Source organism: Rhamphochromis sp. 'chilingali' (assembly GCF_963969265.1).
Source record: "Rhamphochromis sp. 'chilingali' genome assembly, chromosome: 15".
Taxonomy (NCBI): Eukaryota; Metazoa; Chordata; class Actinopteri; order Cichliformes; family Cichlidae; genus Rhamphochromis; species Rhamphochromis sp. 'chilingali'.
Genome location: NC_137942.1, coordinates 29,462,666 through 29,534,518, shown reverse-complemented (window position 1 = coordinate 29,534,518; position 71,853 = coordinate 29,462,666). Strand labels below are relative to the sequence as shown.

General features: G+C 43.7%; 2 protein-coding genes and 1 long non-coding RNA gene across 10 annotated transcripts in view; 2 read left to right on the top strand and 1 right to left on the bottom strand.

Annotated features, from left to right (window-relative positions):
• Positions 1-11,076, top strand: part of LOC308411799 (uncharacterized protein) — a gene marked incomplete at its 3' end in the record, with an annotated part of 120,081 nt that extends 109,005 nt beyond the window's left edge. The window contains exons 3-6 of the mRNA XM_080905825.1: positions 8,809-8,971; positions 9,094-9,377; positions 9,462-9,539; positions 10,969-11,076. Coding sequence (XP_080761951.1) covers positions 8,911-8,971; positions 9,094-9,377; positions 9,462-9,539; positions 10,969-11,076 — 531 coding nt within the window. The 5' untranslated portion in view covers positions 8,809-8,910. The remainder of the gene's footprint in view (positions 1-8,808; positions 8,972-9,093; positions 9,378-9,461; positions 9,540-10,968) is intronic.
• Positions 11,077-19,152: 8,076 nt separating this feature from the next.
• On the top strand, positions 19,153-68,951 carry LOC308411500 (UDP-N-acetylglucosamine transferase subunit ALG13-like). 8 transcript variants are annotated; one of them, XM_080905408.1, is made up of 23 exons: positions 22,292-22,353; positions 22,496-22,541; positions 25,122-25,247; positions 35,386-35,454; positions 50,498-50,615; positions 50,750-50,814; positions 51,905-52,005; positions 52,088-52,173; positions 52,273-52,543; positions 52,763-52,870; positions 53,112-53,259; positions 53,757-53,928; positions 54,141-54,176; positions 54,252-54,307; positions 54,465-54,533; positions 60,007-60,127; positions 60,352-60,471; positions 60,590-60,630; positions 61,136-61,253; positions 61,526-61,633; positions 62,081-67,347; positions 67,433-67,550; positions 67,682-68,944. In XM_080905408.1, the coding sequence occupies exons 2-21, from the start codon at positions 22,509-22,511 to the stop codon at positions 62,440-62,442; spliced, it is 2,328 nt and encodes a 775-aa protein (XP_080761534.1). In that variant the 5' UTR covers positions 22,292-22,353; positions 22,496-22,508; the 3' UTR covers positions 62,443-67,347; positions 67,433-67,550; positions 67,682-68,944. The 8 variants fall into 8 exon arrangements, with proteins under 8 accessions (XP_080761538.1, XP_080761534.1, XP_080761537.1 ...); XM_080905412.1 differs by lacking the exons at positions 22,292-22,353; positions 22,496-22,541 and adding an exon at positions 19,153-19,285; XM_080905411.1 differs by lacking the exon at positions 22,292-22,353 and having other exon boundaries at positions 22,364-22,541; positions 52,766-52,864.
• On the bottom strand, positions 38,987-50,491 carry LOC308411517. The gene is made up of 2 exons (XR_013974404.1): positions 44,985-50,491; positions 38,987-40,421 (listed from the first exon to the last, which is right to left on the bottom strand). It is a non-coding gene; the product is annotated as an uncharacterized lncRNA (long non-coding RNA).
• Positions 68,952-71,853: the final 2,902 nt, after the last annotated feature.

Here is a 71,853-nt window from a genome sequence, read left to right as displayed (position 1 = left end):
TGGTGAAGTGTGGGGCATAATAGAGGTAGTCTCTAAACTTTTCACACACCGCCCATTTAAGCGCCAGAAATTCTAATTTCCCACTGTGCAGGCAATAGTTTTTCTCGGCTGGAGACAGCGTTCTGGAGCCATACCCAATAACCCTTAGCTTACCATCTTGCTGCTGATAGAGTACAGCGCCAAGGCCTTGCTCTGAGGCATCTGTGTGTAGCAAGAAAGGTAAGTGGAAGTCTGGGTAGGCCAGGACTGGAGGGTGGGTGAGCATGTCAATGAGTTGCTCCAGTGCCCCCTGGTGTTCACCAGTCCACACCACAGGAGTATTGGAAGACAGCTGACTGCCTTTGGTTTTCCTCTGGTGAGGTGGTGCTCGTGACATGTCAGACTTGGCTTGGAGAAGCTCATACACAGGCTTTGCGATACGTGAGAAGTCCTGAATATAGCTACGGTAGTAGCTGAGGAAGCCCAGGAGCCGCCTCACATCGCCAACAGTCTGCGGTGTTTTGGCCCTGAGTGACTGCACAGCCTCTAGATCCTTTGGGTCAATTTGCACACCCTCTGCTGATACAAGGCGACCCAAATATCTTACTTGTCTGCAAAAGAGTTCACACTTTTCAGGCCTTAGCTTCACACCGTGATGCTGAAGTGCTTTCAAAACTTTGCGGACGCCCTCAACATGCTCCTCAAAGGTTTTGGCATAGCAGAGGATGTCATCTAGGTAGGGAATGCAACATTCATCCCTAAATGCATCCAGCATCTCCTCCATACTCCTCTGAAAGGCTGCAGGCGCATTGGAGAGGCCGAAGGGTATTCTGACCCACTCATACAACCCCCAGGGAGTTACAAAGGCTGTGAGATGCCTTGAGCCCTCTGCCATAAACCCCTGGTGGTACGCCTTTCCTTGGTCAAGAATACTGAACCAGCAGTGGCCCCCCAGCGTATCGATCAGATCTTGGATACGGGGCAGTGGGTGCCTATCAGGTATGGTTTTCTGGTTTAGTAACCGGTAGTCGATGCACAGGCGTAATGTGCCATCCTTTTTGCGGACACATACAACAGGGGCAGCATAAGGAGATTTTGATTTGATTATCCAGCCCTTTGCTAGAAGGTCCTGGATATACTCCTTTACTTCGTTGAATAATGGCTTTGGAACTGAGCTGTAGGCTTTTTGCACAGGGATGTCATCTTTAAGATTTAGTGACAGCTCTAGGCTTGTAATACAGCCTATATCATTAGCATCCTTTGCAAAAGCAGCTGACTCCTCAAACAGCATTTTCTTTACAACTCCCTGCTGCTCCTCTGTGAGGTGATGTACATCAACGGGTGGATGCCACAATAGAGTGGAACAACTTGCAGTAGGTGGTGCAGTGGTAGGACTCTGAATCTCCAGGTCTCTGTTTGGGAGTGAGTCAGTCTCAACAATTTTCTTGATAGGCTGGATACTGCCAATCAAAGCTTTTCGAGGTAGAATAATGTCGTGTTTTGTCTGGTTTCCTAAAGGCAAATTTACATGTGGAGTTCTGCCCATCTGAACTTCTAAGAGGCCCTCACCCACATCTAGCTGTTGTAACTGTGGGCAATTTTCCTCAGGTTCGAACAGCACTAGTGGGTCGCCAGAGTCAAACTGTGGTGGTACTTTACATTTTACCCAGGTTACGCTACCAGCTGGGATGACTTTGTCTTTCGGACCTGTTCTCAGGCGCCCCTGAGCAGAAACAGGTTTTTTTGTCTGCACAAAATGGACAATAGTCTTTGCTGTGTCATCTGGGATGGACATTGCCCCACCTAGGAGGCGACTTAAAGTGGAAGCTAGCCTTTCTGGTTTTCCCTGAATCACTACTTCAACCACATTGAATCCCAAAAGTGGCATTTCTAAGGGCAACGAGCTCACCAGGAAGGGTACACTGACTGATAAATCTGGGTCCTCATTTCCTGGTAAGTTCAGGGTTATGATCACCCAGCCATCAAAGGGGATTAGCCCTCCATTGACCGCATACACTTCCAGTGTCTTTTTATCCTCCATGAGCTCAATTAGCTCAGTCAGGGGGCGAACGTCAAGATCAGGTAAGTACTTGTCTCTCCAATGGCGGTCTATTATGCTGACTTGGGCCCCAGTGTCCAAGAGAGCATTGACTGCGAGGCCATTGAGAATACACTTAGTCAAAGCTTTCCTACCTATTAATTTGGCAACAGGTTCATTGGTAGGCATCGTGTCTTTTAGGGGGTCAGCAGCAGTTCTCTCACGGCTATGCTTTTTGTTAACAGCAGCTGTTTCAATAGTTGTTTTGAAACTACTGTTCCCCGTCACCTTGTGGGTGGTGTCTGTTTCAGCTCCCCTGTCTGTGAATTGGGACTTGGGAAGGACTCCGGTTACTGTTTGTCCCCCCACAGCAACCGGTTCACGTTTCCCTGCTGCTTAGGGTTTTTTAGGCAACCCACAGCTCTGTGTCCCTGTTCGCCACAAGAGAAGCAGTGTTTACAATCTTGTAACCCCTCCTGCACACATTTTGGACAACCATAACGGCTTCCTCTTCTGGTTGCTTGTGGCTTGGGGGGTAGACAGCTGTATGACTGGCTCCTCTCCACTTTCTCTGCTAGGGTGTCTACTAATTTGGTGAGCACATCTATTTTCTCTGCAAGCTTCTGTACTTCATCTGATTTAGCTCTATGCTCTGTCATGTCTTTCTTTATATTTGCCTGCTTAACCTGTTCTCCCTCAACCTGTAGACTATGTGCAGCAGCTTGTCTTGAGCGTTGTGTTGACCCCAAACGCCTTTGTCGTTCACTTTCATCACTTGTTACCCTCATGACATGCTTTAGGATTGTCTCATCTGTAACTGTGTTGTCTGAAAGTAAAGGTTTAAGCTCCCTGCGAATATCGTTGTACTTGTGTCCTATTCCCTGATACACTGTGTGTAGGAAGACATCTTGTACTGTATCTGGGCTATACCTGATATCAGTCCCTGGCTGTTTTGACCCAAACAATATTCTTTGCTTCAGTCCAATAACACGGTAGAGGAACTGCTGAGGGGTTTCATGCTCATTTTGTTTGGCACACATTAGTTCTTGGAATAGTTCTGTGCTATTCCTCTCACCTAAGTGCGACTGGAGGAACCCCTTGAGCTCAGCCACAGTCATGTCTTCTTTATTGACCAGCATGTCCTTGAAATCTCCTGGCTTTATTATCCTTAGCACACCTCTCACGATCTCAGACTCAGTGAGATTGTCCTTTATCCCCTCCTCTATCTGTCTGCAAACACTGTTAAAGCTTATATCGGATGAGTGGTCTCCAATTTGGCCTCCTTGAACTTTGAATTCACGGCGATGGATGTAGGACAGATCCTTCAATGATACTACTTGTTCGGGTCCTCTGTGTCTGGAAACGTCCATCTGTGTCTCAGAGTGATGTGGGACTGAGAGTGTAGGTTGTGCTGTAGCTTGAGGTGTGGGAATGTGCATCAGCCTACCAAGCTTTCGGCTCAAATCCTCATAGTCTAACAGCATCTTTTGGACATTCTCTGGTGAAACGTCACAACTGAGTTCATTAGTTGTCTCAGTGATTAGCTTGGCGTTTGCTGTTACAGGAGTGGTTACATTTGTTACATCAGAAAATAGTACATCAGTGTTAGCTGGTTGGGCTGATGCAGTAGGTGGGACAGTGATAAGTGGGGACATTGGCTTTGTATTTACACTTGACCCAGCAGGTAAAATTACACTACTTTGAGACTGAACAACCTCATCGACAACATCTTTTAGGGCTAGTAGTTCTCCCATGCCCCTATCCTCAGCATCTAATAAGTTCTTACTGTACATAAAGGCGTGGATGTACTCGAAACATCCCTCTGCGTCTCCGCTGGAAAGCTCTGCAGCATCTTTGCCTGGAGCAGGGCTGACTGTAGAAGCAATCTGGAAAAGTTCGTTTGATGACAGCGACAGTAGGCTTTTCCTGATGTCCCATACCAGGCTTTTCCTCTCCTGGTCTGCCATGACGACGTCTTCCCCAGTCTCTCGCAGTAGGTTGCTTTTGGGTCCAGCCCTCTTCCTCACTTGGTCTCAGCTTGTCTCACACAGACAGCTCACTTTGGGGCAGCCGGCATCACGCTGTCAGCTTTACCAGCACGAGGTGTTGTAGGTTGTGGGATTAGCTCATGGCAATGTGGAGAGCCAATCCCGGACGAGCCCCCAAGAATCTGTAACACACCCCAAGCAAGAGGGCGGCTGACAGATTATGTCTGGTTCTGAAAAAAACAGATAAATTATGAGATGGACGACAGGTAGTGTGTTTCCTCTCTCGCTTCTGCCAGATCTTTATTTAAACACATTCATGTGTTCACAACAGGTTGCAAAAACTTCTTAACATCTCTGTCTCACATTCCCAAAGCCCAAAATCAGAATAAACTAAAATAGTATAATAATAGTATAAACAAAAATCTAAACAGTCATCTCTGTTGTTTGTTACTAAGAGCTATAAATCACACTTTTTTTCACACATCGTTTGATAAAGCAAACATTCCAGTATTGTACCATATACTAATGGCGTATCTGTGTAGTGGAAATCTCCACATCAACATTGCAGAGCGATCAGAATTATTATAGGTTATTACACTAACTTTAGACAATAACAGTGACAACATATCAAACTGTCTCTGCGAACACATTAACTCAAATATACAGGAGCCGTGGTGTACTTTTGTTACAAGAGGGTGCCTTAAGTTTAGAAAACAACAAAGCTAACAGCTACTCTAGGATGTGGCGAGCTAAGCTAGCTCCTACTCTCGATCGTAACACATTTCAATGAGCAAAACAGACGAATACAGATCCCAGCAAAACAAACTGCTGGTCAGGTTTTACCCTTATTTGGCATGTAAATTATGTGGACCACATGTGTGGCCTTATTACTTACTAACCTGAAAAAAACAGATAAATTATGAGATGGACGACAGGTAGTGTGTTTCCTCTCTCGCTTCTGCCAGATCTGAAGACGAGCAGTAGCGTCACACTAAACCATCTCACTGGGGCGGAAGTGCCCCCTTGTGGCGTAACTAGGGATCACACCACATGTTGGATCTCCAACAAAAATCACAAGATTAAGGCCCTTCCTTAACAAAACTACACCTAAAAGCTTAAATCACATAATGTGACCACACATTACAGTGTGTCACACACACACCTCACCTCCACCCATTCTGCCTCCAGCAATGCCCCGGGGCGAACCAAGCTTTGGTGTACGAGGGTCTGCGTGCAGCCCGTGTCCACCAACGCCTGGTCCCCTCGAGTCCTTACCGGAATACTGTATGTCCCTCCTGGACCGGGGGAGGGTGCTGGGGCGCCAGCAACGCGAAACACCTGCCCCACTTCCATAAGCGGACAATCCCTCCTCAGGTGCCCCGGCTGCCCGCACTTCCAACACTCCGGCCCCGGCGTCTGTGCTGCTCTCCGTGGCTCGGGGGCGGCTCCACTTGGCTCGGCTCCCCTGGACGGCACCAACGCCGCGAAAGGGTTAGTGGGGCTCAGCGCCGGCAGCCGCTCTGCCTGCCCTGGTGCCGGCACACGGCGCCTCGGGGCCGGCACTGGGGCCTGTTTGTTCGGCCTCCGTCCGGCGTCCCCGGGTTCCCCTGCTCCAGCGGCAAGGTGGTCCTCCGCCAGCGTCACCGCTACCTCCAAGCTTGCGGGCCGGTGGCACCGGACCCATCTCGCCGTCTCCGCTGGCAATCCCTCCGTGAACTGCTCCAGCACCACCTTGTCCACCAGCTTCGTCTCCCCCTCCGATGTTCCCGGTTGCAGCCAGCGCACCGCCGCGTCGCGCAGCTGCCGGGCCCAGGCGAATGGTCGGTCCGTTGTAGCCAGCCGACAGGCCCGGAACCGCCGGCGATGGTCTTCGGCGGTGAGCCCCAGCCTGTCCATCACCGCCCGGCTCACGTCCGTGAAGCTGCTCCTCGACGCCGGAGGCAGACTCAGGGCCGCTGTTTGTGCCTCCCCGGACAGCAGGGGGAGCAGCCGCGGAGCCCACTCCTCCCGCGGCCATTGGCAAGCCTCCGCCGTGGCACGGAAGGTCTCCAAAAAAACCTGTGGGTCGTCCCCGTCCCCCATCCGGGGCTCCGCCACCGACAGTGGCGAGGGCTTCGGCGTGGCAGCGGCCCCGAACTCCAGAACTTGCGTCTGTCGGTCCGTCTGCTCCCGCAGCGCGGCCAGGTGGGCACGCTGGTCGGCCGCCTGATCCCGGCTCATCGTCGACATCTCCGCCAGCATCTGCGCCAAGAATTGCAGAGGCTGGGCGGGTGGCGCGGCCTGTGGGTCGGACATTTCCCCACCGGCACTTTCCTGGGTTTCGGCACCACTTGTGGAATACACCAGGCACAGACGCACACACAGGTAGGTACAGCCAACTTCCACATTTATTGAAGTGATGTTGTTTTGACAGCTGACTCAGTCACACAGTCTGACAGCTCACGAGCCCAGCTGATCTCTCTCTGGCCGCTCCTCCTCGTCTCACTATAAACACAGCGGAGGGAGACCATCATCAGTCCATAAACAACATCAGCTGTTCTTACCGGCCTCGCAGCGCCGCCCTGTTGAGCCTTCCGCTCCACTCCTCCCCTGCAGCTGCGCCCGGGGCCACTCCTCCGCCACAGTGACATGAATGCGGGGGCTGTTTGTCAGATTCCGGGAGCATGGCGTTGTTTCTTGGAGCAAACCGTCATAGTGTACATTCCTGCGGTCACACAATAATTCCAGCAGAAATTTAAGTAGATAGGGCGGGTTGCCACTTAATTTTGTGTTGTGCACATGCGCAGAAACAACAGGTAGGATGGTTTGTGAGGTCGCATGGATTCCCAGAACACATTTCTCTCATTTTTTTGTGAAGTAGATGTTCTCATGACCTATCGAGTGATGCCACTGACCAGCCAATCAGTGGCATGCTGTCCGATGACGTAATAGTTTAATACCTGCTCGGATCGCTTGGAACCCGTCCGAGCAGGTACTAAAGCAGTACCAGGAACTAGTGATGTGACGTTCTGTGTCGAGGCTTCAAAGCTTGTGTCGAGTAATTGAGGGGGCGTTTCCGCGATGCGCGTATCGAGGCTTGCTTCATTTACGGGAGGAGCTGAAAAGACAGTGTCACTATAATTATCGTGCGAGTTACAGGTTTTTCACAATTTGCCTCAAAGTGACACAAGGTCTAAAAACTCCCCATTCAAAGTCTCAGAGCTAAAATACTGAAACTGAAGGCATTTTCTGTAACTTTATTGCAGTTTATTGTTTGATAACAGCATTTTGGTTATTTTGTAAGTGATTTAAGTGTTACTCACATCCTGTCACTGCTGAGATTTCTTCTGCTATGATGGGTCATTGGAGTTTAACTGCCTAACAGTTACATTTATTTCTGTACCTCAATAAATCATGCTCAGTTTTTCCACATGATCTCTCCTTATTGAACTGCTTTTGTAGATAAGCTTCAAGCCAGAAAGCAACAACACCTAAACCAAAAATATTATCATCAGAAGTGAGAAAGTGTCTGGACTATCTCCAGCTGCGTTGCATGTATTAAAGATAACTTCAGACACTGTCTGGTTGTCATGTCTGAAACAGGCTGTACAGTCACACAGATAAAAGACAGCAGTCATGTTTCTAATATTACAAATCAACCAGAAAGATTATGAAGATAAAAGCTGTGAGACCCCACTAGAGAACGGATGGCTTGTTATCATTACATGAAGTGATTTAGAAATAAGCTGCCAAGTGGCTGCTGTGGCTGCTGCTGCTGTTGCCTTTCTAAGATGCCCTCCACAATCTTCTCTATTGAGACTTGTGTCAGTGGTGTAGACAGGGCAGGAGGAGGCGGGTTAAAGACGGCAGGCTCTACGGTGACTACAGGGACACTAGTTGTTTCACTGCCTTCAGTTAAAGACTGCCACAGCAGCTGCTGGGCAGCCACAGGTTTTGGAACAGAGGGTGGGGGCTGAAGGGCAGCTGGTTCATCTTTTCTCAGAGTTTTGTGTTTGTCCCAGTTCAGAGGGACTGGACAGCAGCCTGGCTCTCTGTATTCAAGCCCAAATTGCTCTCCAGTGTCTCTGTCAGAGAGGTGAAGTGCAGTGTACTTCTCCTGACCAGTCACTCTTCTGGAGGCTGCATTAAACTCCACCACTAGAGCTGGATCAAAAACACAAGGTAGCATGACACCTGGCTGCTTAAGGTCCACCAGTCTTTGGTAGTTCCATCGTGCCACCCCTGTCATGTCCTGGGCCTGGAATAGTTCAGTGGAAACGTGAGTCCCGGTGATCCACTGGGCCTGGTGGAAATGATAACCCTCCTGCTGTGAAGTGCCTCGGACAGGAATCCAGATGGGGACCTTGGCACCTTCACCAGGGACATGGTTAAGCTGAAGAGTCCCACCATACCTAAACATTACACCCTCTGAGAGTTCAGGGTCACTTAGGCAGCCACGCAGAATGTGCACTGCGTCACGTCTTCAGCATGGATGGCTTGAAGAGTGGGACGTTGTTGGGGTCTGTGGCCAGGTGAAAATGGTTCAGGACCTTTTCCACTCTGTTCAGCAGCTCAGTGGGTTGTGGTATTTGGATCCTGCAGTGCTCCCTTATGTGTTGCTTTGTGGGATTAGCAGGATGGATGCCACAGAACTTATAAGCATCCTGGAGCCTCTTCAGGTCTGCCTGATCAACCACTGAGAATGCCGCAGAGAGAAGCTGGCAGAAAGTGCTGAACAGAGGAAGATGCTCAGAGGTACACTCCCACAAAAATCGCCTCAGGCAGTGGAACAGGTCCAGTTTTACAATAATGTTCTTGTTGTAGTGGGTTCGAGAGGCACAGCTGTTTGCCACTGGTCCAGATGTGGCCGCAGCAACAACAGCAGGAGTGGTTTTTCAGGCATCCCACGATAGATTTTCGACAGGGATGCAGTCTGGGATCTTAAATGGAGCACAGCAATCCCTAAATGTAAGAAATACAAATACATGTAAGTATATGGAATATTATGTGTGTGCATCAAATTGATCTGAAAAAGAAAAACTCAGTTTTTCCAGACAGATTAGCAGTTTGAATGACAACGATGATTACGGTTTTTACCTTTCCACCCAGTGGTAGCCGGCCTTTTCCACTCCTGCATCACTGTACCTCTTGGCCATTCCCTGGTACATGGGCTCCAAGGACCTTTCTGTGTCAGACTGAACCATGACCCACGAAACAATCAGCCAGTTTTCATTCATTATGGAATAACTGGACATGACCCCAGATGCCAGCATGACTTTTCGTGCCACCTTCCTGATGTGGTCAGACCTGGAAATGTGGCCAAAAGTGCCCTGGAGGAGTTTGGATATGGCTGGATGTTGACGTCGGAATTCGTCGAGCAGGCAGTCAGTCAGGTAATGGCTGGACACAGAGACGCCACACCAGGCATGTGGGTCTTCATAAGACCTGAACTCCTGTGGCTTATTTTCCTTCCTCAGGAACTGCCCAATGGTCCTCTGTCCATGAGCTCCTGCCTCAGAATCCCAGACCGATCCTGTGGCATGGAGGTACGTCAGGTGAGCTCGCTCGTACTTGAGGTGCATGAGTTCATTTATTTGGTTTGCCATGTCTGTTGGAGATTTGCCAGTCCTCCTGAGCTCATCCATAACAGACTTGCAGATGGCCTTTTTGTTTGTAAGAAAAGCAGGGAGAAGGTTGGTAAACCTTTGGGCAGTTTCTCCAGCCATCGTGGATTGTCAGCAAACCAGTTCCTGCGACAAGCCCTGCAGCAGAGTCGTGAAGACAGGATGTAATACTGACCACTGGTGCCAACAATTACACGTGGCCTGCCCACACCAGCAGAGACCACTTGTGAACGAAAGCAACCATGGAGACATGGCAAGATATAATTGTTTCTTAACCTGACCATGATAGCACTCTCAGGTTTCATTTTACATTTTATGCACAGGGCGATTACATCTGATTGGGTCACTTCCAAACTCGTCCTGCCTTTGTCATCATCATCATCATCATCATCATCATCTCTTCTTCATCCGCTTTATCCGAGGCCAGGTTGCGGGGGCAGCAGCCTAAGCAGAGAGGCCCAGACCCTTATCCGGGGGAACACCAAGGCGTTTCCAGGCCAGCCGAGAGATATAATCTTTCCAGCGTGTCCTGGGTCTGCCCTGGGGCCTTTGTACACAGCTTAAATATTTCTGATTGGATCTCACATTTTTTATTTTTTTTTAGACCAAAGTATCAATATATTCCATTGCACTTTTTTGTCTCGTGCACTAGTTTTTAGTTAGTTATTGTTTCCCTTTCATCATGAAAACAAAGGTAACTGACAAAAATTATGACAAAAATAATTGGTCAGTGAAATTAACACTGGATAAGAGCACCCATGCTGATGTAGCATTAACTTGTAGCTTAAAAATAGCACGCACAAACCATTCCATAGGTGCAAGATTTGCATGACAAATTGAGGTATTCAGTACAGTTTCTATTACAACATTTTATTGAGATTGATGCCATATATAGGTTGTTCCCCCAAGGATCAATATAGTCTGTGTAGTTGGAATTACTGGGTGGTCCCATCATGCTGTGTCCACATCAGTCAAATATCTGTTGCAGTCAGCTGGACCACAATTAAATAATTCTGAGCAGCACTTGGCAGACTGCAGCAGCCTGCATGTGTGTGTTCCATGAAAATCAAAAGTAACAGAAACCCTGCCATTCCTCAAGCCTGAATCATTTCAGTCACATTTTCGCCTGGAGATGTCTAAAGACAGGCTGTCTTTTGTTGCCATAGAGACCTGAATCCCCCCCCCCGAACACAGTGTAGAGATCTGGCAGGTTTTTGACCATAATTGCGGGTTGTCACCCTCTGGCAGTAATAGGGGGAATATGTAGCACACAAGCACAAACTCCTTGTCTTGGTACAGAGCTCTCACTGCGGGACCAAAGTGCCACTTAAATCCAGACTCAAATTTTCTGTGATTGCAGGTTCCGATGGAGACATCGCCTGTTCATCATCTCCGCTCCCAACGACGAGGAGTGGGCCTATCAGCAGCAGCCTTACGCCCTCAACAGCCAAGCCTGCAATCTGGGTGAGTCACCAGAAGTCAACCAGTTTCACGTTTCAGAGGTCACTTCAGTTGCTAAAAGCTCAAATATGCTCGCCACCCAAGCTCTAATTGTGTCTCTCTGCTGCTAGGTGCTGTTTAGGTGGTGTAGGTTTTTTTCTCCAAAATCTGCTGCCTGCTGCAACCAAAAAACAAATCTATAAGAAACACAGTTGCAGGCTCAATGAACCGATTGTTAGTGTGATTAACACTTCTTAGTCTAATTTATCGTAAACGGTCATGATGTGCCTGTTCACTGTACTCTGTACCCTATAAGAAATGTTGTAAGAGATTGAACAACTGACCTTCCGATTAGTGGAAGATGCCCAGCCGCCCATAACAATCTTCTGTTTCTGCAAGTCCGAAAGTACAAAGATTCATTTACTGGGAAACAAGCCTGATCCTGATCCTAAACTCCACATCACACTGATCAGATGGCGATGCCTTTCACCCTGGTTTATCTCTGACATCAGCACCAACTATTCTGTTGTTCTTATAATTTTTTCCTACATTGCAACATAACTTTGTATGTCCAATACCCAGATAAGAAATTAATCCAACTATAAATTGTTATCTACAAATTATATTAAGCTGTTACGTTCCTGCGGTTGTTAATTTTGATTTACATGTAGTTAGTGTACTGCTGTCAATAAGTTCATAACCACGTCTGTTTGAAGTTATTTTATTGGAGTATCTACCAGCAAGAATTTGGAAAATCAAAGATCATTTTAACAAGCTGTGATTTCAAAAGAGTTAAACATTGCACTAACACAATTCCTAAAAGCTGTTGATATATTAATTTAATTATATTTAGTTTATTTTTAATTGCATAAAAGATTCCAAACGAGTCGTCTTCCATTCCAAGTACTGGTGCCTGTTCTTCGTACCTCGCTAAGTAAGTTAGCTGGATTAGATTGTTGACGATTTCGCGTGATCCTGGATCGTTCGGTTCCCCGAAGCTCATCCGGGACTTGCTGTCATAGCAACAGAGCCGTAAGCGTAAACCTGCTCGGGAGCAGGTTTACTTTATGTAAACAGGATTAGATCGCGGCCACTCAGGTATGTCCGCTTCATTTACACGAAAGCAACAGTGATATTCCACCACTGTTTCACCATAAATAAATAACATCAATGTAACTAAAGATAATGCAGCACTTGATCCTTTTATTGATGTCACACAGATACATACAGGTCATTTCCTAAAAAAGGGAAATGTACTATTAACATTCTATTACATGTATGTGATTATTACAGATGTAATTCATATTTCAGAGTAGCAATTGTAAATTACTTCGTGTAATCAAGATGAGAGACCACTGCTATAAAAGCGAAGGTGGATTTGGGAAGTCTGTCACAGCCATGTCCTGTCCGTATACGCGAGCCACCCATTGCAGAAGGTGCAAGATTGATAAGGAGAGTCCTCAGAATTCAGCGTATATTGCGGGACAGACAGGATCCTTTAGCTCAGCGCGACAGTGTGCTCATTGAGAGATATCGATATTCCCGTGAGGGTATTATTCACTTAACCAACATGTTGACGAGGGGGTGCAGGACCACCGCCTGTCTTTTTTTGCTCTGCCCTTTTCTTGGTTGCTGTTATGAACAAACAAACAGATTATTTCAGGGTCTCTTTCCAAGAGACGAAAAGCAATATAAGTGGTAAATATTAGCATTCTGTAGAATATTCTTATATTTCACTTTTACTTGTTCCCATGTTCTAGTGGGTCCTGTTGTGGCTCTAATGTGAAAGGGGATATAATATGACAATATAATATAATGTAATATAATATTGGATAATATAGTGTAATATAATAAATCTATAAATAGGCTAAATAATAAAGTGACTGAATAGTGGTATTGTCATGCGCTTTGGGTGCCTTGAAAAGCGCTATATAAACCCACTCCATTATTATTGTTATTATTAAATTACTTACGAGTTTGATTTGTCAGCAACTTTCTGCCAGCCCTCTCTCCTTGCTTTTGCAGCCTTTGCAGTGTTCCCTTGCGTTTTAATTAAACTCTGAAACTCCTGAAATCCCGCACTCAAGAGTTCTTGCTCTGCTGCCGGAAAATACCGAGCACGCCCCTTCGACATTTTCGTCGAACAATCAGCGGGTTGCCGATCAATGTTTCTACTATCGATGCGTAGCCCCTTTTACGACACCCAGTGATGTCACATTACTGCGTCCAGCTGTACTAATGGTCAACAACAGGTGGGTTCGGGGAACCGGATTAGCGAGCTCACGGTTAGCGCGATCGTTTGATCTTGGATGTGTCATTTGATCTTGGATGTAGTGAGCGACGTACGAAGAACGGGCCCCTGGTACCATCAACTATGTTGGTAAATTAGATCATGTGATTGGCTGAAGGATCTGATTCGTCATGAACTTTGGGGGAGGAGCAATAACGTCAGACTGTGGTGAGAGTACAGCAGACTGGCAAAGATTTGTTTCAAGGTAAGTGCAATCCTAACCACTAATTCTTTCCTTTTGTTATGATCCTAATCCTTAGTCCTTCCAATGATACAATGCAAATAGCTAAACTTCCATAATTTTCATCCCTGTCCCTGGACATTCCAGCTATGTAATATACATCACTTATGCTTCCAACATTGTGCTGATGTCCTCTGCAGTGTGTCTTTGGAAACAAGCCACGCTATGTGCACCAAACATCTGAACTGCATTTAATGTTTTTGTTTATATTTTATGTATTATGTAAAATAATTTCTCTTTCAACACAGTATTGCAAGTACTTAGTCAAGTGGGCTCCTCACAAGAAGAGGAAAATGGATAGAAGAGTGTGATGGCATCAGCCACACATGGGTAAATCAGTCCATTTGTTCACTTTATTAGTTTGTTTTGCAGTTTTCTTCATTAATATAATTCATTAATCATTTGGTTAAACCTAACATTGGTATTATGAGGCGCGCACATAGTAACATTGTGTGGTTTTTCTTAAATGTTTTGTTATATTAATTATGTTTCTCTTTCTTTGAGTTACCTGGGTTTGGGCGGTGGCTGTTTCCTGTCTGGGCAAAAGGCGTGGCTGAGGACTCTGGGAACAAAATGCCTGCTCAGCAGGACCAACCATGGGCTTACCAGGAGGAGGGGTGTTTTAGGTTTAGTTCGGTTATGCTGTGCTTAGTTAATATTAGTGTGCGTTTTTGTTTCCCCCCTATTGTGTGTAAATGGTTTGGCCAAATCATTATAAAAGCTACCCTCATGTGTCTTTGTAATTAGGTCAGTTTGTCAGTTAAGTTGTGTCTCACTTTGTTTTGTTTAAGTTTCTGGAAATTACTTTTCGTAGAGTTATATTTAGTTGACCTCTTTTATGGGCCTGCAAAGTATGTTTTTGAATTTTGTTAATTTTGGACTTTTTGAGGGTTAAAATAAAGAAAATAAAAAGTATTTCTGGCTTACATCTATCTTCCACAAACCTGTCAAACATGTCAGGTTGTTGAGATTCGCAAAGTTGAGACAAATGCCTCTTTTTGAGATGTGCGATAATAACTTTCAAGTTACTGTGGAAAAGTTGACTAACTGGCCGGCTGAAAAGTCTCCTGCCAGGGGAGGAAAAGAACAACAGTTCAGATTTTGGCCAGTTCCGTCATCTGGGATCCTTCTCCACATCCGCTGGTGAACATGCATTAACTCACACATAGTGCTCATGTGCATAAACACAGGCTGATAATGTCTGGAAAGTTGCAGTAAACAAAAAAACATTACTTGTTCATTTGATTTCATTGCTTCTTCATTTGATTAACATATTCATGAATATTCTGACTAACATTTTGGCAAGCAGGGACATGACACAGGCCCGTGTGAAGTGAAGGAATAAACATGTCATCAAAGGGAAGTTTCATAAAGAGTTCTGCTCTTTTAGCTATCTCTTCCCAGGAAATGAATCTTTGTACTTTCGGACTTGCAGAAACAGAAGATTGTTATGGGCGGCTGTGCATCTTCCACTAATCGGAAGGTCAGTTGTTCAATCTCTTACAACATTTCTTATAGGGTACAGAGTACAGTGAACAGGCACATCATGACCGTTTACGATAGTGATGGCCAAATGAAGCTTTCCGAAGCACTGAAGCTTGTATTGAAAAACGGTTCATTACTCGAAGCTTTTCAACACAGTCCTCTCCGGTGACATCTGGTGGTGAAAATTTTGAAGAGCAGCTTGAATCTGCAAAATAAAACGGACTGCTCAATCATCACTGCTCACTCAAGAGTGGCGTTCTCTCCGATATTGGGCCACCGTTCCATTGCTTTGAACATGTAATTGGTTTTGTTTTCTCGATTGGGGGGCTGAAAAAAATGTAATGCGTATTTGCGTAATACATTTTGATCAATAAACTTTCCCTATTTAAACATGCACTATGGTGTGGCCTTTCTTTGCTCATAACTCCTTGATGTTGGTAAATACAATAAGTGAGCAATATATATAATATACATATGATAACGCACAGCACATTATGGAGTATGCCCCTGCTGTGGAGTCCTGCCTCCATCTACTTGTCATTTAATCACAGCTGGACAGGTTCATACAAAATATTAGATGAGGCCAATTGTCCTATACATATGTGGAGCAGGGAAATTATTTTACTGCTATTGTTAAATAATAAATATAATCTGCAGCATGGATATTGCATTCAGAGGTTTAAACAGTGTGTCTTTCAGAAAGGCTAAAAGTCACAGGCTGACAGGAAACAGGCTTGCAGAGAGTTTGCAGAAGTGAAAGCAGAAAGTTATTTTGAGCAGCAGGCTAAGACGATCATGGCTGTAACAATGTAACAGATGGCTTTAAGAAGGCCTTAAGATGTTAACTTTGTATTTTTTATACACAATGCATATCTGTGCTTATTAAAGAGTTGGAGCTCGGTCAATTAATTGGAGGTTGTAAGCTTTGTTCGGCGCGATGTCCGGACAATCTATTGTGTAAGTGACTTGGAGCTATAGAAGGTTAAAACTGCGTACATGCTTACAAAAAACTTATATCAGGTCATTTTATATTAAGGTTTTAGTAGAGGTTCTTGGTTAAAACATTTATTTAGTAGATGACATATACATAGTCTCAGTTAGGTTGTAACACATAAGGATGAGCCTCCGTTCTGGTAAAAGGTCAGAAGTGCAACAGGTGAATTGAGAAAGAGCATTTGAGGACGAGACACAGACAGTTAGTAGGTGAAGAGGTGACACAAAGAGCATGTGAGGTCAACACACACACACACATGAGTTAGATTTATTTAGAGGAGAGGTTAGTCATGTCTGGCTGGAACTGCGAAAGTGTCTCGGTAAAAGAGGAACAAGACAAGAACTGAAAGGTAGACAGGAAGTGCCAGCCATGAAAATAGAAGATGATGTTCTTTCGAATGGTGGTAAAAGTCATTGTAGTTTTGATATTGACGTATGTCTATATCCTGTCTGTGACGCATGAAGGGGCGTCAGTAAATCAAACCCTGATGCTATAAAAATCTGTGTATGCTTTGATTAAGTCGAAGACCAGTTCCTGTCTGCGAACAGAGCTGTTCTTCCCACACATGTGTATTCATTAAAAATCATTGTTTGACCAAGATCTTCTGGACCAATGGTGGTTTGTACTCTCCTTCCTCAATATTTGAACCTTAACATTTTGGGGGCTTCGTCCGGTGGTTGAGGAGGGAGAATTGGAGGTGTAGATGGAGAAATTTGGTTTTAGGTGGTCTGACGGGCAGACATGAATTCCAGTGGTCGAAGTGAATGGGCATAAGCCGGCTTATCCAAAGGTAAGGCACTACCTGTTGAATTATTTCCAAAGTGTGCCAAATTGGACATGATAAAATTTAAGTCTACTCACTGAAATTACTGGTGGATGTCTGTTTTGATTTTGATGAGAATCTCATGACAGTACTGAGGATTTAAAAGCAGTTGGACTGCTGAAAATGATTGAATACGGTTGGACCGTAAAAAGCAGTTGGACTGCTGGTAATGATTGAATGCGGTTGGACCGCTAAAAGGATTTAATACGGTTGGACTGTGGAAAGCAGTTGGACTGCTCAATGATTTTAGTATGTTAGGGAATTTGGTTATTTTTTGGTTATAAGGTTGGACCTGCTTCAGTCATACACTTGTTTTGGGTGTTGATTGTTGTTTCAAAGTATTATAAATTATCTTAGAACGGAACCGTGGGGGTTCTAGGAAGCGCAGTGCTCAGAGGTAACGCTTGCCAATGCCAGGGACGCTTAGGCATTGTCCTCTAAGAGGGATAGTCAGTTGGTCACTGTGGAGCTTGGGGCACTCCAGAATAACTAGTGGTTGGACCACTTTACCGTTTGGAACGGTAATCTGCGCTTTTTTGGGCAGCAAAGGTTGGACCTTGGGTGTTGGACACTTTTAAATTGAGTTAGGGACTTTAGAGATGAGGCCAGAAACTGTTGGACAGATACTGGTTAATTGATTACAAAAAAGTTGGACTTTTATCGGTTGGACCGTTAACTTAAATTTGTCGAAATTGGTTAGGCGCTAAAGCTGACAGATCTGACAGTAATTGTAAATATAAGACGTCTTTGTAATATAAGGGATCTCTGTGTGAAAGGAGTCTGAGGCAATGCTGGAGCTATTTTTAGACGGAGTGTGTGTGAGTGTGAAAATGCAAATTAGTAAGCAGTGAACTGTTTAAACCACAGTTGGTTTTACAAATACTGCTGCAAACATTGTTGAGTGTGAGTTTCAAATGCCATTTATGTTCATTAGAGGACTATAAATAAAGTATTGAGTTGCCGTAGTGGATGTATAGTAATTGACTAAGTTTGGATGTAGATATATAAATATATTGAGTGCACTATATATACTTAAAACTAACATACTACTTCTCTCCAGCAGTAGTTGCTGGTGTGTTTTATTTTTTAATTTCTTGTGTGTGCGGTGAGAATTAATAGAGGTATTCAATCGTTTTTTCTTTGTTTTTGTTTACTTGCTCTTTCTGATTATGACAAGCATGTCTAAAATACTCTTAGGAAAGTGTGTTTTGAGTTATATTCCTCAACTCTGGTCACAGTTTAAGTGTGTGAAGGCGGTGACTAGAAGGTTTTGAATGATGAATAAAGGTGTGAGAGGTATTTCTTTGGTGATGTAAAGTAGGATGTTTTAAAGTTTGAAAGTGTTTTTAATTTAAGAGATGCATGAGTGATGTTATAAGAGTTTGAGTTTCTTTTCTTTCAGTTTAAAAACACATACGTACATACACTTGATACACCCGTTTACTCTTTGACTTTATTAAAACAGACGGTGTATTTCAGTTTGAATTTCAGTAATTGTATGTTGATATGGTAATTTAGTTTATGTTAGGTGAAGGAGATGTCCATCTCCGCGTCTGGTACTGAGTGAAAGTGAGCACGTTGAAGGCTGTGATGTGAATGCTGACAAATGCAAAGAGTTTAGTTTATTTAAAAAGGTGTGTGTGTGAGAGGATTATGAAATCATTGTGTGAATGATGCTACATTTTAGATCAAAAGTTAGTAGAATTACAGAGGGTTTGTAGATTGTAAATACAAAATAAGTTTGATTAGCCTGGAGAAACAGAAAAGCAGCTTGAGCTGCTCTGAGAAGCTGCGTCCTGTGTGTGTGTGACAGGAAGTTACATGCCCATAAAAGGAAGTCTGAGAGAGAAGTGTGTGCGTAGGCAAACTGCAGAGTGTGTGCGTGAAATAAGGGTGTTGTTTTTACATCAGGATTTAGTAGAACTAAAGTAGAACGTTATAAACAAACAGATAAAAAAGTAAAATGAAGAGAGAAAATAACTGATAATTACATTAATGAATAGAAAACACACATACACAAAGTGCCATATGTGAAATTATTCTAGGAAAGAATCAGAAGTGAGATAGTTTAATATAAGATGCAATGAAGGAAGCAGCTTACACTCCAGAGCCAGTGTGTTCCCTCCCCTCATACCCCTGCCCACTTGGCCCCCGTATCAGGCGAGTATGGAAGGCTGGATAGCCCATGACGGGTAAGATCCCACCTCGAAACCCTGGGACAACCTAAGGCAGGCACAGTCACGATTACTCGGCGTCACTCAGTCCCGGTGAGCTCAGACTAACGGGTGAGATGAAGTGAAGAAGATGGGACCCCAAGGGTAAAGCCGCTGGGCTAAGGCAGAGGTGGAAAGTGGCAAGTGGAGCCCTAACTTCTGGCTGAGGACAAGGAATGCTGCTATTTAAGGTGGGAAATCAGAATTTGGGTTAGCAATCACAGGGTGCAGAGTGGGGGTCACCCAGAGTCATAATCCAGTGAGATATCTGTGTCACCTCTTATAGTTTTCCTGTAATCTGAGCTCAAAGATGAGAATATATAGAGTACAGTAGAGTAAATTGTGCAAAGTTTACTATCAATTTTCTCAAAAACCGTACAGTAATTTTGGCTGTGGATCACAGGGTGAAGAGTGGCGACAGCCTAGAGTCAGAATCCAGTGAAATATCTGCGTCACCTCTTACAGTTTTCCTGTAATCGGAACTCAAAGATGTCAATATGTAGAGTACAGTAAAGCAAAATGGGAAGATTTTACTATCAATTTTCTCAAAAACTGTACAGTAATTTTGGCTGTGGATCACAGGGTGCAGAGTGGAGACAGCCTAGAGTCAGAATCCAGTGAAATATCTGCGTCACCTCTTACAGTTTTCCTGTAATCGGAACTCAAAGATGTCAATATGTAGAGTACAGTGAAGCAAAATGGGAAGATTTTACTATCAATTTTCTCAAAATCCATACAGTAATTTTTGCTGTGGATCACAGGGTGCAGAGTGGAGACAGCCTAGATTCATAATCCAGTGAAATATCTGCGTCACCTCTTATGGTTTTCCTGTAATCTAATCTCAAAGATGAGAATATATAGAGTATAGTACAGTAAATTGTGCAAAGTTTACTATCAATTTTCTCAAAATCCGTACAGTAATTTTTGCTGTGGATCACAGGGTGCAGAGTGGGGGTCACCCAGAGTCATAATCCAGTGAAATATCTGCGTCACCTCTTACAGTTTTCCTGTAATCTGAGGTTAAAGACGAGGATATTAAAAGTACAGTAGAGTAAATTGTGCAAAGTTTACTATCAATTTTCTCAAAAACCGTACAGTAATTTTGGCTGTGGATCACAGGGTGAAGAGTGGGGGTCACCCAGAGTCATAATCCAGTGAGATATCTGCGTCACCTCTTACAGTTTTCCTGTAATCTAAGCTCAAAGATGAGAATATATAGAGTACAGTAGAGTAAATTGTGCAAAGTTTACTATCAATTTTCTCAAAATCCGTACAGTAATTTTGGCTGTGGATCACAGGGTGAAGAGTGGAGATGGCCTAGATTCATAATCCAGTGAAATATCTGCGTCACCTCTTATAGTTTTCCTGTAATCGGAGCTCAAAGATGTCAATATGTAGAGTACAGTAAAGCAAAATGGGAAGATTTTACCATGAATTTTCTCAAAAACTGTACAGTAATTTTGGCTGTGGATGACAGGGTGAAGAGTGGCGACAGCCTAGATTCAGAATCCAGTGAAATATCTGCGTCACCTCTTATAGTTTTCCTGTAATCTGAGCTCAAAGATGTCAATATGTAGAGTACAGTAAAGCAAAATGGGAAGATTTTACTATCAATTTTCTCAAAAACTGTACAGTAATTTTTGCTGTGGATCACAGGGTGCAGAGTGGGGGTCACCCAGAGTCATAATCCAGTGAGATATCTGCGTCACCTCTTACAGTTTTCCTGTAATCTAAGCTCAAAGATGAGAATATATAGAGTACAGTAGAGTAAATTGTGCAAAGTTTACTATCAATTTTCTCAAAAACCGTACAGTAATTTTGGCTGTGGATCACAGGGTGCAGAGTGGAGACAGCCTAGATTCATAATCCAGTGAAATATCTGCGTCACCTCTTACAGTTTTCCTGTAATCGGAGATCAAAGATGTCAATATGTAGAGTACAGTAAAGCAAAATGGGAAGATTTTACTATCAATTTTCTCAAAAACTGTACAGTAATTTTGGCTGTGGATCACAGCATGCAGAGTGGGGGTCACCCAGAGTCAGAATCCAGTGAGATATCTGCGTCACCTCTTTCAGTTTTCCTGTAATCTAAGCTCAAAGATGAGAATATATAGAGTACAGTAGAGTAAATTGTGCAAAGTTTACTATCAATTTTCTCAAAATCCGTACAGTAATTTTGGCTGTGGATCACAGGGTGAAGAGTGGAGATGGCCTAGATTCATAATCCAGTGAAATATCTGCGTCACCTCTTATAGTTTTCCTGTAATCGGAGCTCAAAGATGTCAATATGTAGAGTACAGTAAAGCAAAATGGGAAGATTTTACCATGAATTTTCTCAAAAACTGTACAGTAATTTTGGCTGTGGATGACAGGGTGAAGAGTGGCGACAGCCTAGATTCAGAATCCAGTGAAATATCTGCGTCACCTCTTATAGTTTTCCTGTAATCTGAGCTCAAAGATGTCAATATGTAGAGTACAGTAAAGCAAAATGGGAAGATTTTACTATCAATTTTCTCAAAAACTGTACAGTAATTTTTGCTGTGGATCACAGGGTGCAGAGTGGGGGTCACCCAGAGTCATAATCCAGTGAGATATCTGCGTCACCTCTTACAGTTTTCCTGTAATCTAAGCTCAAAGATGAGAATATATAGAGTACAGTAGAGTAAATTGTGCAAAGTTTACTATCAATTTTCTCAAAAACCGTACAGTAATTTTGGCTGTGGATCACAGGGTGCAGAGTGGAGACAGCCTAGATTCATAATCCAGTGAAATATCTGCGTCACCTCTTACAGTTTTCCTGTAATCGGAGATCAAAGATGTCAATATGTAGAGTACAGTAAAGCAAAATGGGAAGATTTTACTATCAATTTTCTCAAAAACTGTACAGTAATTTTGGCTGTGGATCACAGCATGCAGAGTGGGGGTCACCCAGAGTCAGAATCCAGTGAGATATCTGCGTCACCTCTTTCAGTTTTCCTGTAATCTGAGCTCAAAGATGAGGACATTAAAAGTATAGTTGAGTAAATTGGGTAAATTTTATTGTTAATTTTCTCTGAATCATACAGTAATTTGGGCTGTGGATCACAGGGGTGAAAGTGGAGATTAACCAAAACTGGGAGTGGATTGTGAAGTAAAATAGTGTCAGGACAGAAAACACTGCGTTTCTAAGCCAGTCGGCACCTATACCGTAATATGCGTAAGAGTAGTGCAACAACATTTTAGGTGCGGCTGGCGGGGCGGCTAGCTTGACTGCGACTTCGTAAGTGAGGGCTCACTTGACCGCAGTTTGCAGTTTCTGTTCAGTGTCTAGTCTGTATCTGTCTCGTGTCTCCATCTTTGTTTAGTGGTTTCTTGTTTCCTGTCTTATTTTGAAAGTCTTTGCCTTATGCGGATTGTTTTAGTGATAGAAGCACCATGGAGGACGAGTTTGAAGGTACCAGCTCTCAGGTATGAAGCTAACTTTCAAAAGTTACATGAGTACAAACAGGTATCTTGTCGGGTTTTTTTCGTTTGCTTGTTTTTGGTTGGTTTTTTTTTTAACCCTGTCCTGTCTGGCTGTTTTTGTGGCACAAATATAACGGTGTAGAGAAAGAGTTGAGCGCGCACGGGCAGAAATATTGAGAGCGCCAGCAACACGTTGTTAGCGAGCGCAAATGCAAAAACCGAGCGAGAGGGGCTGCTGTTGTGTGTGTTTGTATGGAAAATAGCAAACACTGAAATACATGTTTTGCACGCATGAATGAATTTTGTTCACTAAAATTCAGCTTTTCTTCGCTCAAAATAAATTTCTCCTCAAAATGCAACACTTGTACCTGCAAACTTTTTTTATGTGCTCTCAATTTTTACGTGCGCTCAGAATAGTGGCACAAAAATAACGCCATACCAGGCTGTGTCCCAATTCAGGGTCTGCACGGTTGAGTGCGCGTACTACGTACTATAAGTACGAGAAGTGCGGAAGTGAGAGGCTTGTGAAATGGGACGGTCTAGCCTTCGTCGTGCTGTTCAGGTTGCCTAACAACCATGATACTAACCGCGAGAAACGTTTCATCCAGCTTTGTTTGACAGAAATGAAGGAGAAAAAATGTTTTGTTGGTCATTTATTTTTGTCATGACATCACTTTGATTAGTTGAGTATCTGAGGCTGAGACCAGAGGACTGTAAAACATGATTGTTGGGCTTCATTTCTGTACTGAACAGTCATTTTAAGATTAGTTAGTAAATAACAATTAGCTAATGTTGTTCATGAGACTAAAATCATCTCACTGTGGTAATGTAAATATAATATGGCCAATAATATATGTATTGTCAGATTATTATGATATATATATTTATATACATATTACAGCAGTGAGCTTGAACTCTGGGTCAAAGATTCAAGTTGCAGTTATTTATATTTCCTATCACCTTAAATCTTCACTCAAAGACAAGTATCTTTGACAGTATTATACATAAGAGACAAATATTGTTCGTTTAATATGTTGGCATTATTACATTTGGCTCAATGCTTACTTTTATGTGTAAAAAGAAAATGTACGAGCTGTGATAACTGTTTCTGATAGAATGAAGAGTAGACTGATATATGAAATATTCCTTTATTGGGTGAGAAACTCAGACCATGTCATAACTGCTTTAAGTCATACAAAATAGATATCAGAGCCTTAAACAGGCTGACTTCTGCTAAATGGGTCAAACTGGGCAGAAAGTATACAAACACAGAACATCCTTATAGAATATGATGTAACACTATAGATCAACTTACCTCAGAATATATAAAGCATATAAACAATTACAGCAAAATGATGCAACAAACACTACTAATCCAAAATACTCAAAGCTTCATAGAACTGAAACAAACATTTATTTTTAGGTCCATTCTGCTGCTGATACATACTTTAGGTTTCTGAATGTTAAACTTGTTGCTGCCTTTTATAGTGTGTAACTTGAAGGCCCTGAGTACTTTCTCCCACAAATTATTATAAAATTATTTTAACATTACCTAATAAGACTGATTCAGGACAGACGGTTAGTTATTGTAAACTTTTCTAGCAGTCAACCACAAACAGGGAACAGGCTGTCTATTCTCTCCATCTGTCAGCTGCTGCTGGCTCTTCCTCCTCCTCCTCTACAAGTGTAACTTATAAATACATGTTCAGACTTTTATTACACAATCAGAGAGAGAGAGTGCAGGACAGACAGACAGGTGACAGTCTCAGGCGTACATACTGCTACAAAACAGCACCAGAAAAGGAGGATTTAGTCTTTGTGTTATTACGAGTGCTAAACAAGAAGAGTTCCCAGATGGTACAGTGGACACATGTGTGATTCCTGTGATTAAAGCATCTTTCTTTCAGCTTAACGAGTGAACCGTCAGCTCGTTCAAACACACGTTAAAGTCCGTTTGGCTCGACACCACCGAACAGAGGCAGCAATATAACATAGCTAACATTAACAGTGCAGTGAATCCTGCTTGTGCCGTGATATTCAGGACTGCAAACCGAGCAGCATCACTGACTTTCAGCTTGTTGTGTTTGTGGATATACGACTGATTTTAATTATCTATCAAATCATCACATTCTCTGTAAGATTAAGGTCAACTATATATATATTTAGAAGTAGAGGCTTTAAAACCAAGTTAACGCTGAAAGTACAAACATCACTAATGTCACACAACTTTGCCGACATGCGGCCAACAGTAATGTTTTCATGTTCTTCATTATTAAACATTCGCACATAAAAAAAGTGGCATAGTATTCAGTACTTACTTTTGACAGTTTACTCTTCGGCCGCTGCCTTCTGCCGTATTTTGCAGCAAAATTATCCACACCCACCGCCGCGCTATGAATTGTGGGATATATGGGACCACGAAGCGTGCACCGGACCACGCTTGATATTTGGGGAAATCGACGGCGCATTTGAAGTACACTTCGAGTTGGGACAGTCGTCACGTGGCGGTGACGTAATCGCACTGCTTCCACAATCTATCTATCAAAAATGAGCCAAACATATTGTTGTCTTCTCTTAAAACAGATGGCGGCAGCATCTGAAAAGGATGGGACACATGATAGCAGACCCACACAGGATGAATCTAAAGATGATTCAAAGGATGAAGCAGAACATTTGGGACAAATGATTCACAAAGTGGCCATGGAAAAGGTAAAATTTGTTCTCAGTTTCAATGCATTCAACAAAATATGTCTTTGTATTCTTCTACGTCACATGGTCAGCTCATATGTATGGAACACCAGGACTGCCATAATGAATTAATTAAATACACCATTAAATAATTAATTAAATGTGGCAATAATTAATTAAAATCGGAAATAATTACCGTATTTTCTGGACTACAAAGCGCACCTGAATATTAGCCGCGCAAGCTAAAATCAGGGCAAAATCTTGTTTTGTACATACATTAGCCGCACCTGACTAAAAGCCGCAGGTGTTTCAATGTTGACTTATCATATGTAAGAGAATATGCACAAAGGGAATTGTCAGGAAAGAGATGGCTGTTTGGAGACACACCCCTTTTATTAATATTTTGAAAACAAGTTAGGAGTACATATTTGCATAACTTTTTAGGCATATGTACAAGTAGCGGTAATTACAAGTACGAAACATGTACTGTGCTTCATAAATGAGTAACAAATGTAGTACATAACAATAACCTACAGCACACCAGAAAAATAGCTTCGGACTACCTTTTAGGCTCAGGTGCAGTGACACGGCTTTAACAAGAAGAAAAGTCAGTCATTCACCACCATCTTTCTCTTCTTCCTGCGCACTAACACCACCAAAGTCCTCTTCTCCAGTGTCGGAAACGAACAGGCTCAGGGTGGCTTCGTCATCCACTCTCCGCTTCTTTCCTTCGTTGTCACTTTCAAAACCAAAGAAATCCTCGTTGTCAGAGTCGAACACCCTCAGAAGGGCCGTGGCGGTGTCCTCCTTTCCATCATGCAGCAGGTCAGCCCTTCGAAATCCGTTGGTGATCGTGGATGTTTTCACACTTTTCCACGCTGTCAGAATCCACTGGTGGAGTTGAGCATAACTTGCTTTTCGCAAGTTTATCACCGCTCGTGATGCACGCCTCCCGCTGAACGTGTAGCGCTACTTTGAAGTTTGTTTTTCGCGCTACTTTGTACGGCACTACGTTGCCTGGCGGACGGACATGTGACCAACATACCACTCTTGAACCCCGATACTGTGTGTCTGATCACATGCCCTTCCGCCAGGCAACGTAGTGCCGTACAACAGCGGAACAAACAAAACAAATCCTCTTACAATATCACAAAAATCATGGACAATCCTTAGAGAACCCACACCTGACTAAAAGCCGCAGGGTTCAAAGCTTGTGCAAAAAGTAGCAGCTTATAGCCCGACAATTACGGTAATTACGGTACATAAATATTTACGACACATGTAATTAAATAATTATTGACACATTTAATTAATTATTTATTTATTTCACATTTTAATTAATTATTGACACATTTAAGTAATTATTTAATTTATTCATTTTGGCACAGTTGACTCCTTCAGGTCTCACCATGAAATAATTTTATCTGTCAACCTCACCCATCAAACTCAGTGGGCAGGGTTAACACTGATCGAGTCAAAACCATTGCTTTGGCCTGGTGGCCATTGTTTCTAGCACTTTGCTCTTTGCAAAAGTGCTTCGATGATTTCGGAGATGTCTGCCCAGTCTCACGGCAAAGCGTGGGATAGACCCGCTCGTCTCGCAAGCAATCGAGCTGTTATTATCACTGACAAAGCGCAGGCCCCGGTACACAGCTGTAATAACCCCCGCTGACACTGACTTCTTTTACTGAGGTTATATTTATCGGGTTTTTTTTCCTGATGTTCTTATGTGTCCTACGTGTTTCAGTCGCCAATTCGGAATTATGACTAACATTAAAAACATGTTTAAGGAGGAGAGAGAGCAAATAAATTCGATTAACAGCTGATCTTTGGGTTTTTGTTCAGTAATCAGCTTGACCTGCGTATAAACGTATAAATGAGATAATGTTGGTGTTTCCGTCATGTAGTAACTGCTGGCTTTAACTGTACAAAGGTTGTTCGACACTATGAAACACATACAGACTTCATGATGTTCGGCTAATATTTTTATTGTGAATAGTAATCATGAGGGTAAACGGCCCTGTACACCACGGAGCGAGGTCAGCATATCCACGATATCTTCAGCTCTATGAGTTAACACAGTTTCCCAGCTGACTAGTCTAACTGACATGTACGAATATGTCACGGGTCATATCAATATGATTTTACAGAAGATCATCCTTATTACTGCCAACTATTCCAGAGACGTGAAAATCTACAGCATAAAGAACAAAAAAATATAGCAGTCTAACGCAACACTGTAACAGAGATGAACCGTCAGTTTGTCGCAGATCAAAGTGGAATGAAAGTGATTGGTTGAACAGGTGTTCGTGATCTGTGTTTTCTGCATTTTCATCAGCGTAAGAGACTCAGCAGCAGATTAGAATAACAGTTACACATTTAATAAATCACCAAATGAATACACGCAAGAAACGAGCAAACCTGTTCCGACAATTTGAGTTTGTGTTCCCTCAGCTGCAGACTCGCTGCTGTTTAAATGTTTGAGAGGAAGATTAGATATAAAGCAAACGTCAAACATAGACTCAGTCTGCGTTCACATTTGATATGAGGCCAGGACGGATAATGGCTGTGTCCTGTTTGAAGATCATATATGTAAAATTGTTGTCTGACCTCTGTCGATCCAGCCGCTCAGAGTCCGTGGTTACCATGGTTACTGCATAAGCACCTATAATGTAAACAGCTGACACAGCGGAAACCTACCAGGAGCATGGGTGTTTATGGTTTTCATTGCAAAAGAACTGTCTGAATGGTTAACTGAAGTTAACTTGGATAAATTATAGTTAAGGAGTATCACAGATAACGCCCACGTGAGCTGTGTGACTGTTCACCACTACACTGAAATAAGTAGGCTATTACTGAAATACACGTGCTATATCATAAACTATGATATAAATAGGGAGGTCCTATTAACATGTTTAGTTTTAAAGGACACCTTCCTGCCTTTAGTCTCATTCATGAGCAGTATTAGTTTTCTTCTAACATCCAGAAGTCTGCACCATGTGTTTCATAGTTTGTAACAAGCCTTTGACAGTTAAACATCATGTGACCGAAAAAGAAAAAAAAGAAAAGAAAAAAAATCACACAAATTGTATGTTAACCTCGTTTATTTTTAGTTAAGTAAACTCTAAAAATTCTAACAGATTGCTGGTGCTTAGAATACAGTTGAATAACTATTAAAAAACAGATGATATAATATTTCTGTCCAGGTTGCAGTCTTGATGATGAACATGCTGTTGCAAACTCTGCTCCTCTCAGTGGAAATGCGCCTTCTCTTTTTAAAAGTCAGTTCAATCTTAAAATTCACTGTTAAATCCAAAACACACCAGATAAAGAAAAGCGAATGGTTCAGTCTAACACATGTGCCAGTGAACCATCAAACATCTCTAAAACTGTGCAGTTATGAAACGTAACTTTAACCTCAGCCAAACCAATTTGCTCAGTTGTGAATAAAACAGCGAAGTAAACGTGACCCGACAAACAAAACCTGAGTGAATTAAGTCCAGCGTTTAACCACTGAGAGCTCAAATTCAGGTGAGGTTTCAAAGCTGTGCCGGTGATTGGACATCAGCCGCTGATAAAGTAGGTTTGCCTATAAAGTGCTCTGTTGGGAAACAAGCTCCAGCAGCTCTGCATTCGGGAAAAAAACTATATTTACTTATCTTGTGCAGAAAAATGCGCTGACATTGCTTTATATCGAGCACCGGCTGCCCAGTTAAATTGTGACTATCACCAGGTAGAGTTGGATGTCTCGAGACCGGTCTTGTCTCGAGACCACTTTTACGTGGTCTTGGTCTCGTCTTGGTCTCGACGGACTTTTGTCTTGGTCTCGGTCTTGGTCTCGCTGTTTCGGTCTTGCGTTCTCAAATCGACATAGTGTTCGGAAGATTTGGAGTTAACCATCAGCGGAGCGGGGGGGTGGCTTACTGGGCTTAAGCCCGGGTCATTTTTTCAGAAGCATGGGGTCTTTTGGAGTGTAATTTTTTAGTTAGATGCCTGACTGACAACTGTATAAAACAAAAACAACACACGAAGCACAGAGTGCACCGTCGTAAATTCCCCCTAATTTTGGTATGATCCGAGCTCAGGCACTGGGCGACTGAGCACAGCACCCATGTGAGCGAGGGGGGAGAAGCTGCTGCCTGCGAGTTTGCTGCAGACAGAGGAGAGCTTAAGTTTGACCAGGCACCAAAGCAAATCATTCGTACTGAACTAATAATGTAAATATGACGGTGTATCACAAAAGATTGATATCAAACTGATCACTTGGTTGCGTTACTTGCTCTTCGAGTGAATCAACAAATGGATAAATAAAAAGCCGAACAGCAATGCTGATTTTTTTAGAGAGTCTTAGCTTACATTTCATATTTTCAGTTGTTACCCTCCACGCAGAGGCGGAGCCAGACATTTGAAACACCCGGGGCTTAGCCCAAAAGGGTAGTATGCATGTGGGATTTTTTTTTTTCCCTTGGGGGGGGGGTAGAAATGACTGAAAGATTAATAGGCTCTGTTTTGAGTTTTGTTCAAAAAAGAATGACTTCATATAGGGAAAAATATATATCACATATACAGGACACCTTAAACTAGTTTTTTAATTAAGCAGCAAGGCAGAACAAAATCAGGGCTGTATCAAGACACAGGGACTAAACCCCAATTCAACCAGACCCAGAACTGATCCAGAATTAAAACAGGACTACAACAGTTCAAAATCAGGACTACTTGGGACTTAACCAAGACAGAATCAGAACTAGATGATAGTAGCACTAAAAATCATCATAGACTTGCACTACATTTATTTTTTAATTTTACCAAAGTACAATATTTAGATTGAGAAAAGTTTATATAATTATTTAGCCTTGTTGTGCAAACAAGCCTGCATAACTTAATAAATATAGAATTTGAAAAATAACAAACCTAAAAAGAAACACTAGGTACGAGATACATGAGGACCTATGATACAGTGATACTTTTGGTAAACAACCATTTGACTAACATGTGTGTCTCACCTGGGGCCCGTTCTTCGTACCTCGCTAGGTAAGTTAGCTGGATTAGATTGTTGACGATTTCGCGTGATCTTGGATCGTTCGGTTCCCCGAAGCTCATCCGGGACTTGCTGTCATAGCAACAGAGCCGTAAGCGTAAACCTGCTCGGGAGCAGGTTTACTTTATGTAAACAGGATTAGATCGCGGCCACGCAGGTATGTCCGCTTCATTTATACGAAAGCAACAGCGATATTCCACCACTGTTTCAACATAAATAAATAACATCAATGTAACTAAAGATAATGCAGCACTTGATCCTTTTATTGATTTCACACAGATACATACAGGTCATATCCTAAAAACGGGAAATGTACTATTAACATTCTATTACATGTATGTGATTATTACAGATGTAATTCATATTTCAGAGTAGTAATTGTAAATTACTTCGTGTAATCAAGATGAGAGACCACGGCTATAAAAGCGAAGGTGGATTTGGGAAGTCTGTCGCAGCCATGTCCTGTCCGTTTACGCGAGCCACCCATTGAGGAAGGTGCAAGATTGATAAGGAGAGTCCTCAGTATCCAGCGTATATTGCGGGACAGACAGGATCCTTTAGCTCAGCGCGACAGTGTGCTCATAGAGAGATATCGATATTCCCGTGAGGGTATTATTCACTTAACCAACTTGTTGACGAGGGGGTGCAGGACCACCACCTGTCTTTTTTTGCTCCGCCCTTTTCTTGGTTGCTGTTATGAACAAACAAACAGATTATTTCAGGGTCTCTTTCCAAGAGACGAAAAGCAATATAAGCGATAAATATTACCATTCTGTAGGATATTCTTATATTCCACTTTTACTTGTTCCCATGTTCTAGTGGGTCCTGTTGTGGCTCTAATGTGAAAGGGGATATAATATAACAATATAATATAATGTAATATAATATTGGATAATATAGTGTAATATAATAAATCTATGAATAAATAATAAAGTGACTGAATAGTGGTATTGTCATGCGCTTTGGGTGCCTTGAAAAGCGCTATATCAATCCACTCCATTATTATTGTTATGATTAAATTACTTACGAGTTTAATTTGTCAGCAACTTTCTGCCAGCCCTCACTCCTTGCTTTTGCAGCCTTTGCAGTGTTCCCTTGCGTTTTAATTAAACTCTGAAACTCCTGAAATCCCTCAATCAAGAGTTCTTGCTCTGCTGCCGGAAAATACCGAGCGCGCCCCTTCGACATTTTCGCCGACCAATCAGCGGGTTGCCGATCAATGTTTCTACTATCGATGCGTAGCCCCTTTTACGACACCCAGTGATGTCACATTACTGCGTCCAGCAGTACTAATCGTCGACAACAGGTGTGTTCGGGGAACCGGATTAGCGAGCTCACGGTTAGCGCGATGGTTTGATCTTGGATGTAGTGAGCGACGTACGAAGAACGGGCCCCAGCTCTTGTTCCATCTCTGTTCTGTCCTCATTCTCCTCTCTCTCCCTCTCTGTTCCTCTCTCTCTCTTTGTGCTGACAATCATCAAATATACAGATATTTACAAACTCTTCAGATAAAAACACAAACACTTTTTTAATTGTAACATCAAATCAGACTAAATGTTTATTTTTAAAAAAAAAAACATATTTGTTAACTTTAAGAGTAAAGAGAGAAACTATCTGTATTTCTTAATTGCAAATGGCACCAAATTGTATTCAAAACTGAGCCACACTTATGGAGCTCCACAGATCTTTTCCTGGTGTTTTGATTGACATCTCTTGATGTTCCCATGTCACAGAAACAGGCTCTGTGTTTTGCCTTATATGCATCCACAGGTGTGCCACCAATTTACTCACATGGACTCTACGAACCTATCAGAAGCTTCTTCAGCTCAGAATTGAATCGTCTGGAGTTTCTTATTAATTAACAATAAACTTAGTGTATATGTACTCCTAAATTTGATGAAAGTGATTAAAATAGACAGTTCCCTCTTTTTATTCTGACATTTAACTAATTCAAAAGATATTTCAACATTTATTTATCTAAAACAAAAGTTTACTCTAAATTGATGTTTAACAGTAAAAAAAAGTTTTTATGTTTTCTCCATAAAGTGTATGTAAATATCTGGTTTCAAGTGTGAATATACTGCTGTGTATTGAAAATCCTCTTGTTTTGCATAGATATACTAAACAACATCCAAAGCATAATATATAAAATAACATCTACCTGAGTTTTTTCTTTGAAAGAAGCTCCTTATGTCCATTGTTGTGTTCATCAGTACACAATTGAAACCGATTTAGAGAGTTTGTTTAGCCGTGGAGGCAGGGGCGGAGCGTGGGGGTGGCTTACTGGGCTTAAGCCCGGGTTGTTTTGTCAGAAGAATATCTGGTTTCAAATGTGAATATCCTGCTGTGTACTGAAATCCCTCTTGTTTTGCATATAAATATACTGAACAACATACAAAGCATAATATATAAAATAACATTTACCTGAGTTTTTTCTTTGAAAGAACCCTCGAATGTCCATTCTTATGTTTCAGTACATAACTGAAACCGATTTTGTCGGGGAGGGTAAGAACTGAAAATATGAAATAAACACACGTAAGCTAAGACTCTCTAAAAAAAATAGCATTTGTTCGGCTTTTCATTTCGCCATTTGTTGATTCACTTGAAGAGCAAGTAACGTAATATTGGTCAAGTGATCAGTTTGATATCAATCTTTCGTGATGCACCGTCATATATACATTATTTGTACAGTACGAATGATTTTCTTTGGTACCTGGTCAAACTTAAGCTCTCCTTAGTATGGCTGGCTCCGTCTCTCCAACACCGCACTCACGGGCAGCAGCTGCCCCGCCCCCTCGCTCAGTCGCTTAGTGCCTGAGCTTGGATCATACCAATATCAGGGGGGGATTCACGCACAGTCGTAAATTCCCACAGTGTGCACTATGTGCTTCGAATATTGTGTGTACTTTTTGTTTTATACAGTTGTCAGCCAGGCATCTAACTATGAAAAAATTACACTCCAAAATACCCTGGGCTTCTGACAAAACAACCCGGGCTTAAGCCCAGTAAGCCACCCCCACGCTCCGCCCCTGCCTCCACGGCTAAACAAACTCTCTAAATCGGTTTCAATTGTGTACTGATGAACACAACAATGGACATAAGGAGCTTCTTTCAAAGAAAAAACTCAGGTAGATGTTATTTTATATATTATGCTTTGGATGTTGTTTAGTATATCTATGCAAAACAAGAGGATTTTCAATACACAGCAGTATATTCACACTTGAAACCAGATATTTACATACACTTTATGGAGAAAACATAAAAACTTTTTTTTACTGTTAAACATCAATTTAGAGTAAACTTTTGTTTTAGATAAATAAATGTTGAAATATCTTTTGAATTAGTTAAATGTCAGAATAAAAAGAGGGAACTGTCTATTTTAATCACTTTCATCAAATTTAGGAGTACATATACACTAAGTTTATTGTTAATTAATAAGAAAACTCCAGACGATTCCATTCTGAGCTGAAGAAGCTTCTGATAGGTTAGTAGAGTCCATGTGAGTAAATTGGTGGCACACCTGTGGATGCATATAAGGCAAAACACAGAGCCTGTTTCTGTGACATGGGAAAAATAAAGAGATGTCAACCAAAACATCAGGAAAAGAATTGTCGAGCTCCATAAGTGTGGCTCAATTTTGAATACAATTTGGTGCCATTTGCAATTAAGAAATACAGATAGTTTCTCTCTTTACTCTTAAAGTTAACAAATGTGTTTTTTTTTTAAAAAAAAATAAACATTTAGTCTGATTTGATGTTACAATTAAAAAAGTGTTTGTGTTTTTATCTGAAGAGTACATAAATATCTGGTTTCAACTGTATATTTGATGATGTTGGTGTTTGGCTTGATTGTCAGCACAAAGAGGGAGAGAGAGAAACAGAGAGGGAGAGAGAGAGAATGAGGACAGAACAGAGATGAAAAAGAGCAGGTGAGACACACATGTTAGTCAAATGGTTGTTTGCCAAAACTCATCAGAACTGTATCTCGTACCTAGTGTTTCTTTTTAGATACCATTTGTTACTTTTCAAATTCTATATTTATTAAGTTATGCAGGCTTGTTTGCACAACAAGGCTAAATAATTATATAAACTTTTCTCAATCTAAATATTGTACTTTGGTAGAATTAAAAAATAAGTGTAGTGCAGGTCTATGATGATTTTTTAGTGCTACTATCATCTAGTTCTGATTCTGGTTCTGTCTTGGTTAAGTCCTCAGTAGTCCTGATTTTGAACTGTTGTAGTCCTGTTTTAATTCCGGATCAGTTCTGGGTCTGGTTGAATTGGGGTTTAGTCCCTGTGTCTTGATACAGGCCCGACTTTGTTCTACCTTGCTGCTTAAATAAAAAACTAGTTTAAGGTGTCCTGCATAGAATAGCATCTGGCTGCAGTTTAAAGACTTTTTTTGTCTCGGTCTCGGTCTTGGTCTTGGTCTCGTCTTGACTCGGTCTTGGTCTTGTCTCAACTTGGTCTTGGTCTTGTCTTGGTCTCGATACCCTCTGGTCTTGGTCTTGTCTTGGTCTCGATACCCTCTGGTCTTGGTCTTGTCTTGGTCTCGGATTAGGTGGTCTTGACTACAAGTCTATCACCAGGTAACGTGGGCGTGTTTCTTGAATTAGCAGCAGGTGTTAAACAACCGCTGACAGGTGAGTAGGAGGATGCATGCAGGTAATCTGAGGGCCTGCTGAGCTGATTGCTGGTGTCGTGAGAAAAATGTCAGCTCGTTCTTTATGTTACAGAAGCACAGAGACAGAAGACCAGGCGGAAAGAGACGATTGTTCAGTGAAAATGAGAATCTGCGAATGCAACATGTGGAACACGGACAGTGTTGGGGAGTAACGGAATACATGTACCGCCGTTACGTATTTAAAATACAAAATATGAGTAACTGTATTCCGTTACAGTTACCGTTTAAAAAGGTGGTATTCAGAATACAGTTACTTTGTTGAAATAAATGGATTACACTGCGGTACTTTCCTGTTTCATATTGTTGTGTTTTCCTCCGAAAACAATAAGTTCCGTTGGAGCAGCCTTTCAACGCCCTTTCATTCGCACGTGTGAAGAGGTCATGTGATCAGTGACCCCATGAAGCTGTAATCAGTCTGTTTTTATTTTATTTTGAAAGGATGAGCAGGAAGGAGGCGTGGCTGACTCTCCCACGAGATCAGACGTGAACTTCAGCTACAGCCAGCAGGTACGTCCCGCAGCGTAGCTTGAAGGTGACATCATCGCGTGTGTGACAGCGGTGCCAGGGTAGCTCAGTGGTTGGCGCTGCTGCCTCGCAGTCTGAGCGTCTCGTTTCAGACCCGGGGAAGATCAACTTCCTGCTTCAGACTTCAGGAGAATATTATTGCGACCGCGCCACAGACTGCAGCTGCCATCTCTGCTCCGCCTTGTCTCGGTGGGCGGCGACAAGCTGGACAGAGAACAGCTCTAAACATTGTTCGTCCAATCAAAAACCTGTACAGCAGGCCTAAAGCGCCTGTCCAACGTCATCCTCCAGAGATCGCAACCTCTGAAGGTGGTGGTGCTTGGACTTTGAGCACTTCCTGTTCCTGTGACGCGCCGAGCTCTCTTCTTCTCTTGGTTTTGGTCTAACGGCAGTCGGGACAAAGGTCGTGTCCAAATTCATGGGCTGCACCCTCCTGAGGCCGCATTTGTAGACCGATTACGTCACAGCGACGCGCCGAAGGCTGTCCAAATTCGTAGACTCCTCCGAATGCAGCCAACAAATGCGTCCTCCTTTTCCCCGAATTTGAAGGATGGGTCGGGTGTATCCTTCGTGGCTTACCATATCCCAGAATTCATAGCGCGGCCCAGCCAAACTCCAGTTTCCAACAATGGCGGCCGCTACTAAGTTTTAAAATTACTCATACTAATCTTTCTGGGTCACAAAATAAACTTTTAACGTATTTTCAGGCGAGAAAGTAGCTCTGTAAACATCAAATATCTGCTCGGTTTATCAAGATATCGCATATTTGCATAAGTGCTTCGCCGTTTTCGGAGACGTCTGCTACCCACCAGCTCGAAAGCTAGCCGGGAGCTCGAGGGTTACTGATGCGGCCGAGAACGGCACAACGCCCGGCACATCATTTTCAGATCACCGCGGACTTTCGCTGCTCGGGTTAAACGTAATATATAAGTCACTTAGACAACCTAAAAATGTTATTGTTGGGCTTTTTTCAGTGTTTTGTTTGTTCGTGAGTAAATCGGTTTGGCTGAGATTAAAGTTATTAGATTAGATAAAATAAAACTTTATTAATCCCCTGGGTGGGTTCCTCCTTGATTTTTACACAGCTGACTAAACGTCAAACAGAAAACTGATTAAACAGAAGTATGAGACAGTTGAGAATTTACACCAGTGTCCTGTTATACTTTAGATAGCAAGGATCAGACGGCTGAGTTTATTAAACTCCACCGAGACAGCGGTGACGCTAATCAGAAGGCTAGACCGTCCAATTTCACGGCCGTTTATGTTGGGTCTGTGTTTCCACAAACCCCGCTAATTCTAGAGACTTATTCATCATGAAGAAAACAAGACAGTCGATCGATCCATTATTTGCACAAGGGAGGCCTCATCTGTGTCCAGCACGACAAAGAACCCCAAATGGTGGCCTCCTCTCGCTGCCTTTTATTGACAAACTTCAAACAATAGTTTACAAAGCACCTCCCCTTGCAACCCCCCTTTGGTTACAAGACAAGGACTGTATGTAAGTGTGTGTGTGTGTGTTATGTGAGAATGTGTGTGTGTGTGTGTGTTATGTGAGAATGTGTGTGTGTATGTGTGTGTGTGTGTGTGTTATGTGAGAATGTGTGTGTGTGTGTGTGTGTGTGTGTGTGTGTGTGTGTTAGACCTCCTGCTGACCAAAAGGGTCATAAACCCAGGAAGCCTACATCAAAAGAAACAGATCTTTCAGTTAGGATGTATCTACAATAAAACCTCCCCCAGCACAGAGTGGCTGGAGAGGTGGTCAGGATCAAAGGAATGGCTTGATCCTACTGCTTAAACTAAGACTATACAAATTTAAGAAACACAATGGCAACATTCAACAATTAGACTTAACATTTCCCTCCTTTTTGTCATTGTATACTTAAATTTCAACTTATGCACCCTTTGTTTAGACAGTGTCAGTGTAGCTTTCATTCATACACAGGCTTCTGTCATGTCAGTAATTTCAGTCATTTCATATTGCTGTAAGAGTACATAATTAACAAATGTATCAGAAATCATTTTAGTTAGCAATGATCTTATACACGGTAAAATGCATCCTATACATAAGCAAATCAATATCAACAGTTCAAAAACAGGAATTAATATTTTCAAAAGAAGATGCCACCAAGGACCAGACAGTAACCAAGCTATCCAGTCTTGTGGCGGATCTACTCCTGTCGTGCAATTCATCATGTATTTCTTCAAGTACACAACTGAATGTCAAAGGTCAAACAAGAAGAATCATCATTCTCAAAAATCATATGTCACTACAATCCAACTGTATACAGACATAGGTATTTAAACGCATCAGTTGACTTTAATGTTTGTCCATATGGCTCTCAGCTAACTTCAAAGCTGCAGCCTAGCCAACACCCTTCTTTATGACTCCTATCAACCTCCCAAATCTTCTCACTGTAGGCATCCTGTGGGGGTTAGAGTCAACTTGTGAATTATCTGCATTTACAACTCTTCTCCTGTCCTGTTGTCACCACAGAAAAAGCTTTGTAAAGGAAATTGGATCAAGCTGTTTTGATCTTCTTGGCTCAAAACCTCAAGTGTTCATGATGTAAATGTAGACAAAAGGCTTCTCTGTTTACATCCTTCTTGCAAAAGACAAAAGAATAAGTGATGTTGCCATGTTCCATGGTTAATCTCCAACTTGGGCTAATCCATTGTCCTTCGTACACATAGGCAATTGGCCTGTTTCCAGTTCGTTTAACTGTATAATGTCCTGCAACAAGTCATATTCTTTGAGTCAGACGAGCAGGTCTGTCTCACCAGAGCAGTTCACCTTCCCAGCTACTGGTGAATCAACCTTCCATTCAGGTTCAGAGGAATTGAAAAGTTGGCAGTGTTCCTGGATGTGTTGCCAAAGCAACCAAACAAACTGTCTCGCTCTCAGTGATGCTATAGGGCCACAGTCCAGAAGAATGTGTAGCCAGTGGCATCACAAGCATAACCATTGGTCTCGTTCTTTATGTGAGCGGTTGTGTTCTTAAACTGCCACCAGTAGTTGTTGAAAACCCATGCGGGTACTGGGTGTGGTTTGCTCTGTTCCAGTGCGCTCCCTGTCATCCCACTCAGGGTCCACAGGCACAAGAAGACGCACAGCACATTCCCAGCCATTCTGATGAGTACCTGTGGCTCAGTTGGTTTCTTCACCGGATTGAGACGAGGGGCCCTGGAGGCTTTCCCCCCCCCTTTGTTCCCGGTCTTCCTGCCACTTACTCCGAGCTGGCCTGGACGTGTGTCACCTTCTTGCAGTGCGCTTGATATATCCAAGTGTTCCTTCCAGCAATCTTCACTGCTGTAGTCGTCGTCAGCAGCATCCGATATGGACCTTCCCATCGTGGACTGGACCAGCACTTCCTCTCCATGGCCTTATCATCATCCAATCTCCAGACTTCAGGCTCTGCTCCTGCGAAGAAACAGAATCATCTGGCAGATCATTTGTTCTCATGACTACTTTACTTTTAAACATTTTCAAGCATCTAATCTGCTAATATGCTCTCTCTTCTGCTTTTCTATCATCACTACAGAAGACTGGAACTCTAAATGCTCTAACATGTGTAATCTCAAAGAGTCAGACCATTCTCTGTTGGAGTAATCCTCATGTACTTATTCTATACAGTCTAACCGTGTCCTGCCTGTCTTCCTAAATCTTAACTTTACTGTTCCATTAGTTCTCTCTGCAAAAAAGTTTTTTTTTAAAGTATTTAATAATCCTAGAGTGAGTATAACGACTGCTCATCTCCCTCCTGTTTGAGACATGGCATAGCCAATGGCTCAATATAGCAGCAGTCTTATACAAATTATAGACAGTACTGGTGTATCACACAGATAAAAAATCATCCTGCAAGCTTGCTCCCTCTGTAAGTCACAACTGTTTTCCTGCTGTAGGTGAGTGGGCCTGCATGTCTGCTGATGCTGTACTGATAAAAGGTTAACACCATGTTTAACTACAGCTGCCTCTTTTGTGATCTTATCTGCAAAAACTTTCCCTAATGCAACTGGATCTTTCCCTCACATGTGTGCTGCACATTTACAAACGGCAATTCCACTGGTTAACAACGCTGCCTCCAGCAGAATTTGCAAAAGTTTGGTGTGTTCTGCAGGTTTCCCTGTAGAGGTTGTCACACCGCGTCTCACTCACTGCACTACAGAAAAATGTACAGTAGCAAATGTCTACTGCCTATCAGTGTATATTGTCTCTCTACAGCTTTACACGCTTCCGTTAAGGCTAGCATCTCTGCTGCTCAAGCAAATATGACACATGCTAGTTGTCCTACATAGATAACTCTCTCTCACTGTCTGCTACAGTAAAACGTGTTCTAGTCTGTCCCTCTGCTATTGTAAAACTCAAATCATCAGCAAACCAAACCTTTCCCTCAACGAGTGGCACATCTATTAAGTCATTCCTCAGCTTACACGTCTTCTCCTCGCGCTCTCTACACTCATGAGAAGTGCCCTTCCTCCGTTGGCAAAAAGGGTTGGACAGATTCAGAATTCTGCACCACTTTATGGTAATATGTGTGGTTGTGAGAGTAACAGTAACATTAAAGACAAGTGTCTTGTAGGTGACAGAAATGTAAGTTTAGTCTGCGATAGTAAACATCTACCTCGTGTGGAACTAACAATGTCAAAAGGTGAAATAAACCATTGAAACATTGTACAGCTTAAGCTGCTGCACATACTGATCTCACGCATGGAGGTAAAGCACGAGCAACTAGAGCTAATCTTTTAGGATAGTAAGTTACTGGCTTCACTTGTGGAAAAAGTGCTGTTAGTTATTTTACAGTCACCTTGTATTTGTGCTGTTCACAGAACCACAAGTCCATCGCTGGACCTCCTCTGCGCTGTCACTTTTTGGAGCTTGGCACGCTCCCTCAAGTTCCATTTTGTGGGCGATCCTCTCAGTCACTCCTTCTCGTCATGGCACCTCACGACATCTACAAATTGAAAAAATGACACTCCTCTCGCCACACGGCTTTCGCCATGTGTCAACTCCCCAATGAGACATGTAAAAGAGTGTCGCACAGTCTCCCTAAAACAATCTCCAGGGTTTGTCCCTTGGAGCAGCTTCACTCCAAGCTGTAACCCTGTGTAAAACATTAGTCAGCACTTAAATGTTCAACTTGTTTAACTCCCAGCTCCTGTATCACAGAAGACAAAGTCTTAAAATTTAAAACAACTTCACATTTGCAACCAACTATAGATCATGAAAGTAATAAAGTATTCAGCATCACAGAGACAAGTATCATTGCAGGTTTATTCTAAACCCATTAAACTCCTACTTTTTCCCATAATTTATTCCAAATTATTTAACATCTCAATGTTATTCCACATTGTAATCAGTGAACTTCACTTATAGGCCATCAAAGCCTCATCTGAACAAGGATGCACCACTTGCATAGGTTTAATACTTGTAAATAAACAGCTAATCACACAAATCACTGCAACAATAATAGAAAACATTGCCTGCATATACAAAATCTGGAAATAAAATCAACCTTCACACGTATAAACAATTATATCAAAAAAGTAATAAGCATTCGGCACGGGCGAGACAAGTGTCATGTGCAGGTTTTCTCAAATCATTAAATCACTATCATTACCATAACTCGCCTCAGACATGGATCATCCCATGTGCTCAGTTAACATTAATGTAATCGGTGACTTCTCTTAAGCAAAGTCACTCCACTCATATATTATTATTATTATGGGTTCAAAAGTGGCCAGCAAATGAGCCCATAATAAACTATTCCATAAATATCGTAATCTCTTATTTGTTTTACTCATGTCACTTGTCCACTTCTGCTGAATGCTACATGCGCTCTTAAAGAAAACAAAACCTGTAATAAAGAAACAAACATCCACCAGTTGTTCTGCTAAAAACCACATCATCAAATCACATGAAAAACTGCAATGCTGTAAGAAAAAATGCAAATATTAGCGCTGCGCAGGTGTGTGCATACTTTCTCACAGTAACTTCTGTGAGTACCACAAGTTAGTCAATGACACACACATGGTAAATTCACAGACATAGAATTTAAACTAAAAAGGTTACATTTTCAGAGTTCACATAGTCATGTGACCCACAGGAGGAATCCTGTGGTCTCCTTCTGCTCCTGCAACAGAGAACCACACAGAGATACATCCACACCTTTGTCAGGTGGGGGTTGACTTCACACAATGGTGTTAAGTCAGTCAGTCAGTTCCCCATTTATTTTAAAATTCTTACTCATTCACTCAGTGATTCCTTCTTTTGCTAATTGTGGAAATTATCGTCGCATTCGTTTCCACGCTCAGCAAAACAACGTCATTTCAAAAAGAAAAATAATTTAGACTGGATTTCCTCGTTGAATTTTTTTGGACAGGAACTTGTTTCCTGATTGTCCCAAATAAGAGCCCATTTTAATTTTGGAGAAGCTCACTTTGCAACAGTTTTCTCGACGATGCTTCGATTCTAATCGTGCAGATCTGCTCAAACAGAGATCATCAAACAAAACTTTCAGTGCACCATGAAAGTAACAAAATAAAAGAAAGAAAATAAAAGAAATCAAAGAAAATAAAGGAAAGCAAGGCCTTGTTTAAGTCATGACACGTGTTCTTCATGCCAGGGGGATAAATCGTCACAACCCAATTGGCAGGTTCAACTTTAGTAATAAAAGACAAATTAACAGCCAGTTTAATCTCAAACATTCATCCAATCAGCCATACACACAACATACAGCATAACCCTGTTGTCTTAGCACATAATAATTTTAGTTCTCATGTAACTAAATGTGTGCCATGGTAAAACTTCTTCACACACCAGATGTGTATATGCATGTGGGGTTAGTATGGTTAATGCATTTTCAGTATGTTTTTGTGTTCATCTCTCATCACACTTCCATTATTCTCATCACTGCTTAAAACAACACACATCTCTCTCTGTTTTTCTTCTTTAACTGTACTTTTCTCCAAAACAGAAAATAGCATTACAGCTGTTTCAGACCCAGAAACACCAAGCACTCTTCATGCTATCATTCATCCACACAACTATTTTATTTCTTTTTGGCCACTGGGCAGGTGACTTGCAGAATCACGTCTGCCCAGCTGGATACCTTTCACACACACCATGACGTCAGACACGCTCACACTCGCGGAATTGATCAGGAGAAAAACTTTCTTCATCTTCACACTCTGTTACAGAAACACCATATGTTGTTTTTTTGTGTTGTGTCAGGGATGGATATGTAGTTGTAACGTTTGTGTTCACTAACTTTACTTTCTGTTTCCTCACTTGCCTAGTCTGTCTTGGACTCAATGCTGCTCCTAATATGCCTTTAATCTCTCCTCCACTTCTGCCTCTGCTCTCTCACCCTCTTCTCTGACTCTACTTTTCTGCTAACATTCTTGCTCTTTCTAATGCTTTTCTACGGTGTTGTTCTAGAGTAGTTGCAGTGGATTAAGCTGTAGTTTCATCCTCAGGTTTCACAACTACTTCTTGCAATATTGCTCTTTTAACATTCTTGCTTCTCTCCTCTTCTGAGCCTGCTCCAGCCACAACTTAGCAACTGCTAACTGCAATTCCTTCCTCTGCTTCGCTTTACCTGTTTTACCTGCTACACTTACAGCTATTCTTTCTACCAGCATTTTACACTGAACTTCCACTAATGTCCCTTCAAATCCACATTTCTTACACCAACAACCTACATACTGCGTGCTGCCTGGTAAAACTTTCTGCATAAATTTTACATCTCCTTCTAAGGCAGACTTACACATTTTATTCTCCATTACAAGACAACAATCAGCCACACTCACGCAGACCACGTCTGGCCCGCACACACACAACATAGGCCTATCGCTTGCGTCTGCACGCACAGCCTGCGCTCTCTGTTGAAAACTCTCAAACGCCCCATATGGCGGAGACTTCAACCTTCGGACACTCTCCAACGCCCCAAATGGCGGAGATTCCGGACTCTGAACCTAGGTTCTCTCCACGCCCCAAATGGCGGAGAACTCTCTACGCCCCAAATGGCGGAGAAGCCTGCGTCTCTCTCACGCGGCTAGCGCGCTCCCGGACTCACGTTTAACTAGAGCTGGGCGATATGAGATTTTTTCATATCACGATATGTTTTTTTCATTTCAGACGATTACGATATCTATCACGATATAAGCCAAATAACTATATTTGTAAGATTTAAATGTGCCGTTGCTCACAAGTAAAATGTGAAATAATCAGCAGCTTGTTTTTATTTAAATATTTATTTCCCATAATAAGTTCAACAGGGTAGATGTACTTCAGGAACATGAGACTTTTTCAGATAAATAAAGGCAAATATTGCAAACTACACAAAAGGCAGCCGCTAAAGCGTTTAAGTTTCAAAATAGAACAAACGAAACAGACTAAATTGTCAATTCCACTTAGAAACAAAATATTAATTCTAAAAAATAAATCTTAGTTTGTTTTACAGAAGAACAGACAAAACTGACTAACTTTTGTCAATATCAAATAAACTGAGAACTAAAAGGAAATTCTCAATCTCTCCTTGTTGTATAGCTTAGCTTTTCAAACAGTTTTAACAGTTACTTTAGTCTAACAAAAGCCGAATGACGAATTAGCGCTTCCAGTCAGAGACTGAGGCTACGTCCACACGTACACGGGTGTTTTTGAAAACGGAGATTTTCCGTTTTCGTTTTAAAAAATAATCCCGTCCACACATAAAGGCAGAAATGAAGGAAAACGCTGCTATGAACATGCCAAAGCAGCAGGTGGAGCTAGATTCCTAACCGTGCAGAAATGTTGGCCAATCAGAAGTCTAGAAGCCTCGGTGGGAAAAAGTAAACAAAGCTGCGGCATAGAAGCAGAACCGAGTCGTATGTGTGGACGGACAGTAACTGTGTGTATGTAAGCATTTAAACACTGCAGAGAGTAACAGTATTGTAGAAATTCATTTCACCGAAACAATAACGTGGCGCACAGTGTGACGCATGCACCAGTTTATTGTATTTCCAGACTTGCTTTCGGCACAATTTACAGTGCACGCTACTCTGTTTTTGTCAGACTTGAAATAGCCGAAATACCTTCACACTACGGAACTTCTATGGCTCTTCCGTTCGACAATCTCTCCGGCATTGGAACCATCATCTGGTTTTTCTTCGGTCACGCTCGGTTGAATTTTCTATTCGGCACACTCATTTCCTCCATTACGCGCTGGCTCCATTACCCGCTGGCTGCTTCCCAAACAAACACACGTGCGGCTTGGCACTTGTGCTGTACATAACAAGTCACGTGACGTGACGCTGCGGCTGTGATTGGTTCGGCTCTGCGCTACTTAATTTGGATTGGCTGACCTTTTTTTTTTTTTTTTTTTTTAAAGAAGACAAGAGCGGCGAGGTCTATCGCGATAGCTTAATTTCTCTATCGAGTAAAAGTTATATCGCGATACATATCGTTATCGTTCTATCGCCCAGCTCTACGTTTAACGCACAGCCCGTAGCCGCTCTCTAAGGCCTTCTGTACTCACTGTTTGTTTACATTCATGGGAAGAGTCTCTGGATCCCGTCAATCGTCATCCATCCCGAGGGGAGGTCAGGCGCAAACTTCCCGGCCTGGTGGCAAGCCAAAAACACCAGGGCTTTACGTCAATCATCCCAGACGTTGCGGTGGCGTCCTCTCCCTCTCCTCGGTTGATGCAATGTGTTAGGCTCCGGCTCCGAAGGACCAAATAAATGTTGGGTCTGTGTTTCCACAAACCCCGCTAATTCTAGAGACTTATTCATCATGAAGAAAACAAGACAGTCGATCGATCCATTATTTGCACAAGGGAGGCCTCATCTGTGTCCAGCACGACAAAGAACCCCAAATGGTGGCCTCCTCTCGCTGCCTTTTATTGACAAACTTCAAACAATAGTTTACAAAGCACCTCCCCTTGCAACCCCCCTTTGGTTACAAGACAAGGACTGTATGTAAGTGTGTGTGTGTGTGTGTTATATAGCATCTACTTACATCATGGTAATGTTCAATTATTCAGTACAAAGGGAGTACACAACCCATTTTTCCCAGAGCTTCTTGAATTTCTCAAGCTCGAGTCTAAGGACAAAGGTAAGTCTTTCCATTCCAAAAATTTCTTCCACTATCCCACGCCATTGGGCCCGAGTTGGAGGGTCTGCCTTTAGCCATCTTCGGGTTATGGCCTTCCTGCAGCCAGCCAAAAGTATTTTCAATAAATAATTATCATTATGTGGGAGTGCCGTAGGCAATTTGCCAAGATACAACGTATCAAATGAATAGTCTATTCTAATCCCAATTATTTTGTTTATCTCAAGGGCCACCTCCCCCCAATATGGCTGGATCCCTGGGCAGGCCCAGAAGACATAAAAATGGTTTGCCATGGGGGTTCCACAACCTCTCCAACATAGGCCCTGGCTCTGTGAGCCTGTTTGCCGAGCTGTGAGTTTAGGAGTGTTAAAGAATCTCACTACATTCTTCCAACCAAACTCTCTTAAGGACCTTGAATTTGCAGTGGTAGCCTGAGACTCACATATTCCCCACCAGCTGTCCTCTGAAATTTGTGAGCCTGATTCCCTCTCCCATTTTTGCTTAATGTACAACGTAGAGTGATTTTTAGAGGCTTGTATACTACCGTATATTTTAGAGACCATCTTTTTAGAGTCCTTTCTCTTGTATGCCTCTTGAAAGATATGAATTAGGTTGTATTCGTTTTCATCTCTGAATAGTAACGTCTTGTTGTAATAGTCTCTAACCTGCAAGTATCTAAAGAAGTCATGCTTTGCCAGTCCGTATGTATCTGAGATGGTTTTATAGCTTTGGATTCCCCCATTTGTTGCTAGTGAACAAAAAGAAGTAATTCCTCTCAGAGTCCACTGTTTAAAGGTCCCATCCAGCCTGGCAGGCACAAACTCCGGGTCATAAGCTATCCAATTCAAGGTCCTAGCCTGTTTTTCTATTTGTAGTTTCCCCACTACCCTGAACCATAGTTTCAGGGTGAACCGGGTGAAATGGTTCAAATCTTTGTAAAATTTTTCAGCTTGGTTCTTATTTCCTAAAAGAGACTGTAATGGGAAGTCTAATTGTGTAATTTCCATATTTTTCCATTTAGCTTCATAGTTTGGGGAGCACCAGTTTACCAGGGGCTTCAGTTGTGCGGTGTAGTAGTAATCTTGTAAGCACGGCAAAGCTCGTACTGGACCCTTGGTCTTCTGCCGTTCCAGATGAACCGTGAGATCCATCTGTCCCACTCGTCAAATTGTTTTTGGGTTATCTCCAGGGGTAGTGACTGGAAGAGATAGAGAATTCGAGGCAGAACGTTCATTTTAATTATTTCTGTTCTATTACTCATAGCCAAAGGGAGGAGAGACCACCGAGTTAGGTCAGATTTGATCTCTTTGTTGAGGGGGCAATAATTAATTTCATAGAGTCTAGACATGTCTTTCGTTAGGTTTACTCCCAAGTATTTTATTGTGGGAGAGTCCCATTTGAAGTTAAATTTCTTTACAGTTTCCGGTCGAGGTGTATAATTGAACGTAAGGGATTGAGTCTTTTGAATATTTAGTTTATAGCCAGAGTAGTGATTGTAGGCTTTTAGTAAGGTCATCAATTGGGACAAACTAGATTCAGGATTTGTAATAAAAAGAAGAACATCATCCGCAAACATACAAGTCTTGTGTTCTTCACCCCTGATCATTATTCCTTGTATTTCAGAGTTTTCTCTAATAGCCTGAGCCAGAGGCTCAATGTACAAGGCGAACAGGGACGGGCTCAAGGGACAGCCCTGGCGTGTCCCTCGCTTCAGAGTAATATTTTGAGACAGGTGTCCATTAATCCTGATCCTGGCTGTTGGGGAGTAATACAGTGCTTTGATACATTTAATGAAGCCATCTTTGAATCCGAATCTTGCTAGTACCCTAAATAGATATTCCCAACCCACCGAGTCGAATGCCTTTTCGGCATCTAGGCTGACCAACATTGCACTAATATTTCCTGATGTTATATGATCCATCACTTGTAGCGTTCTCCTCAGGTTGTCCTGAGTCTGTCTATTTGAAACAAAGCCTGTCTGATCTAAGTCTATCAGCTCCGGGATAATTGATTCCAGTCTCTTAGCTAGTATTGAAGCAAATAATTTATAGTCCACGTTAAGGATAGAAATTGGCCTATACGAGCTGCATTCTTTTTTATCTTTGCCGTCTTTTGGGATAATTGAGATAACTGCTTCTCTCCAAGATTGTGGGGCTACTCCTGTTCTTAGTGTATGATTAAAGCAATTAAGCAGCACTGGTGTTACTTGTGTCCTAAATGCTTTATACCATTCGGACGGATAACCGTCTGTACCTGGTGCCTTATTCGCCTTCAGTCTGGAAATGGCTTTATGCAGCTCTTCAGCAGTTATCTCTGCCATGAGTTTTTTATTTTGCAATTCTCCTATAGATGGTAGGTCTAATGAGTTTAGAAAGGCTTCCATCATTGTATTCTCTACTAGGGGAGGTTGGGTATATAGGTCTTTGTAATACTGTTCAAATGCCCGTTGGATATCCTCCAGTTTACTGCAAATAATTTGTGACTCAGGGTTCCTGATTTTATGAATTCTGTTCTTTTCCTGTTGTTTTCGCAGTCTCCACGACAGAAGCTTCAGCGCCCTAGGTCCCGTCTCATAATACTTTTGTTTTGTAAATTTGAGCTTTTTTTCGATTTCCTCGTCGTAAATGCTGTTTAAATCTTGTTTAATTTTGTTCATCCTCCACTCTGTTCTATCTGAAGCATTCACACAAGGCAAACTGCCAACCTCCTGGTACGACGCTTCCATAACTTTAATTGCAAAAAAGGGGAACGACAACTGAGTGTGCATCATACCGGCCGATTTCACTTCTGAACCTTGACTTTAAGATCCTAGCTAAAGCGCTGGCCCACAGGTTGGAAAGGGTCAATATCAGGGGTAATATTAATAATTGTTAATAACCTGCACACGCCGTCCAAGGACACTCCAGAATGTGTTCTTTCCCTCGATGCAGAAAAAGCATTTGACCGTGTAGAGTAGAACTATTTATTTGCTGTGCTGGAAAGATTTGGGTTCGGTCCCAACTTCATCTCATGGATCAAGTGCCCATACTTGTCCCCTGTTGCGTCTGTTTGCACTAATAGCCAGAAATCAAAACCATTCCCACTCAAACGTGGCACACGTCAGGACCGGCCCCTTAGCCCGTTGTTATTTGATCTAGCTACTGAACCTTTAGCAATGCTTTTTCGAAGCAGTAAACTTGTCCAGGGCATACAAAGAGGTCAAACTGAACAGTCTCTCTCTATGCTGACGATTTATTGCTTTTTATCTCAAATGCACATGCTTCCCTAACGTCTATATTGTCTCTACTCACGCGTTTCAGTCAAGTCTGTGGTTATAAATTAAATCTGTCCAAGAGCGAACTTTGTCTATCAAATGAAGAAGCATTTCCAATAGATTTGTCGGGTTTCCCCTTTAAAGTGGTCAAGGAGCAGTTCACCTACCTGGTATTACAATTACAAGAAAGTATAAACAACTTCTCAAAGCCGACTTTTTTACACTATTGAAGAATGTCAAACAAAGCCTTCAACAGTGGTCACCCCTGAACACAACTGTGGTCGGACGAATTAATTCAATTAAAATGAATATCCTTCCTAAATTCTTACACATCAAATCAAAATGTATTTATATAGCACATATTAAAACAACAGTGTTGACCATAGTGCTTCACAGTCAGTGAAAACACGAGACAATTAAAACAAACAATAAAACAGGACAACAAACAATAGGTAACAACACAATAAGCTAAAACAGCCAACGAGTTAGAATCAAAGGCCAAAGTAAAAAAAATACGTTTTAAGACGTGATTTAAACGACTGGATCGACTCGGCAGTACGAATATGAACAGGGAGGTTATTCCAGAGTCTGGGTGCCACGGTTGCAAAGGCCCGGTCACCTCTCGACTTCATTTGAGTCCTAGGTTGTGCAAGGAGCCTGTGATTGGACGATCTAAGTGCTCTGTTGGGATTGTGTAAGTGGAGGAGTTCAGAGAGATAGCTGGGCGCTAAATTATTCTGAATTTTAAAAGTGAACTAAAGAATTTTAAAATCTATGCGATATTTGACAGGGAGCCAATGTAATTTGGCTAAAATTGGGAGTTATGCGTTCATAGATTCTCGTACCTGTTAAAAGACGCGCAGCTGCATTTTGAATTAACTGAAGCCGGTAAAGAGAAGAGTGTTGGAGGCCCGAGTAGAGGGAGTTACAGTAGTCCAGTCTGGATGTGATAAATGCGTGGATAAGCTTTTCAAGGTCCTTTAAAGGAAGGAACGGCTTTGCTTTGGATATCTGACGCAACTGGCAAAAGCTGTTTTTACCACAGTGGAGACGTGTTTCTGAAGTTTAAAAGAGAGCCATCCAGGAACACTCAGAGGTTTCTTACAGTGAGCGAGAGATGGCTGGCGAGAGGGCCAAGGGCATCAGCTAACCGGTCTAGCAGAGTGTGACTACCAAAGACTATGATTTCGGTCTTATTTTCGCTCAATGTAAGAAAATTATGTGATAACCAGAACATTCAGAGGAGCCACCAGGGTCTTTAGAAACACGCTCTACTTCCTGCTTCACGCCTGAGGCTCTGCAGTGACGACCTCTGTTCTGCAGCTTTTAATGTCTAGTTTCAGCCTGAGTTTGTTCAGAGTCGTAGGACGCCATCAGCAGGAGCTGGAACACGTGAACTCGTCATTGGTGAAGTAAGAAAGGTAAAAATGCAAAGAGCCAAATGATGCCAGAAGAATCCGTGACGTGCAAGTCAGTGGCATCCAATCATAACTGTTGAATTTCACTCATTAAACTGGAGCTCCGCCTTCTTGGATGATCTGTTGGTACGGTAACCTCACAGCAGCCATATTATTGGTCAGGTGAAGCTAGCAGACAGCAAACATGGAAGTTTATGGGACTGACTCACTGCTGCCTCTGCTGGACATCAGAGGAACTGCAGCTGATGTAATGTTTTTGTTGTTCAGCCTCCTGCAGAAGCTCTGCCCCCCTCCAGACTGTCTCTGCCCTACAAAGTGATGAAGTCTTTGGACGGGGACATTTACAGAAACCTGGAGTTCGATGTGTGGCAGGACACCTGCAAAGGTAACGCAGGTTTAACTAATCCAGACCAGCGTCAGGATAAAGTAATGCTGGTGAACTGAAGCTGGACACTGTACAACTGACGGCTGTGTAATCTGATTACTTCCTGTGACGGTCTAATCTGATCACTGTGATAGAGATGCAGAAGACGGACTACATGGTGTTTGCAGGGAGGCGGTACTTCCTGGGAGACAAGTGTCAGGTAAGAAGACTGTATTGGGGCGATCGTGGCTCAAGAGTTGGGAGTTCGCCTTGTAATCGGAAGGTTGCTGGTTCGAGCCCTGGCTTGGACAGTCTCGGTCGTTGTGTCCTTGGGCGAGACACTTCACCCGTTGCCTACTGGTGATGGTCAGAGGGCCCGGTGGCGCCAGTGTCCGGCAGCCTCGCCTCTGTCAGTGCGCCCCAGGGTGGCTGTGGCTACATGTAGCTTGCCATCACCAGTGTGTGAATGTATGCGTGAATGGGTGGATGACTGGATATGTAAAGCGCTTTGGGGTCCTTAGGGACTAGGCCATTTACCATTTATTACTGAAAACTTTATAATGCGGATGTGAACAAGGTTCAGACACAGAGGTCAGAGTTCATTCACACCAAACCGCCTCAGGCTCTGACCTCACAGCCGGCAGGTTATCTAGATGCTACAGGATACAAAGGGAGAGTGCCCAGTGATGCTTAATAAGGCTGGCGCTGTTTATGACATGGTGAATTATTTTTTTTATTCTGATTTATGTTGATGTGCAGAGACAGACGTCCTCGTCAAAGCTCTGTCAACATTTTACATGACGAGAAAAAAAGGAACCGCTCTCTGACCTTTGACCTCACCTGCAATAAAATAATCCACCAGTGCATCTAGGCTCACTCTCCTTTACAAACTCTTGACACTTCCTGTATTCCTTTCAAATTAAAAGCTCTCAGCATTTCACTACACTGAACTTCACTTCTTAAAGAGGCTTTTATGCTGAAACATTTGGAGGAAGTAGTTTTGGAGAATGTAATTATCAAGCACGTAAACATCAAGGGGACTCTGGGTAGCGTGACCTCTGAGGCGTCTCGGTATGCGTGTTGTGAGTTTTTGGTGAGGTCACTACAGCGAGGGGTCAGAGGTCAAACTTTAATCAGCTGTTCAGACACTGAAAGCACTGAAAAACAGTTACTGTCTGTGGTTACTGTCTGTAACTCTTATGAATGAAGCTCCAAAAACATTTGTGGTACTATAAGATAGGTGGCATTTTGTTTTTGGCTCCACCCCCTAGCCACCATGTTTGTGACATCAGGAATGAAACTTGTTTCAGGTGCGTCTGGAGCCGAAGGGCAAGTACTACAACGCCTTCATCCAGGAAGTGGGAACGCACTCATCCGCCATCACGGTGTTCATCGAGAAACTGGGCAAGAAGTAACACACACACACGCACACACACGGCAGGATCACGTCCATCAGTGCCGCTGTGACATCACTCATGTGTCTTTCCTCACAGACACCTGGTCCCTCTGACGGACCTCAAACCCGTGAATCCGGTTCCCGTCTGGAATGTGGCTGCCCCCTCCAGGAAAGGAGACCTCGGTGCTTTTTTTTTTTCCCATCCACTCCCTGTTTTGTATTATCCTTTTCCTGTGTTACTCACCTGACTTCCTGTACGGTCTCTTCCTGTCTCTCCCTCAGACCCGGACTCTCGTGGTCAGCGGCGTCAGCGGCATCACCGCCATCGCTACTTCAGGAAATCTCGTGGGATGAAGGGAACAGAGCTGCTAATCCCACCTCCTCCTTCCTATGGAGGCCCCGCCCCCTCGAGTCTGCCACCTCGCTTCCAACCGGCGGGCCACCCCCGCCCACCCCCTCCTCCATCACCTGGAGCTATGACCTATAACCCCTATGCCCCCCCTCGCCATCACCATCCCCCCCCAGCCCGAACACCACGCTACGGAGCCTTAAGGTGAGACTTTACCTGAGATGCACCTGTGCAGTTTGACTCCATCACAGACACAAATGTTTTAAATGCACTTTTCTGAAGGTGGGACCCGCCCCCTTAGTTACCTGATCGATGTCAGTGGCTCTGACCATCAGTGAAAAATATCATGTTAATGAGGAGTGTGTGTGTGTGTGTATGTGTGTGTGTGTGTGTGTGTGCACGCGCGCAAATGTTTCTGGTCAGAAGCTCCACCCATTTCCTGAACCGTCACCTGATTGGTACTCAGCTGACCTATTACCATCCTGGTCGCAGGTATTATCAGGACTACGAGAGCTTCACCTTCAGGTCCCGGTAAACGCACGACACGCCAACACGCATGACACGGCAACACGCACGACACGCCAACATGCACGACACTGATGTAACCACCAGGAATGACCGGTCAGCTGATCTCTGAAGCAGCTCCTGTTTTTAAAATGAATCGAGTCATGTGACATGAGGTGCCGTAATCGCAGACAAAGTCACTCTGGCCTGAAAGAGGATGTGATGTCAGTCGGTGGGTTTTTATTTTCTCCTCCGTGGTTTTTTTCAGGCGCAGTCGGCGTCAGCTGGCGGCGGCTCTGAACAAAGAGTGTCAGTTTGGTTTTCCCGAGGCGGTGGAGGAGCCGGCCGATCTGGACGCAGCCATCTCGTACTACCAGCTCGATGGCGCCAGCGACGGTGTCTTCCCTCCGCTGCCAGTGAGTATGTACTTGGAAAAATCCTCCGATGATGCGGCGCGTGTGTGCACGGAGCGCTGAGGCAGGTGGGAGGGGCCGTGTGCTTCACGTGGTTTATGGTAAACACGTTTAAATGATGGTTACTCAAAAACCAGATTCTACATTACTGAGGACAGGTGAGGTAAGCAGCGACATCACATCTTTAAGAGTGTCCCAGATATTTGTCCTCTGAGACGTCAGACTCCATTTTATTGTGTGTGAGCTGAGATGAGTAACTGAGGTTTTTTCCACTTCCACGTGACCATAGCTATCGCCCCCTCTAGGCCATTAACAAGAATGCAGTTTTAAACTCCTACAAACATGTCTATCTTTTATATACAGTCTTTTCTTGGTTGTTGCTGGCAGCCAATAGAAAGGGCCCTTGAGTGAGGCGGCTGATGATTGGTCACAGACTTGTTGTCGAAGAAGAAGAGTCAGGTGTAACATTTTCAGGTCACATTTTACCGTTTCCTATGCAGGGCCCCACTGTGGCTCCTCCCCCCTCCATTGGTGCCCCAGCCCCTCCCTCTGGCTCCTCCTATAGAGTTCAGAGAGGCTCTGGGCCCCTCTCCCCTGCCCCCCCACCCAGAAACACTCCCGTGTGCTCGTCAGAGGAGGAGCAGGAGGACATAAGCACAGTGGAGGACCAGGGTGAGGACGCCACTGCTCACTTCAGATTTTCACTTCCTTCCCCTTAGTAACCTTTCACAGTAAAGGTCTGAGAGGTTTTTACTGTGAAAACTCATCAGAAACTGACTTTAATTGTGTGTGTGTGTGTGTGTGTGTGTGTGTGTGTGTGTGCGTGCGTGCGTGTGTGCGTGCGTGCGTGTGTGTGTGTGCGCGCGCGTGGCTCCCGCATGCAGCCGAGTACACGGAGGACTTCATCTACAGTTCACAGGGTGAGTAACGTGATCCCGCTGTGACACGCCTCCCTGCAGCAGCCGTATTGGTGACTCTGTCTCACATTATTTCAGATCAGAGTTTCCAGACCTCCGGAGTTTACAGCGCCACTGAGACCTCCACCAATCAGGTAAGAGCTGACCTCTGCCTCTGTCTCCTGTTAGTGTGATGCAGGTCAGCATAATGTTGCACATGAAAACTGGTTTGAAATTCGCACGTGTGAAGAGGTCATGTGATCAGTGACCCCATGAAGCTGTAATCAGTCTGTTTTTATTTTATTTTGAAAGGATGAGCAGGAAGGAGGCGTGGCTGACTCTCCCACGAGATCAGACGTGAACTTCAGCTACAGCCAGCAGGTACGTCCCGCAGCGTAGCTTGAAGGTGACATCATCGCGTGTGTGACAGCGGTGCCAGGGTAGCTCAGTGGTTGGCGCTGCTTCCTCGCAGTCTGAGCGTCTTGTTTCAGACCCGGGGAAGTTCAACTTCCTGCTTCAGACTTCAGGAGAATATTATTGCGACCGCGCCACAGACTGCAGCTGCCATCTCTGCTCCGCCTCGTCTCAGTGGGCGGCGACAAGCTGGACAGAGAACAGCTCTAAACATTGTTCGTCCAATCAAAAACCTGTACAGCAGGCCTAAAGCGCCTGTCCAACGTCATCCTCCAGAGGTCGCAACCTCTGAAGGTAATGGTGCTTGGACTTTGAGCACTTCCTGTTCCTGTGACGCGCCGAGCTCTCTTCTTCTCTTGGTTTTGGTCTAACGGCAGTCGGGACAAAGTCTGAGTGTGTATTTCCTGTTTCTGTTCAAAAACATAAACGCATTCATTCCTTTCTTCATACGGGAACAGGGATATCTGCATCTGACTGAAAGGAGTATTCCTTTTTCTCTTATGTCCATCACACTTTTTCTAGGATAGACTACTTGACTAGTAAATGGTAAATGGCCTGCATTTGTATTGTCTAGTCCATAGGACCCCAAAGCGCTTTACACTACATTCAGTCATTCACCCATTCACACACTGGCAATGGCAAGCTACATTGTAGCCACAGCTGCCCTGGGGTGCACTGACAGAGGCGAGGCTGCCGGACACAGGCGCCACCGGGCCCTCTGACCACCACCAGTAGACAAACATGGGGTTAGTATCTTGCCCAAGGATATTTGGCATGCAGCCAGGAGGCAGCCTGGGATCGAACCACCGACCTTCTGATTAGTGGCTGACCTGCTCTGCCACCTGAGCTACAGCCACCCCACATTGCATGTGCCTGTGAATACCGTGCCATAGTTATATCAGACCACGCCCCTTTAATTCTGACTGGCTATGCCTGACTTACCTAGAACAGACAGGAGTTGGCATTTTAACCCCACACTACTATCTGATAATACCTTTCTGGAATTTATAAATAACCAAATTAAGCTCTTTTTAGACTCCAATCTTTCCCCAAATATTTCTAGCCTTTTAGTTTGGGACTCAATGAAGGTCCTATCCCGAGGGCAGATCATTTCATATACAGCTAATATAAAGAGGGTAAACTTCAAAGAAAGGCAAGAATTAGCCGATAAAATAAAACACTTGGACCATCACTATGCATACAATAAGGACTCTGAGGTTTACAAGAAACATATTGAACTCCAAACCAAATTTGAACTTCTTTCAACTCATGCCGTGGAGAGGCAACTCTTAAAGAGGAGTACACTCTTTGTGCATGGAGAGAAATCGGGCAAACTCCTAGCTGACTAAATAAGGGGTGTAAAGCCACGTCAGTGTATAAACACCATTAAGTCAGATGGTGGGCTTGTTATTGATCATGCCAAAATCAATGACGCATTCAGGGAATATTATCTGAAGCTTTACTCCTCTGAATCTCCCACCGACCGCTCACTGATCACAAATTTTCTTAAAAGCTTGGACTTTCCTGAGCTGGAAGACACCCACAGAGAGATCTTGGATGCGCCATTTTCCAAAGAAGACATTGGCGCTGCAATTTTCTCTCTACAGTCAGGGAAGTCCCCTGGCCCGCACGGCTTTTCGGTAGAATTTTTCAAATCATTTGCCCCCAGCTCGTACCTCTACTCCACTCTGTTCTATCTGAAGCATCCACACAAGGCAAACTGCCAACCTCCTGGTACGACGCTTCCATAACTTTAATTGCAAAAAAGGGGAACGACAACTGAGTGTGCATCATACCGGCCGATTTCACTTCTGAACCTTGACTTTAAGATCCTAGCTAAAGCGCTGGCCCACAGGTTGGAAAGGGTCAATATCAACACAACAACACAATAAGCTAAAACAGCCAACGAGTTAGAATCAAAGGCCAAAGTAAAAAAATACGTTTTAAGACGTGATTTAAATGACTGGATCGACTCGGCAGTACGAATATGAACAGGGAGGTTATTCCAGAGTCTGGGTGCCACGGTTGCAAAGGCCCGGTCACCTCTCGACTTCATTTGAGTCCTAGGTTGTGCAAGGAGCCTGTGATTGGACGATCTAAGTGCTCTGTTGGGATTGTGTAAGTGGAGGAGTTCAGAGAGATAGCTGGGCGCTAAATTATTCTGAATTTTAAAAGTGAACTAAAGAATTTTAAAATCTATGTGATATTTGACAGGGAGCCAATGTAATTTGGCTAAAATTGGGAGTTATGCGTTCATAGATTCTCGTACCTGTTAAAAGACGCGCAGCTGCATTTTGAATTAACTGAAGCCGGTAAAGAGAAGAGTGTTGGAGGCCCGAGTAGAGGGAGTTACAGTAGTCCAGTCTGGATGTGATAAATGCGTGGATAAGCTTTTCAAGGTCCTTTAAAGGAAGGAACGGCTTTGCTTTGGATATCTGACGCAACTGGCAAAAGCTGTTTTTACCACAGTGGAGACGTGTTTCTGAAGTTTAAAAGAGAGCCATCCAGGAACACTCAGAGGTTTCTTACAGTGAGCGAGAGATGGCTGGCGAGAGGGCCAAGGGCATCAGCTAACCGGTCTAGCAGAGTGTGACTACCAAAGACTATGATTTCGGTCTTATTTTCGCTCAATGTAAGAAAATTATGTGATAACCAGAACATTCAGAGGAGCCACCAGGGTCTTTAGAAACACGCTCTACTTCCTGCTTCACGCCTGAGGCTCTGCAGTGACGACCTCTGTTCTGCAGCTTTTAATGTCTAGTTTCAGCCTGAGTTTGTTCAGAGTCGTAGGACGCCATCAGCAGGAGCTGGAACACGTGAACTCGTCATTGGTGAAGTAAGAAAGGTAAAAATGCAAAGAGCCAAATGATGCCAGAAGAATCCGTGACGTGCAAGTCAGTGGCATCCAATCATAACTGTTGAATTTCACTCATTAAACTGGAGCTCCGCCTTCTTGGATGATCTGTTGGTACGGTAACCTCACAGCAGCCATATTATTGGTCAGGTGAAGCTAGCAGACAGCAAACATGGAAGTTTATGGGACTGACTCACTGCTGCCTCTGCTGGACATCAGAGGAACTGCAGCTGATGTAATGTTTTTGTTGTTCAGCCTCCTGCAGAAGCTCTGCCCCCCTCCAGACTGTCTCTGCCCTACAAAGTGATGAAGTCTCTGGACGGGGACGTTTACAGAAACCTGGAGTTCGATGTGTGGCAGAGTGTGACTACCAAAGACTATGATTTCGGTCTTATTTTCGCTCAATGTAAGAAAATTATGTGATAACCAAATTTTAACTTCATGCAAACAGTTGAACAGAGGTTGCAAAGAAGCAGACACATCGGATTTCAGAGGTGAATAAATCTGGATATCATTGGCATAACGGTGAAAGGAGATGTTGTATTTTCTAAAAATTAATCCCAACATGTACAAAGAGAAAAGAGCAGGACCGAGCACGGACCCTCGAGGCACACCACAGTAAATAGGAGCAGAAGCCAAGGAGTGTTGCCCCATAGCAACAGAGAACGGCCTCTCTGAGAGGTAGGATTTAAACCAAGTTAAACCGTACCTTTGAGACCTACTTATTTCAATCTTTACCAGTCTTCATCCCCAAGTCTTTCTTTACAACTCTAGACTCTCCTGGAATCTCCTCTTATATTTGGAAGGGTAAACGACCTGGAGTAGTTAAGGTGCATTTACAGAAACCTAAGATTGAAGGGGGTCTGGCACTCCCCAACTTCCGTTTTTACTATTGGGCTGCCAACATTCGGTCCCTGACCTACTGGTTCCAGTCTGGGGAGGGTGTGGGCCCCACCAGCTGGCTGGCAATGGAATCAGGCTCAACTCAGGGAATTTCTCTTGCCTCCTTTCTGGGTTCTTCTCTTCCTTCATTCATTGACAACTTTACATCTAATCCAATAATTCGGCACTCCCTCAGGGTTTGGGCGCAGTTAAGGAGACATTTCAATCTTAATTATTTTTCACTTCAAAGCCCCATCCTTTCAAACCACCTATTCCTCCCCCAGCTTTGGACAACTTGTTCCAGGTCTGGTTTAGAGCAGGTATTATTTACTTTAAAGGTCTCTTTATATACAATAAACTATCATCATTCGATCAGCTGGCAGGAAAATACATCTTCCCAAAACTCACTTTTTTAGATATTTACAAAGCAGACATTTTTTGCAATCCCACCTCTCAAATTTTCCAGAAGCTCCAGCTGCCAACTTACTGGTCGAGCTCCTTAATTTGCAACTATCACGCAAAGCTGTAATGTCTCGCATCTATAATAAACTGTGCAGTGTAACCCCAGCTCCCATTCTCAAGTCCACATGGGAGAAGGAGTTGGGTGTATCTATGTCAGATGCCGTCTGGGACTCACTCCGTCTGGGACTCACTCCGTCTGGGACTCACTCTGCGCCCATCATTCCCTGTTACAATTCAAAGTAGTCCACAGAGCCCACTTATCTAAATCCAAACTAGCTAAGCTTTATCCCAGTTTAGACCCTCACTGTAACAGGTGCGGGTCTGATGATGCCAATCTAACCCACATGTTTTGGACCTGCCCTGGCAAATTTTTGGGAGGAGGTTTTCTGCACTTCGAACAAGGCTACCGGCCTGAAACTAGCTCTCAACCCCCTACATGCTCTCTGTGGTACAGCGGGAGAGGATGATTAGTATATTCCCAGAGCAAAGCGCAGGCTGCTGTCCTTTGGCTCCCTCTTGGCTAGGCGTGCCATTTTGATGAGGTGGAAGGCCGCTGCCCCGCCCTCCCATGTTCGGTGGCTTGCTGATCTCATGTCATGTCTCAGTCTGGAAAAGATCCACTGCTCCATCCAGAACCAAAAGGGCACATTCGATAAAATTTGGGGTCTCTTTCTGGAAAACGTCTCTAAACTTCAACTTACGGATGTTCCAGCTGACTAACGGATTTGCTTCTCCATAGTGGTCTGATGTCTGTCTGTGTTAACGGGAATGTGAAGCTCAGTGATGTTGCAGCTAACTTCTGTGTGGTTCTTGTGGACAGGGTTAGTTAATATCATAATCCCTCTGGCTTTGGTTATCTTGTTGTTTTTTTCTTTTCGTTGCTTGTTTGGTAAATAATAAGAGGAAAACAATGTTCTAACATGAGAAGTTCTGTTTTGTATTCATTATAAACAGTTTGTTGTCCGTCTTTTCTTTCTTTGTAAACTTTATCCATAAATACTCTATAAAAATATTTTGTATTAAAAAAGGGGGGAAAAAGAAAACGCTTGGCGGGTTCTGTCTGTACGAGCAGAATCGCTGTGACTGAAAACAAATTGAGATCTTTTGATCACAGAATCCTGATGTGCTGCCCCCTGTGGCTGCCTGCAGAGCTGCAGGTGTTCGCTCACTGCTGTGTGTGTGTGTGTGTGTGTGTGTGTGTGTGTGTGTGTGTGTGTGTGTGTGTGTGTGTGTGTGTGTCAGGTAGTGAAGCCGCTGTCAGTCATCTGCTCGTCTCCATCTTCCTCCTCACCCTCCTCTTCCTCATCACGGCTACCAGCAGCTGCTCACCTGCTGTCAGCCACACACGCGCAGACACGCTCAGGTAAGCAAACACTGCCCACCTCAGTTACTTCTCTCAGAGCTCTGCCCTGTTTAAGGCCTGAACCCGCTTTAATTGGCTCTGATTGGCTGCACCTCTAAAACAGGAAGTCTGAATATCAGGGGGAGGGACTTCTGTCACCTCTGAGAGCTTTAGCTGACACGAAGTCTGACAGTCTCATTGGTTCTCAGTAGGTTGCCATACACTAACACGTTTTCTGGTTCCAGTTGCCATGGCGATGCCAGCTGCTTCTTCCTGGTCGGTTAATGAGTTGGGTGAGCCGCTCTGCACTGTGGTAGCCCTGCCCCCTTATTCATATGACCCTAATGGAAGGGATTTACCAAGAGGTCAGAGGTCAAAAGCTTGTGTCTACAGTTTGTATCCATATGGATCAGTTTGATTTATGTGTGTGTGTGTGTGTGTGTGTGTGTGTGTGTGTGTGTGTGTGTGTGTGTGTGTGTGTAGACTGCAGAGTCCTCCAGTATTACTTCAATTTGGGCATCCAGGTAAGAGACACCTGAACAATAAACAGCAGTATTTGAAGCGGCGCTGACAGGTGAAGGTGAGACGCCTGAATGAACTCACGGAGCATCACAGAATGTTGATTCTGTTCTGGACGTTTTCAGTGGGAGAAACCTTTCGTTATCATCCAGGTGATCCTTCAGTCTCAGCTGACTGCAGGTTTCCGACCTATAAACAGGACATAATGACTGAAACTAGCTCAGCTCCTCCACTGGCAGATCTGTTTTAGCAGCAGAAGTCTGAGTGCACCTGAGTCACTTGCAGGTGTGGTAAACATCTTCCAAGGGCACTCTGATCACCTGGGTCCTGTGGAGGTCATGTGACTGGTGTTCCTCTCCTTTAACCTGTGGCTGCCGTTTCAAAGAGACACACGTTTCCTTCAGGTTCTTTGAATGTTTATAGATGATTCTGCAGGTGTTTCAGGTTCAGGTGATGACATGATGCTGTGAATTTGTCATGTGACCGTCATGTGACCATCTGTCTCCTCAGTGGTACCATCAGAGCTGCTGGCAGCAACAGCAGCAGGTGTATCCCGCCTCCTCACCTGAGACTGCCTACCCCTACCAGCCCTACACGCCCTACCTGGGCCAGGAGCCCCCTCTGCACGGTAAGAGTGATCGGTTCCAGCAGGTGGTGCTGCACTTCCTCCACCTGTATACAAAAGATGCAAGTTTCATCTTTTAGCTGAGCCTTCACTTCCGTAGCGAAGCCTTTCACAATAAAACAGTGCGATCAGGTAGGAGGCAACTGTGGGGAACACATGACTAACAGGAAGATGTGTGCAGTGATGTCATTACAGCATGGATGGTCCCTCAGGTGTTTTAATTTAAGCTCCACCCCCTTTACTGTGACTTGATCTGTCCCATCTTCCGTCCCCAGCTGCCTCCCAGCCATTCTCTGAGACTGGGCGGATCTCCCATCAGCCCGCCATCTCCTACCCAGAATCCTCCAGGTCTGCAGATGGACAGACAGAGGGACGCAACGGCGGTCAGTACTTTACCTTTACCTTTGGAGTGCACACGCTGCCAAAACAGGAAGTGTTTGTCAATAAGACAGTGTAGAAGTGCCGGAGGTCAGCAGGTCTGTTGGTGAAGCTTTACAGCTGCATAATGGTGAGAGTGGCGCAATGAGGAGGGAAGGGTGGGGTAAACCCTACACCATCCAGCTGTCACATTCCTGTACCCAATGACTACTGTATTGTTATTAAGGTGAAATTTGACCAGATGAACATAGCAAACAGGCGTGGCAACAGACAGGAAGTGCGGTGCAGTAATTCTGGAGTCAGATGAAGGCGGAAGCACAATGGGCCAATTGCAGGCGCTGTTAGTCATTGGTCAGGTCACATGATTAGTGTGCCTCCACATTAAAACCCAAATTTTCTGCATTATAAACGAATTTACTTTGAAAATAAAGGCATGTGGTTTGTCTCCTCAGGTGTCTCCATGGAAAGCTCCTCCTCCATCAGTCCTACTCCTCCAGGCTCCGCCCCCTCCTCTGCTCTCCTCTACCCAGATCAGTCGCCCCTCCCTCCTCTCCCACTGCTCCACCTGCCATATGAAGCTCCATCCCCAAGCACCTACCTGACTACAGCCCCTGCACCTCCTCTTCCACATCCCGCCCACCACCCTCACCACTCTTCCTACCACCCGTCCTCTGTCTACTGGGGGCCAATATCGACTGGAGGCCACGCCCCACGACTCTACTGCCTTGCCCCCAACCCTTCTCATGTTGTTGGATACATTGCTGCCCCGCCCCCTCACCACACAGACACACTCTACATCCCACCCACTATGTAACGTGCATATTAGCTCAAGGCTAAAACCCCTTTTGTTTTGAATTAGTGGTAACATTATTATGAACACTTTTCCTGCAGCAAGACTTTCAAAATTAAAGTTAGGATTTAAAGGTAAATATTGGCTGGATGTTAATGGATGTTGCTGTTGGTTAAAATTCATGTTGTGACAGCCAATATGAGGTGGTGGGTGTGACCAGTCCCTATTTGTGGAGGGATCTTTGTGTTGATGTTTTGTTTTTTGGGTTTTGGGTGAATAAAGTTTGTTTCACCAGCAGATGGCGTTTTTGCGTCATCACATGACTATTGTCCAGCTAACAGTCCCAAACATTAACTTCCTGTTTTTTATGCTTTGAGCAAACAGGAAGTAAAATAATAAAGCCAGAAAGGTGCGATTCTCCACAGGGCGTGAGAGACGGGGATCAGAGGGGAGTTACAGGTGATAGGTCGTCATCTCTGGCGAGGGGGCAGCGCCTCAGTGTGTCAGTTTGAGCTCTCAGGTAGAAAACTCTCACCTGTGCAGGTTAGGGGTGAGTGTGATTCATAGCAGCAGAAAATTTGAGAGCTTTGGAGGCTGACTCTGATTTTCTTAGTTTCCATGGAAACTAAAATCAATAAAGGCATTTTTTTCCATTACAGCTGCTGTGACACTGAAGTTCAGTAAGTAATCTGATTACACTGAGACAAAGGTTGATGGATGTTTGAACGACTACTTTGTCCAGACCTGTGATGAGCAGCGAAGCCTGAGACGACTCCCCCCACCCCCCCCACTGAGTCGCCTGTCGTCATTTTTAAACCTTTATTGACACAGGAAGTGGCGTCACAGCCAAGAATAGAAACGCGGTGATGGAGGGACGTCCCTCAGCCCAGGAACTCTTTATCTGGATTTGCTTATGGTGACATCATCATTCGGGATGAGCTCACGTGGATGTAGCTGCTCCATCCACCGCCGCTTGTTTCATAGAGAAAAGCGCCACAGGTTGTATGAAAATCTGCAGATGGCGTGTTGACTCAGCCTGATACATGTTTAAATTATACTGTATGTGTATTGATCACTGTGGTTTTTATAGATCTGATTGGTTAACGGGTGCTGGTTTCATACCTGCTGATAAGTTACCATGGTAACTTTTGATAGGAAGCACCTTCAGAAAAGCCTGAGTTACGTGCAGTTACCTGGATTAGAGGTCGGTTTGTGTGCTTAACCATTTGTTTTGTTGATGGAACCATGAATTCTGCAGTTTACCATCCTCTGGTTTAGTCAAAGTCCTGACGGCTTCATGCTCTAAAACCCTCCAGTGTGACTGAATTACAACAATTCTGCACAGACTGTTTTCTAAAACAGCGAGAGAACAATGGCCAGAACAGCAAGCATAGCAAAATATTACCTTTTAATTTCAGTGTAACATACAGCCGCCTGATAACAGCACCACAGGTAGGTTATTTACACAAACACTGGACGTTTGGAAGGTGCCCTTATTAACCCACCGGCAACAGTTGCCGTTTTAACCCCCACACATCAACAAAATTAAACATACAGTCAGTAGGACAAGTGCCACCGCTCTGATCACAGATCAATGATCAGCTGTAAAAACCAAAGTACTATGACAGAGAAGTCGCTCCAGCATCGGCCTCAGTGCCCGGGTAGGTTACGTATGTGTTGTCATGGTAACAGTTTTGCTGGGATCTCTATGGTCTAGAGGTCGCGACCTCCCGGAGCTCTCAGTGGGGCCTTCAGCCAGCGAGGGTTGGACAGGTTAGTCAGGTGCTTCTCCTGCAGACCAATCAGCACGGCCGACTGCTCCAGGCACTGTAGGTCCTTCCCCTGGAGGGAGGCGGGGCAAAGCCAGGTCCGGCCCACATCCACCAATCCTAAAAGAGACCACAGGGTTCGTTCAGGGATGTGTAAATGTGGCAGAGTAAATAGTGATTCTAACCTGCCACCACGCCATGGCCGAACTGCTCCCTGGACTCCAGAAGTGCCTCAATCTGAGCGCTGTCCATCCCCAGCAGGCCGCTTAGCACCGCCCTCCACTCCGACCCCTCCCAGTCACGCTGAGCCACTTTATCATCATTTTCTTTAATTAATATGTGTTTTATTATTTTCAAATCAAGCATCTAGGAAGACTGCTTTGGACCAGGCAGTCCTGAATTTTATTATAAAGGACTGCCAACCCCGTAGTATTGTGGAGAGAGAGTGTAATGTACTGAGGGAATAGGAAGACATCTTATCAGAACCTTATCCACCTGGCTTTACAGCTTTTGTGTAACCCAGCTTCATCTGTTCCTGTGATTTTTCCAAAGCTGGAAAAATGATGTAAAAAAAAAATAAAATAAAAAGACAAAAAACGCAATAGACTGAATGCAAAAACATTGGATAAACCTATTTTTCTGAATAGAAATTTATAATGAACTGTGAGTCAAATGGGTAATATTACATTCACAATACTTTCATTTTAATTTTCACTTAATGTCATTCATAATATATTTTAAAGATGTCTACAATATTTGTAATATAGAAGATATAAAATGATTCCATGGAAAGTACAATGCCTTACAGTGTGTACAAGTATGACTAGGTCATTGAATCAGTGTCTGTTGTGAATCTCAAGTAAGTTGCCTGCAATGGTATTTAAGGTCCAGCAGGTGTCAGTATGGAGCAAAACTGTGTCGACACAGTTTGGGGAATGTGCTGAAACGCTTCACGAGGAGAAACCAAACAAAAAACAAGGAGCACAAGGGTCCAAAAATGAAGGAAAACACATCAAAAACGAAACTAGAGTTCAACAAGAGTCCATGAAAAGTTCAGGGGATTGACCCAGAGGTCGACAGCACAAGAGCCAAAACAGTTCAGGGGGCCGGCCGTGCAGACAGCAACGGCGGCGACGGGCAAACAGTTCTGGAGGCCGACCGTGCACACAGCAACGGCGGCGGCGCAGGCTGAAGACAATTAGGCTGGACCAGGCATGGATGAAGACACAGAGGCGGGACCAGGCGTAGATGAAGACGTGGCGGCGGGACGGCAGCGGAACCTGGCGGCGATGATGCTGCAGGCGATGATGCTGCAGGCGATGATGTAGAAGTCGCGGGGGATGATTCAGCAGGTGACGGCTGAACAGATTTCCCCGGACCATCAGCAGATGTTAGGATGTGCTGGCTGGGTCCTCCAGGACCCTCAGCTAACGAGGCGTGGTGCTGGGTGGGCTCCTCGGACCCTCCAGCAGACGACACTTGAGGCTGGACGGGCGACTCGGGCCCTCCAGCTGACGACACATGAGGCTGGAAGGGCTCCTCGGGCCCTCCAGCTGACGAAACTTGAGGCTGGACCGGCGACTCGAGCCCTCCAGCTGGAGCAGATGCAGGACCAGAGGCAATTGGAACCCATGGCTGAGGGTGAAAATGAGTGGCTGACTGAACAGATGACAACACTAATGATTCCTCCACTAACTGAGCTACTGACTGGGTCATGGACTGTAACAAAGCTTGCAGAAAATCCGATTGTGGTAGCGACTGAGCTATAGATAGCGGGGGTGAAGACTGAGATATGGGTGACTGAACTTGAGATGAAAGTGGTGGGGGTGGAGTTGGTGACTGGGCTACAGGCGGCTGCTGAGCAGGAAACACTGGACACTGAGCTACAGGCGGCTGCTGAGCAGAAAACACAGGACACTGAGCAACAGGTGGCTGATGAGCAGCTAGCTGAACTGAAGGTGGTTGCTGGTCAGCTAAATGAGCTGAAGGTGGCTGCTGATCAGCTGACTGAGCTGAAGGTGGCTGCTGATCAGCTGACAGATGTGTTGAGTTGAGGATGAACAGCGGTCTCTACATGCTTGACAGGTTTCGAAGCATGACAATCATCCAGAACATTCCTTGCCGGCTGTTCAGACAAAATCCCAGACTCCTGCTGGGACTGTGAATGCTGGCGGCACATCCGCCGCTTCCCAGTTGAAATGGGATCAGGGCTGGCAAAAGGTGACATAGAGAAACGCTGCTGCGGAGTGGAAATGAAAACTGCACCAGTCCGTACTACAGGAGAAAAGTGAAGTGTGGTTGGGTGGTGACGGCTAGGGTTGCATTTCTTCTTCAAGGATGGATCAAACGATTTGGCGATAAACCTTGGCAAAAACTGCTGCTGACGTCGAGAACATCACGTGGTGAGGGCCTCCAGGAGGGTAGCTGAATCATCCTTTCCTGGACCGCCCATGCCAAACAGTTCGAAGGCTAGCCTCGCTCTTAGAGCTGTTATTATTTGCTTAAGTCCATTTATGTTTAGAAAACTGACGGTGGAGGCAGTGGACGACAAAAAATGATCAAAAAACACTACCTCCAGCTGCCTCTTGTAGGGGCTCGCAGCGTGGATTATCCTCCAACAGTAGGTGCATAGGTGCGCGAGATTCTCTCCCTCAGAGGTGAAAAGTGAGTCTGCTGGATCCATACTGGTCGCGTCATTCTGTCAGGGCTCTGTGTGCGGGCAGGTGGAGATGTGGATCCAAGTGCAGGACTCTGAGACGGAAATATACTGAAAACTAGTGATGTGACGTTCTGTATCGAGGCTTCGAAGCTTGTGTCGAGTAATGGAGGGGGCGTTTCCGCGATGCGCGTATCGAGGCTTGCTTCATTTATGGGAGGAGCTGAAAATGATGACGTCCGAAGTCTCGCTGCCCGGCTGTACCACGTGACTGTTTCATGAAGTGGTTTGAACTTTGCCGCGAGCTATGACAGCGATATAAACCCCTCAGACTTCATTCAAAATGTACGTGTTTGATGGAGAGTTGCGGTTAGTGAGAGTTTGGAGACAGTTTGGAGGTTTATGAGAGTGAGGAGAGAAAGTCAGGAGAGAATGGAGCCAGCTAAGAAGAGGCGGATGTCCTCCCCTGTGTGGGAACATTGTGATTTTATTCCTCCCAACAAGGTATGTAAATTTCTACAGAAGATGTATTTTCATAATACTGATGGTGCAATACAATTTATGTTAAGCGGCTTTGCTTTTGTACAAGGTGAAGTGTTTGCTATGTGCCAGGGAGCTGGGATATAACAACAACACCTCATCCATGCTTAGGCACTACAGAGCTTTGCATGAGAATAAGAGGAACACCGATTGTGGAGCAAGACCAGGTGAGCCATCAAATGCAATGATAATATAGCATGCAGTAATGTTACTAAATGATATAACAATATTATACAACTGTAATAAGTTACGTGTGTGATATTTATATTTGTGCTTTGTCTTTATTGTCTTTCCTCAGGAGAAGAATCTCAAATAGATGAAGACCTGGTTAGCATGGTGATTGAGGACTCCCAGCCATTTAGCATTGTGGAGGACAAAGATTTGTTAAATCATTAAATCCTAGCTATGTTCTCCCCACTAAAGGTTATAAAAGCAGTGAAAATTTAGTTTTTACTGAATAAAATGTGAACAGGCAGGACTGAGGCCTCAGTGTGTAGCTGTCCATACCTCAGCGTTACAAAAGCACAACCACTGTCCACACCCCAACCACAGCTCACCTCACAGTAAATGATCATTTCCATTTTAAGCATTTCCAAATGATCATTTTCCATACTGCCAGTATAAATATACAAAGTATACTGCCATCACTAAAATATATATGTTTTACACACTCCTTTTGTTGTTGACATTTACAGGCTGTGTGCAAAAGGCCACACTCTTCAAATTCATGCCAACTAATATTTTTACGTCCAGTAGGTGTCCTGCTAGAGCAAATGAAGCTTCAAGACGCTTTGCGCTGGGATGAACCAATTGGATGAAAAGCTTCAGTGCTTCATGAAGCTTCATCTGCCCATCACTACTGAAAACCACAGCTTTATTGCTGGCACCAACAAAACAGAAACCAAACATGAAGACACTAATTGGAACACAGGCAGGATCTGAGGGTACGACGCAACACCAAGCACGGGAAAACACAGGGCTTGTATACACAGGGTAGTAATGAGGGAAATGGCAACAGCAGGGAGACACAGCTTGGGGAGATCAGGGCTAACGAGACAGGGGGAACAAACCTGCACACACTAACCTTATGCTGGGCTTACACTGTACGATTTTTGGCCCATTTTGAGCCGATTTTTGAGTCGTGCGACCGTTTTGGCGATCGGCCCGATTTTGGCCTTCATCGTGCGTCATGCATCGTATACAGGGAGTGCAGAATTATTAGGCAAGTTGTATTTTTGAGGAATAATTTTATTATTGAACAACAACCATGTTCTCAATGAACCCAAAAAACTCATTAATATCAAAGCTGAATGTTGTTGGAAGTAGTTTTTAGTTTTAGCTATTTTAGGGGGATATCTGTGTGTGCAGGTGACTATTACTGTGCATAATTATTAGGCAACTTAACAAAAAACAAATATATACCCATTTCAATTATTTATTTTTACCAGTGACACCAATATAACATCTCCACATTCACAAATATACATTTCTGACATTCAAAAACAAAACAAAAACAAATCAGCGACCAATATAGCCACCTTTCTTTGCAAGGACACTCAAAAGCCTGCCATCCATGGATTCTGTCAGTGTTTTGATCTGTTCACCATCAACATTGCGTGCAGCAGCAACCACAGCCTCCCAGACACTGTTCAGAGAGGTGTACTGTTTTCCCTCCTTGTAAATCTCACATTTGATGATGGACCACAGGTTCTCAATGGGGTTCAGATCAGGTGAACAAGGTGGCCATGTCATTAGTTTTTCTTCTTTTATACCCTTTCTTGCCAGCCACGCTGTGGAGTACTTGGACGCGTGTGATGGAGCATTGTCCTGCATGAAAATCATGTTTTTCTTGAAGGATGCAGACTTCTTCCTGTACCACTGCTTGAAGAAGGTGTCTTCCAGAAACTGGCAGTAGGACTGGGAGTTGAGCTTGACTCCATCCTCAACCCGAAAAGGCCCCACAAGCTCATCTTTGATGATACCAGCCCAAACCAGTACTCCACCTCCACCTTGCTGGCGTCTGAGTCGGACTGGAGCTCTCTGCCCTTTACCAATCCAGCCACGGGCCCATCCATCTGGCCCATCAAGACTCACTCTCATTTCATCAGTCCATAAAACCTTAGAAAAATCAGTCTTGAGATATTTCTTGGCCCAGTCTTGACATTTCAGCTTGTGTGTCTTGTTCAGTGGTGGTCGTCTTTCAGCCTTTCTTACCTTGGCCATGTCTCTGAGTATTGCACACCTTGTGCTTTTGGGCACTCCAGTGATGTTGCAGCTCTAAAATATGGCCAAACTGGTGGCAAGTGGCATCTTGGCAGCTGCACGCTTGACTTTTCTCAGTTCATGGGCAGTTATTTTGCGCCTTGGTTTTTCCACACGCTTCTTGCGACCCTGTTGACTATTTTGAATGAAACGCTTGATTGTTCGATGATCACGCTTCAGAAGCTTTGCAATTTGAGACTGCTGCATCCCTCTGCAAGATATCTCACTATTTTTGACTTTTCTGAGCCTGCCAAGTCCTTCTTTTGACCCATTTTGCCAAAGGAAAGGACGTTGCCTAATAATTATGCACACCTGATATAGGGTGTTGATGTCATTAGACCACACCCCTTCTCATTACAGAGATGTACATCACCTAATATGCTTAATTGGTAGTAGGCTTTCGAGCCTATACAGCTTGGAGTAAGACAACATGCATGAAGAGGATGATGTGGACAAAATACTCATTTGCCTAATAATTCTGCACTCCCTGTAGTATACGTGGGGTAACGAGACGCGATTAACACCTCACGACCAGCTCCCGATCATCAATCGCTTGGTCGTGAGGGTGTCACCGCAGTTTGTCACACTGCGCACGCACAAACACAAATGTCAGCGAAAAAGACGGCGCAGCACGGCAGTGCAGTGTGTGATCTGGACACAAGCGATGGAGGCACAACTTGTAGAACTTTGGAAAGCTCATCCGAGCCTTTTCGATGTGGCCTCACAAAATTATCACGACCACAACAACCGTGAAAGTAGTTGGATTTACACTGCTGCTCAATCACAGCTGCCTGATTAATGTTTTTCATTAGTAATTTAGCAAAGTTGATGGTGGTGGTGTGCGTGTCTGTGTGAGTGAAAGACAGAGAGGGAGAGCGAGCGACAGAATTCTGTTATAACCTTCATTTTATGTACGCACAGTGTGAGCACTCAGGTCGCATCAGAGCATCGGGCCGTATAGTGTGAGACCCTGCATCGTGACCTATGAACTTCTAACCCCTGCGAGTCAACCGTACAGTTTGAGCAGGAGCTGAATCGCGCAACTGAAAAAAATCACACAGTGTCTGCCCAGCATAAGACAAAGACTTTCACAATAAAACAGGAAACACTACTCAAAGACACAGACTCAACACAGAGGGGCGGACAGAAAATAATACATGAAACTCAAACAATACATGAAACCACAATTCCTAAAACATGGATAAACAGAAACATGAAACTCTAATAATAAACATCATCATCATCACAATGAGAATGAGAAAACAATCCAAAACACCAAGATAATTGAAACACAAAGTACCAGAGAAACATAAAGAATAATCCATGATGCAAAAGTAACCAAAACATAATAAACTCAAATTACTGGGTCCAACGGACCCAGAACCGTGACAGATCTAAATCTAGAATAATAATCAAAACAGCACAACTAAAGAACCAGAACATAAATCATAATACAGAAATATACCAAAATATAAGAAACTGAAAAAGCTGGGTCAAAATGACCCAGAACCATGACAGCTGACATGTGGCCAACAGTAATGTTTTGTCCTTCGTTATTAAACATTTGCACATAAATAAGTGACAGTACTTACTTTTACAAGTTTACTCTTTGGCCTCCACGCTTCCGCCGTTTTTCTTTCTGCAAAATTATCCACACCCACCACCACGCTATGGATTCTGGGATATGTTGGGCCACGAAGTCTACACCACCACATCCTTAAAATTCAGGTAAATGAGGGCCGCATTTGAAGGCCGCATTTCGAGCAGCCTTTGAATTGGGACAGCCTTTGTCGCGTCACTGTGATGTAATCGGCCTTAAAATGCGGCCTTTAAGGCTGCAGACCCTTAATTGGGATACAGCCTATGTCTTTGTGTTTCCCTATTTCCCTCTATCTTTCTTGAAATGATTCCCAAATACCAAGTACTGAAAATAAATCCACTAATCTGGTACACTGTAAAAAAAACAAACAAACAAAAAACTATGAAAAATGGGGGTTTTTTATTGAACAAAAACTACATTTATCTGAAACCTCAGGCTTAATGACAGACACAAAAGTATTAAGTGCAATAATACTTTGTAAAATTAATCACTATAAATCACCAGTGTTCTTAGTCAGTGGAGATTAAAACTAACTTTAAAACAATCTCTACTAGGTGTACTATTTTTTTACCTCTTAACCTTTTGTTTAGAGCCTTAAAGCAACTCTT

What these genes read in the sequence shown, in the direction of transcription:
- LOC308411500 (XM_080905408.1), top strand. Translation starts at nt 22,509, where the DNA reads ATGGAGGACGAGTTTGAAGGTACCAGCTCTCAG. An exon ending in AGCTTCACCTTCAGGTCCCG is followed by an intron (nt 52,871 to 53,111) that starts GTAAACGCACGA and finishes GGTTTTTTTCAG; the next exon opens with GCGCAGTCGGCGTCAGCTGG. An exon ending in ACTTCAGCTACAGCCAGCAG is followed by an intron (nt 54,534 to 60,006) that starts GTACGTCCCGCA and finishes TGTGTGTGTCAG; the next exon opens with GTAGTGAAGCCGCTGTCAGT.